The sequence below is a fragment of the Schistocerca americana genome, chromosome 2 (genome assembly GCF_021461395.2).
Source record: "Schistocerca americana isolate TAMUIC-IGC-003095 chromosome 2, iqSchAmer2.1, whole genome shotgun sequence".
Lineage (NCBI taxonomy): Eukaryota > Metazoa > Arthropoda > Insecta > Orthoptera > Acrididae > Schistocerca > Schistocerca americana.
The window spans coordinates 646,947,319-647,019,407 of NC_060120.1; positions in this window are offsets into that span (position 1 = coordinate 646,947,319).

The window sequence follows — 72,089 nt, forward strand, 5'->3', positions numbered from 1 at the left end:
CTCGAACACGTGCCTTTACAAGTACGACACAACATGTGGTTCATGCACGATGGAGCTACTGCACATTTCACTCGAAGTGTTCGTACGCTTCTCAACAACACATTCGGTGACCAATGGATTGGTAGAGGCGGACCAATTCCATGGCCTCCACGCTCCCCTGACCTCAACCCTCTTGACTTTCATTTATGGGGGCATTTGAAAGCTCTTGTCTACGCAACCTCGGTACCAAATGTAGAGACTCTTCGTGCTCGTATTGTGGACGGCTGTGATACAATACGCCATTCTCCAGGGCTGCATCAGCGCATCAAGGATTCCATGCGACGGAGGGTGGATGCATGGATCCTCGCTAACGGAGGACATTTTGAACATTTCTTGTAACAAAGTGTTTGAAGTCACGCTGGTATGTTCTGTTGCTGTGAGTTTCCATTCCATGATTAATGTGATTTGAAGAGAAGTAATAAAATGAGCTCTAACATGGAAAGTAAGCGTTTCCGGACACATCTCCATATAACATATTTTCTTTCTTCGTGTGTGAGGAATGTTTCCTGAAAGTTTGGCCGTACCTTTTTGTAACACCCTGTATACTTGTCTTCTAAATGCAGACTCAGCATCAACTCATTCGAGTTCATCATATAACTCGTACTGATGCTGGTTCAGCCATTATAAAATTGCTACTACTATTATTATTAGGTTAGTCTTCATTAAATGAAACAACAAGTTTACTTTTAGCAGTGACCGTGACTGGTAACAGTAAACTTGTTTCATTTAATGTCAGTAACAGTCACTGTAAAGCCTAACCTAAAATGTTTGCATTTAAAGGTTAGTCTTTTTCTGCAGGTTCTCGCTGTTGCTACTGATGCTACTTCTTGCAAATTTCCCACCTGCTCAATCAGGAGGACAGAAGATTCTGTAGCATTAAATAAGAGACAAAAACATGTATTCATAGAGATGACAAACAATATGTTTGAATGAGAGTGTTCTTAAGAAGAATAATACTTACATTTTTTCGAATTTTCGACTCCCAACTATTTTTGTGCAGAAACTCTGCCCTTCTTGCAGATTTTTCGTAGAGCTTATTTCACTCCAAGAGCTCAAAAGACGTTTGAAGGTCTGAATATGAAGCAGAAATGACTTCAGCAAATTGGAATCTCTGCTTTTTATATCCTCCAAAAACTTCTGAATACTTTGGAGTGAATTTTCCTGGATCTGTTGTTACGGCAAGTTCTTATTTCATATGTGCTGGACCAGGATTCTGTAACATCAATGACAAAAAAAAACTTGTATTTATAGATGTTCCGGCTCTGCTGTCTCAACCCACAACTGATCCCACAATAAAGACCGTTGGACTGACAGAAAATAACTGACTACCGAGAGCTTATTCTGTGTTTTTATATCCTCGCCTTCCTGTTGGGTCAGGAGAGGTTTTTTATCTTATGTGTTGAACCAGGGCTTGCATAAACATATTTCCAGGAAATGACAGCTTCTCAAAAACATCAATCATTTCTCTTCATGACTGGATTCAAGCTGAGACTTGTTTCCCGTAAAGAAATAGCGACTTGAGACTTGTTCCAACAGGTTTATCGGTGCTTACGCACTCAGATTGTCCCAGCTGCAAGCTACTACAAGCTGACGAGACATTCTGTATTAAAAAAGAAAAATCATGGTGAACCAGTTTTAAAACATTAATATTTATTTGTATTATCAGGAGGGAATTCCCATTAAGATGCACATAATTTTTCAATGTAGTAGAGTGTGTGTCTTATGAGCGATGGTGGAGTCATCAAGGTCCTTGTGAGAGACAAAAACATGTACTCATAGAGATGACGAAGAAAATGTTTGAATGATAGTATGCTTTAAGAAGAAGAATACCTAATTTTTTTTAGATTTTCCGACTCCCAACTGGTTTTGTGCAGAAATTCTGCTCGACCTTGAAAATTATCTGGAGATGTTGACCTGTCTCGTACGCATCTCCAGAATTTCTATGGGGCATTGGACCATCATAAACCTTTCGGGCAATAATGGAAGGTCTTCTTCAACAGATATTATTGCCTTTGGCTTTCGATTGATCCCTATAACAGTAACATTGTATAATTAAAATGCACAGAAATATCTGTTCCACAATTTGCTTGACATGAAAAACAGAGTCTCATCTTGGAAAACGTTATTCCTGCAGGAGCTTCAGAGCTGTAAATCGTCGTTGAAAGGTTGATACACAGAAGGCTGCATTAATATCCAAAGGCAAATTTTCAGAGTGGTGTTATTTTTTAATCAGAATCCATGGCTATCGAAGTGAGAAGACTTAATGAAACCAGTTACTGTGGGAATGGCGATTTTGGATACTTTCTAGACGCTTCTGCTTTTCTACTGCACATTGCATATCTCCGAGCCTCAGAAAAATTTGAGGAGTACTGGGAATCAAACCCGAGTCCTTCTGCACCGAAGGCAATGGCACTAACCTTCATATAAGCCTCTCTCTCTCTGTAACATTTACTTCAATCAGGCAATAACGTTGTAATATCGGTGTACGGCTGTAATGAGTGAACAAGGTAGAGGTTTTTTCCACAGCAGGACATGATATTAAAAATTCTCAGTGCACTTTAGATTGGACGTTACACAAACCACCTGACCCTGTACTGCATATCTTGAAGAAAGACGGTTTTCTTTTTACCTCGAGAGAAATTACCGCGCAACAACTAATGATATTACCTCTCTCTGATGGAATTAAAGCACTTACGCTCTCCAATGTTAGCAGTATATTTATCTGCTGTAGGAGCATATAACAGTTTTAGCACAGATCGCATTTTTATGTACGATTTTTTGCAAAATAAGTTTATCCTGGTTTCCTAGAATTCTTAAAGTCGTATTAGTATCTATAAAAGATTATGAATTCAGAGAAGTGAAGTTAAGGTCTCCCTGAAATTATTTAAAATAAGAGTGAACATAATTCTGTTTTGGAAAGGCCGTACAATCATTCTAGAGTCACTATGGTAAGACAGATTGTAGTACATATATATGCAGTCGTCTCCACGAAATAGTACAGGAATTCTCTATGAAACACCTTCTACCCATTCTCTGTATAATGCAAAGGGCTGACATACAATTATTTCGTTAGCCGAGAGTAACACAGTAACACAGCTATCAACTCATGAAGTGTGGTGGGTTTTAAATAAAGAATGTTTGCAGCTTTGGATAAATAACACTTTTCTGATAGAATGCAGTAATACATATATTTGACCTTGGAGTCATTTTTTAACATTACCAATGTATGTGCACAGAATTTTGCATATTAGGAATTGGGCATTAGCCATTAGATGTCAAGCTTTAGACGTTAGCCATTAGTATTGTGTGTGTGTGCGTGTGTGTGTGTGTGTGTGTGTGTGTGTGCATCGTAGAGAAGAGAGAGAGAGAGTATAATTACCTTGCTTGAGGGCTGATCACAGTTGTGTGTAGTACTTTTGAAGTAAAAATTAGAAACCGATCACATGTTTATGAGAAGTACGGTATGAAATGCAGAGATGTATATGTTTTGGAGAGAGAGAGAGAGAGAGAAAAGGTTGCTGGAGATCACAGTAATTGACGTATTAGCTAGCACAATATGTCTGTGTTCATGCCATTTTACATGTATAGTGCATATCTTTGACCTTAGAGTTATTTTAATACTACGCCAGAGTTACGTATGCACGTATAACTTCGTATGCATTTATGACTTTGTATGTATGTATGTATAACTTTGTATGCGTGTATAACTTTGATCTTGACTTCACTTTAATATTAAGTCATGGAAATAGTGAATAGCTTTGACTTTAAGCTGAGGGTTACGAAATATTTTACTGTATAGCAGGCGTATCATTTCAATAGTACACTCTGATTGCTTGGACCATGTAGGGGCAGAAGTTATAGGACAGAAAATAGGTCTGTTTCAATTACCTTGGCTTTTTTTTTTAATTGGCTGGAGGTAAGGATGGAATAAAGTAATATGACATAATTTTTACGCGTCATTTAATATTACACTCTGACTGGCTGGGAAGAGTTTTAAATGTTCCACTAACACGGCTGGGCTATTTCCACAATACTGGGTTTCTGATACTGCACTGTCATTGGTTGGAGATATGGAGAGAGAGAGAGGAAGAAAGAGTTTTTAACTTCCCGTTAATACAAATGGACTATTTCCTAGTACTGTTAGAAAGATAAGAGGGAGAGAGTATAAAGTACACAACTGATCTGTTTTCATCATCTTGCACATTTAATACTGTGCTGTGATTGTTTAAAGATAGGGGGAGGGGAGGACATTATTTCTACTTCCCACTAACACAGTTGGTCTGTTTCCACCATCTTGGATTTTAAATACTGAGTTACGATGATAAGGAGCGGGTCGCGATGTGTGTGTGTGTGGGGGGGGGGGGGGATGTTATTGCCCACAGATAACGATGATGATGTCATTAATAAAGCGATAACGTCACTGGTGACATCAAACGGCCTTGTTGTGCTGGTACTGCGAACAGCTGAAAGCAAGGGGAAACTACAGCCGTAGTTTTTCCAGAGGGCATGCAGCTTTACTGTATGGCTAAATGATGACGGCGTCCTCTTGGGTAAAATATTCCGGTGGTACAATAGTCCCCCATTCGGATCTCCGGGCGGGGATTACTCAGGAGGACATTGCTATCAGGAGAAAGAAAACTGGCGTTCTACGGATCGGAGCGTGGAATGTCAGATCCCTTAATCGGGCAGGTAGGTTAGAAAATTTAAAAATGGAAATGGATAGGTTAAAGTTAGATATAGTGGGAATTAGTGAAGTTCGGTGGCAGGAGGAACAAGACTTCTGGTCAGGTGACTACAGGGTTATAAATACAAAATCAAATAGGGGTAATGCAGGAGTAGGTTTAATAATGAATAGGAAAATAGGAATGTGGGTAAGCTCAACAAACAGCATAGTGACTGCATTATTGTAGCCAACCACAGAAGTACATGTTTATATGCCAACTAGCTCCGCAGATGACGAAGATACTGATGAAATGTATGATGAGATAAAAGAAATTATTCAGATACTGAAGGGAGGCAAAAATTTAATAGTCATGGGTGACTGGAATTCGATAGTAGGAAAAGGGAGAGAAGGAAACGTAGTAGGTGAATATGGATTGGGGGGGAAGAAATGAAAGAGGAAGCCGCCTGTAGAATTTTGCACAGTGCATAATTTAATCATAGCTAACACTTGGTTCAAGAATCATGAAAGAAGGTTGTATACATCGAAGAACCCTGGAGATACTAGAAGGTGTCAGATAGATTATATAATGGTAAGACAGAGATTCAGGAACCAGGTTTTAATTTGTAAGACATTTCCAGGGGCAGATGAGGACTCTGACCACAATCTATTAGTTATGAACTGTAGATTAAAACTGAAGAAACTGCAAAAAGGTGGGAATTTGAGCAGATGAGACTTAGATAAACTGTAAGAACCAGAAGTTGTAGAGAGCTTCAGGGTGAGCATTAGGGAACGATGGACAAGAATGGAGGAAAGAAATACATCAGAAGAAGAATGGGTAGAGACGAAATTGTGAAGGTAGCAGAGGATCAGGTAGGTAAAAGGGCGAGGGCTAATAGAAATCCTTGGGTAACAGAAGAAATATTGAATTTAATTGATGAAAAGAGAAAATGTAAAAATGCAGTAAATGAAGCAGGCAAAAAGGAATACAAAAGTCTCAAAAATGAGAGCGATAGGAAGCGCAAAATGGCTAAGCAGGGATGGCTAGAGGACAAATGTAAGGATGTAGAGGCTTATCTCACTAGGGGTAAGATAGATACTGCCTACAGGAAAATTAAAGAGACCTTTGGAGAAAAGAGAACCACTTGTATGAATATCAAGAGCTCAGATGGAAACCCAGTTCTAAGCAAAGAAGGGAAAGCAGAAAGGTGGAAGGAGTATATAGAGGGTCTATACAAGGGCGATGGTCTTGAGGACAATATTATACAAATGGAAGAGAATGTAGATGACGATGAAATAGGAGATATGATACTGCGTGAAGATTTTGACAGAACACTGAAAGACCTAAGTCGAAACAAGGCCCCGGGAGTAGACAACATTCCATTAGAACTACTGACAGCCCTGGGAGAGCCAGGCCTAACAAAACTCTACCATCTACTGAGCAAGATGTATGAGACAGGCGAAATACCCTCAGACTTCAAGAAGAATATAATATTTCAAATCCCAAAGAAAGCAGGTGTTGACAGATGTGAAAATTACCGAACTATCGGTTTAATAAGCCATGGCTGCCAAATACTTACACGAAATCTTTACAGACGAATGGAAAAACTGGTAGAAGCCGACCTCGGGGAAGATCAGTTTGGACTCCGTAGAAATGTCGGAACACGTGAGGCTATACTGACCCTACGACCTATCTTAGAAAATAGATTATGGAAAGGCAAACCTACGTTTCTAGCAGTTGTAGACTTAGAGGAATCTTTTGACAATGTTGACTGGAATACTCTCTTTCAACTTCCCAAAGTGGGAAGCAGAAAGGCTATTTACAATTTGTACAGAAACCAGATGGCAGTTATAAGAGTCGAGGGGCATGAAAGGGAAGCAGTGGTTGGGAAGGGAGTGAGACAGGGTTGTAGCCTACCCCCGATGTTATCAATCTGTATATTGAGCAAGCAGTAAAGGAAACAAAAGGAAAAATTCGGAGTTGGAATTAAAATCCAGGGAGAAGGAATAAAAACTTTGAGGTTCTCCGATGACATTGTAATTCTGTCAGAGACAGCAAAGGACCTGGAAGAGCAGCTGAACTGAATGGACCGTGTCTTGAAAGGAGGATATTAGATGAACATTAACAAAAGCAAAACGAGGCTAATGGTATGTAGTCGATTTAAATCGGGCGATGCTGCGGGAATTAGATTAGGAAATGAGACGCTTAAAGTAGTAAATGAGTTTCGCTGTTTGGGGAGCAAATTAACTGATGATGGTCGAAGTAGAGAGGATATAAAATGTAGACTGGCAGTGGCAAGAAAGCGTTCTGAAGAAGAGAAATTTGTTAACATCGAGTATAGATTTAAGTGTCAGAAAGTCTTTTCTGAAAGTATTTGTATGGAGTGTAGCCATGTATGGGAGTGAAACATGGACGATAAATAGTTTGGACAAGAAAGGAATAGAAGCTTTCGAAATGTGGTGCTACAGAAGAATGCTGATGATTAGATGGGTAGATCACATAACTAATGAGGAGGTATTGAATAGAATTGGGGAGAAGAGGAGTTTGTGGCACAACTTGACTAGAAGAAGGGATCGGTTTGTAGGGCATATTCTGAGGCATCAAGGGATCACCAATTTTGTATTGGAGGGCAGCGTGGAGGGTAAAAATCGTAGAGGGAGACCAAGAGAGGAATACACTTAACAGATTCAGAAGGATGTAGGTTGCAGTAGGTACTGGGAGATGAAGAACCTTGCACAGGATAGAGTAGCATGGAGAGCTGCATGAAACCAGTCTCTGGACTGAAGACCATAACAACAACAACAACTAATACATGTTATCGCGCATAACGGTTCGTCCCGCAGGATATCCAGAAATCTTAGATCATGGCCCAATGCTCATGGGATCACTGTCACAATGGTTACCATTAATATTTAAACGATACGACCGACTGCAGATGTTCTCCACTAAATTCTGTAATAGGATAGATCGTGCTGTTTCTCTTTGTTATAGGTGTTACCTTGCGTTTACCCACGTTTAAAGGGATCTGTTAAGTACTACAAATGGAAATATAGTTCAAATCTTTCTAAATTCGTTTATAATATTCCAATGACGACATTTTAATGTGCCTTGTACGACTGTCAGAGAAAATTCTGATAGTGCTGCTGGTCGTATGATAAATCGTTTATGTCGTTAGACGTCCTACGAGACTTCCACGGAGCTTACTAAATGTTACCCTCTGCTCTGCTGAGCACTTGCTGGCCAGTATTGCATACTGGGTCCAGTTAGTCAAATAGATATAGAGTCAATCGCATATCTGCAAAACTATTGAGTTTGATCGTATTACGGTTGTAAATCGATGTGGTAAAGCGTGTAACACCTTTTGGGAGTCTAGGGGACGGAACCTACAAGTAAATACCATTCATAAAATGTTTGTAAAACTCCTAGTAAGAACATCACATAATTCGCATATAAAAGTGCAGTACAGCAAAAATCTAAATTGTGATCAGTAACCAGTAAACATAATAATATATGTTAGATACTTCATTGCACTGTATTCAGGAAACGGGGGCGCAATGGCATTATCAAGACATTGGTCAAGTGTGTCATTCAAGTAAAGATTCATAATGTAGTGCTTCACATTCGGCGGGGTACAGACGTCCTTCTTATTGGTGGTACGAAGATAACACCACGAGGACTGCTCAGTGTTATGTTTCGTTACTAATACAAGAAAGCACTGTGACTAATAAATAGATATGTGCAAGGTCCTCTGACAATGAAGTTTACCGTACACCAATATACTTATTTGATCAAAATATCCAAATGCCTATTAGTGGTTATCAATATGGGATGCAGCCACCCATCGCCTTTATGTTGCCTTGAGTTCTGCTGGCGACATTTTCAGGGAGGTGTGAAAAGGTGTAGAGCAGTGACACTCAATCTGGTCCACGAGTGAGTTTTGCACCTTTTAATGGTGGGCGGCATGCGGTATTGATATTAAAAAAAGAACTTTCAAGCAGTAAAATCGTAACATTTACAAGTTACAACAGTAACGCTCTAGTTTGCTTAGGGCATCTCCATATCTGACATTCAACGGGATGAGTTTTAATTGGTTGCTGCCGGTACGACACACACAGAAGACGGTAACGCATTTTAATTTTCACAATTCTTCAGGGTATTGCTCGTCGGTGTCGACCATTACACCATCTCAATCGCAAACAGTAGCTACATGTAACTGCAATAGATGCACCAGAAGATGCAACTAAATTGTTGCGGAACGAGTAGTGCACGTCTGCATGGACTTCAATAAATACAGCTGTAGTGAATTCACGAGCTTTCAGTCAGCTATATGTTCATCCGTTTTACCCACTTTATATCTGGATTTTACTACTTGAAAGATCCGTGAACTATGCACAATTATTTTAGCTGTGGGGTGTTTCACAATTCGTGCTACACACTTCTAGTGGTCTTAGAGGGGACTCATTAGATCAAGTTTTACGTAGGAACCCACATCCGGTAACATCATCCAACGACGCTACCGAGCGTCAAAATTATAGGCGCCGGTGTCTGTAAATAGACGTATAGACATGGTGATTGCGAGATGATGGTACAAGTTTTCGAGGAAGATGGAGAAGAATAAACGTATCATTCTGGCGAAGGGTCCTGTATCAGAAACAATGAGTCGAAAGTTACACGCGAATACCGTTCTGATACCTCTGACAGAGAGATACGTGTACCTGTATTATTGTTGCTAAGACTGTAGGGTAGGCACCTTTCATGGGTCGTAGTAACGACCGAAACAAGGAAAAGTGTCCTGTAAACCTGGGCTCTAAAATGCGTACCTTTAGAGCTATGAGGAATTGTTCAGTAGAGGAGGTGTGTTCCACACTAGCGAAGATGAAAAAATGCTTATAGCTCAAAAGGTACGGATTTCAGAGCCTATGTTTACTAGATATTTTTTGTTTGTTCTTGTCTTGGTCCATAGAACCACATCTGAAAGTTGCGCAGCCTCGATTATTAGCAGAAACAGTACTTGTACATGTATTCCACTGTCACAGGTATCATAATGGTTTTCGCTTGTAAATTTATACTCGTTCGTCTCTGAACCAGGGACCCGTACACGAAATTGATATATTTGTTCGTGTCCATCGTCCTTAAAAGTTTGTTACACCACCACGAAATCGCCCCGTTCATACATATATACGAGGTGCGACAATAAAGTAATGAGACTGATGTGAAAAAAATGTTGCTTGCCGTTTTAGTCAAGTTTAGTGTTGTCTCCTTCAAAGTAGTTCCCTTCTGATCGCACACACTTTTTCCAGCGCTTCTGCCATTGATGGTCACATTTCTGGAATTCATCTTCTGTAATATCCTCCACGACCCTCGTCACAGATTTTTGGCATCTTGTGACGTTTGAAAATGGTGTCCCTTGACTGCCATTTTGGCTCTTGGAAATGGAAAACAGTCGCACGGAGCGATATGTGGGCAATAAGGTGGCTGTGGTAGTACTGAAATTTGTTTTGACGAACCGTTTCTCGATTGATGTTCAGTTCTTCCGCAATCATTTTCACGGATAACCTTCGATCAGATGGTACGAGTTCACGCACCCTGGCCAAGTTGACATCCGTCCGTGAGGTTGATGGTCGTCCACTGCGGTATTCATCTCCAACATTCGTTCTGCCTTCACTAAACATTTTATGCCAACGAAAAACTTGAGCTCGTGACATAACCTCCTCTCCAAAAGCGTTAGTTGTCGTCGCGTTTTCACCCAATTTAACGCAAAAAGAAATGGCATACGATTGCGCAATATTTTGCCGTTCCATTTCCTTGACGAGAGACTCAAACACATATTAACTTATTACAGCACAACTCATGACTGAGCAGTTGCATCGATGTGCCGCTTGGACGAGAAGCAGCTTATAGACCAATGTCAAAGCTATTGTGCCTACGCAAGCCTGCAGGATTGCCACATCTTGCAAAGAAAATCAGTCTCATTACTTTATTGTCGCACCTCATCTACAAGCGCCAGCGCTTGTAACTTTGTCACTCTTTAGCGTGGTTCGATGACGTTTCCGGACATGGGTTCCTATGCAAGACTTGATGAATTGTGAAACACTCAATAACGTACTGACCACTTCTGTATTTCTGCTAGTAGTAAAAATATCTAAACGCCCACCAGTTCCACAGTAATGGACTACATCTACATTGACGTCTACGTGGCTACTCTCCAAATCACAGGTAAGTGCCTGGCAGAGGGTTCATCGAACCACATTCACCATAATTCTCTATTATTCCACTCTTGAACAACCGCGCGGAAAAAACGAACGCCTATTCTTTCCGTGCGAGCTCTGTATTTCCCTTATTTTATTGTGATGATTGTTTCTCATTAGGTAGGTCGGCGTCAACAAAACATTTTTGCATTCGAAGGAGAAAGATGGTGATTGAAATTTCGTGAGAAGATACCGCCGCACGAAAAACGCCTTTGTTTTAATGGTGTCCATCCCAAATCCTGTATCATGTCCGTAACACCCTCCCCCCTATTTCTCGATAATATAAAACGTGCTGCTCTTCTTTGAACTTTCTTGATGTACTCCGTTAATCCTATCTGGTAAGGATACCACACCGCCAGCAGTACTCCAAAAGAGGACGGATAATCGTAGTGTAGGGACTCTCTTTAGCAGATCTGTTACATTTGGTAAGTGTTCTCCAACAAAACGCAGTCTCTGGTTTGCCTTCCCCACAACATTTTTATGTATTCTATCCCATTTAGATGGTTAGTAATTGTAATTACTGGGTATTTAGGTGAATTTTCGGCCTTTAGATTAGAAAAAAAAATTTTCAAATGTGTGTGAAATCTTATGGGACTTAACTGCTAAGGTCATCAGTCCCTAAGCTTACACACTACTGAACCTAAATTATCCAAAGGACAAACACACACACCCATGCCCGAGGGAGGACTCGAACCTCCGCCGGGGACCAGCCGCACAGTCCATGACTGCAGCGCCTTAGACCGCTTTTTTTTCCTTTTTTTTTTAAATGTCCTAACCACTTTTTTTTATAACCTCCCCCCCTTTTTTTTATTCGGTGTAACAGTAACAAACATAAACTGCTTCTAGCATTTTTTTTAAATATATAAGACGATAACTTTATAAAATAAAATTTTCTGGGAAACGTAAATAAGTGGACTTTTTTTTACATAATAGTGAAAAAAATAAAATAAAATATCCTGCTTCTGTCAGTACAAAACAATAACGTTCTACGTTCCTCTTTTAGGCGCGTACCTCACTAATCCCGTCATACCTCGCGTTGGTGTCGGGTACGTCTTCACGTGTGTTTGTGGATCCTCTCCACTGTCCTGGTCCTTTCTTGTTCTGATACTTATAGACAATAATTACATTCCCCTACACGGGACACCCCAACTGGGTGGGGGATCAAGCAAGGCACTCCCTAAAAAATTTGCGTAATATGTTCGATATCTCGGATGTCTCATAAGCTGTGAGTGATGTTCCTGTAGTAAGGCCCAAAAGTCAAGCACATTCTTACTGCCGTCTCGGAAAAGATAACGCACAGTCAAACCTCGAATCCAAGTCACTGCGTTTGTCTTCGTTCGGGGATAATATGTCCTATCTGGGAGAAGTAGTGTGCGTGGTTCTATGGTTTGCGGCCCCACCCGAAGGAGGAAGGCGATCATTTTTTTTTGACCAAACACCATACGTCCGCCGAAGGACCGCATATCAGGCGATGCTCCTCAGTGTCTATAATATTGCACTGCGGACACAGTGGCTCGTCCGCCATATGAATTTTATGCAACCTGGAACGAGTCACGTATTTCCCATTTACCACCTGATACCACAGTGCGCGCGTTCCCGTGTGGGTTATGCACTGTATGCCATACCACTGACCACGTAACTGTTGGTTGGCGGCGCTCTAGGCATTATTCGGCCGTCGTCGAGTCAAGATGTGATATATATCACGTGCCGTCGCCGTCCTGGTAGTCGGTAGTTCCATATGAACATAACTGTGTTCCACAAAGAAGGTTCGCATATGGGCAAGCGATGGTGAAATGTGAGCCACCGCTACCGGAGCCGAAAGAGAAGGTGGAGCGAGTTCGTGTATCAAGCTGTCCGTCAGACTTGTCTGGTGTCGTGTCCACATCTTTATCAATGTGGTTACATAAATAGCCACTGCTCGGTCGCGTACGTGGACGAGTCCAAGACCTCCACGACTACGAGGAAGGGTGAGGGTTTCGTATCCTACCTTAAAAAGCAGACCTGTGCTCACAAAATATCCTAGTGCCGCCAGGATTCGGCGGGCCAACACCACCGGCATAGGAAGAACTTGTGCCAGGTGGGGGATGCGAGAGGCTAGATAAGTGTTGGCAAAGGTGACCCGTTGTATCATATCCAGTGCCCTTAACCTGTGACTTCGGACACTCGCACGAATTGTTTGCAGAAGATGTCTGTAACTCAGTGCCGCCGTGCGTCGAACGTCTGTAGTGAAGATAATTCCTAGGCATTTCATCTTGTTGATCGGCTGTAATGGTGCTACACTTCCTGTCGGGAGTCGTCTCCCGATGTTCATCGCTCCTGACTTTGCCATGTTCAGGCGACTTCCCGTAGCCATACAATACAAATTAATCCAATGCAAGGCCACTCTTGCCTCGTCGCCTGACCGTGCTAAAAACACTAGGTCATCTGCGTATGTTCGGCATATAAACATGTTGTGCCTTATCGTCATTCCTTGGAGTCGATTCCGGAGCCCGCAAAGCAGCGGCTCGACAGCGATGGCATACAATATCGTTGACAGCGGGCACCCTTGTCTGACCGATCGTGAGATGGTGATGGGCCCCACCAAGCGTCCATTGATGAGCACTTTGGATGCGGCTCCGTGGAGTAGTCTCATGACGACGGTGTCAAAACTTTCCGGAAACTTCATTTTTGTCATCACGTCCGTGAGATAAGCATGACTCAGCCTGTCAAATGCGCGATCGAAGTCTATCGATACCAATACACCCCGGAGACGACATGTTGAAGCCAGTGCGTAACATCGCGGTAGTCGCTGAGTGCCATTTGTATATTGCTAGCTCCTCCTAGCTGGGTTTGGTCGAGTGAAATCACTTGGCGTATCATGCGTTTAAAGCGTGCTGCAAGTATCCTGGCGTAGATCTTGTAGTCGCAATTAAGAAGGGTCAGTGGCCGGTAGGCCTGTATCCCTGTGCCGCCAGATGGTTTGTGGATGGGGATGATCATTCCTTCCACGAAGGAGGGTGGAAGAGTCACGTCGGGAGACATCAATTCGCAGTACATGGCAGTCCATCGTGGAATCATGAGATCTTTAAATGTACGATAGAACTCTAACGGAAACCCGTCGGGCCCCGGCGATTTGTGCGGCGCTCCCTTATCAATCGCTTCCATTACGTCGTCAACTGTGATTTCACCTGTTAACTCCAGGTTGGCCGACTCGTCGAGACACGCGGAGAGCGTTCGTCGGACCTCATGAAAGGCTGCCAGATCGTGTTCCGCTTCTTGATAGAGATGACCGTAGTGTTCCACGAAAGCGTTGGCAATGTCTTTTTGCGTTGTCATGCAGCGACCATCTGGCAGTACGACCGTCTGTATTAAGGTTCTGCGGCTACGTTGTTTTTCTCTGATAACGTGATACATCGACGGGGATTCTCCACGGACTCGTTCAAAGACCCTTGCACGGATTGCGACACCTTCCAGACGGCGGCGGGTTATGGAAATTATTTGGGCCTGTGCTCGTTTTATACCGGCACGACGCTCCTGTGAAGGTGCTTGTACAGAAATTTCGCGGAGCATCGTGAAATAAAATTCCGTCGTGTATCGCCTCCACATCATCTGCTCTCTTCCGTATGCATTGAACGCTCGGCGCAATGCAGGCTTAACGCATTCCAGCCACCACTGAAACGTCATCGGATATGTCGGGAGGCGTCGTTCACACACGTGCCAAGTGTCTTCGACTAAGCGTTTGCACTCAGGTTCCCTAAGGTGTGCTGTATTCAGTTTCCAAACACTGCGACTCCTCCACACTTGTTGACGACTCAGAGAGGCCGTGCATATATATGCTATGTGATCTGAAAAGGCGACAGGCCACAATTCCGCATCGAGGATCGCAGGTTCGAGACGACGTGTTACGTAAATGCGATCGAGACGACTTGCAGAGTGACTCGTGACGTAGGTGTATCCACGTCTGTCGCCATGTATCTTCTCCCATGTATCAATAAGATTCATGTCCTGTATGAGTTGCCGCAGCTCCGGGCACGAAGTATAACGTGTGTGTTGATCTTTGGGTGCGAGCACGCAGTTTTAGTCGCCTCCAAATAAGACATGTTCATACCGACCTACGAATAGTGTTGCTATCTCCTCTGCGTAAAATCGGGATCGGTCGCGCCGTCTGTCTGACCCCGACAGTGCGTAAATGTTAACTACCCGTACTCCCAGCACTGTGAGCGCCAGTCCTCGCGCTGACGGCAGGTTCACCACGTCCTCGGCTACTATGCCGCTACGTAGAAGTATCGCTGTTCCGCTGCCGCCGTCGGTAGTAGGTGTAATGTACGTATCGTACTCATAGAGGTCGGGGAAGCGCTCAACACATACTTCCTGCAGCAGAACGATGTCGACGTCCGACGCATGCAACATGTCTCGTAATAATTGCAATTAGACAGGCGTTCTGATCGTATTAATATTAATAGAGGCTGCTCGATATGCCTGCCGCTGGTCCTCAGTGCGTAAAGCGCACATGAACGCTTATGTTAATTTGTGTGCTTCTGCCCGGTGCCATGCTGTCCGTGCGTCAGTCTGCATCTTCTGCGCGGTTAACATCCGGTGGACGCAGCACTCGCCATGGCGGGTGCGTCGTCGGTGTGAGGGTCAGTATCGGATTCGTCGGCCCAGTTCCTGTGCTGGAGGTCCAGCTCCCGTCGTGTCTCTCCGGCCGGGCTGACCGAAGGCTGTGGCGTTGCTGCGGTGGGTGGAGGGACTCCTTCCGTCGGCTTTCCGTCCGGTGTGTCTGTATTTAACCCCTGTGTAGCATGATCCGCGTCGTACTGCTGTGTGGGAGGTAGAACCTCCCGTTGCTCATCCGGATGCACTGTATCGACGTTACACCCAAGTTCGTCTGCCGTGGGCTGCAGTAAGCAGGTATCCGACGGCGCTAGTCGTCGTTTCTTGTGGCGCTTCGGCGATCGTTGTTTGCGCGTGTGCGCCTCCGTATCCGAGTGCGGAAGTGACTCCCGGTGCTCAGGGACGAAAGCAGCTGTCGGCACAACAGCAGGATCAATTTCCATTTCTCCTACCGATCCTTTCCGCTCGGTTAAGTGCGTCGTCGGCGCCGGAGCGGCAGAGGTGTGCGTCGTTTTGTCACTGGAGGCGGTCTCTGCCGCAGTCGGTTGCCGTAAACTGTCAGGATTCTGTAGCTGGTCATTCTTCGGGATGGGATCCGTTCGAAACGCGTCCGCATACGTTAGTGGCAGCGGCGTCAACGTGGACGGAGGTACGGGTTCGCCGTTTGGAACTTGCACTATCCTCCGCTGCATACATTCGGAACGGACGTGGCCCTCTTTCCCGCAGCCTGAGCATGTTTTGGGTTGTCCATCGTATATGACTATAGCTCTGCATCCGCCGATGAACAAGTACGAGGGTACATGTTGTGTCAGTTCTATTCTGATTTGACGCACCCCATTGAGAACGGGGTAAGTCGTGAAGTTGGACTATTTTTCCTCAACGTGGCTAAGCACTCTTCCATATTGGCGTAAGGCGTCAACGACCAAGTCAGACGGAACCTCGAAGGGAAGTTCGAAAATACGTATGTTTCGTAAGCCCAGTCCTGCATGATCAATAGTTACTTCTCCAACATGTCCATCAGAGTGACGAAATTTGAGTCCATGTTTAGTATCTCGGATGATTCTGTCACATACCGCATCGTTAATCAGCTTGACGTAAACGACACTGCTCACTATGGAGAGGTGGATTCCGATAAGTTCGTTGTAGTCAAGTTTAACTTCGTCTCGTAGGAACCTTTCTATTTCGTAGGCTTTCGGTCTCGCATATTCATTCGAAAAACTAATCTTGAGAGTCGACTTTCGGTATGCATGTGCCATTCTATATCGAGTCGTCTAAACGCACGAGTACGCCGAAGAGGTAAACAACTGCGCGAGCGCGAACTTCTCCGGCAGGGACGTAAACAGACGTCCGTGCCGTAGCACCGCCGAAGGCAGACTGTGACCGCTCGGCTAATCCCACGCGGCTTTAGATTAGAGTGATTTGTCGTGTAACTGAAGTTTAACGGATTCCTTTTAGCACTCATGTGGATGATCTCAAACTATTCATTATTCACGGTCAATTCCCAATTTTCGCGTCATTCAGATACTCTTTCTAAATCGTCTTGCAATTTTTTTTTATCTTCTGATGAGTTTAATAGACGATAAGCGGCAGCATCATCTACAAACACGCTAAGACAGATGCTCAGATTAAATCCGAAATCGTTTATAAGATAAGAAACAGCAGAGGGCCTATAACATTACCTTGGGGAGCGCCAGAAATCGCTTCTGTTTTACTCGATGACTTTTCGTCGGTTACTACGATCTGTGATTGCTCTGACAGGAAATCACGAATCCAGTCACATAACTGAGACGATATTCCATAAGCTCGCAATTTCGATGCAAACCGCTTGTGAGGTACAGTGTCAAAGGCCTTCGGAAGCCCAGAAACACGAAATCAACTTTAGATCTCTTGTCAATAGCACTCAACACTTCGTGTGTGTACAGAACTAGTTGGGTTTCACAAGAACCATTATTTCTAAATCCGTGTTGATTGTGTGTCAGTAGACCATTCTCTTCGAAGTAATTCATAATGTTCGAACGCAATATATGTTCCAAAACCCTGCTGCATATCGACGTTAATGATATGCACCTGTAATTTAGTGGATTACTCCTATTAACTTTCTTGATTATTAGTGTGAGCTGTGCAAATTTCCAGTCTTTGGGTACGGATCTTTCGTCGAGGGAGCGGTTGTATATTATTGTTAAGTACGGAGCTATTGCATCAACATGCTCTGAAAGGAACCTAATGGATGGTGATTTATAAAGTAGATAGTAACATTACTTCATTAAATTTTTAAAGCAGGGTTGCAGTAAGTTGATGCATAAAATAATTTATACTAGCGCGGTGATGTTCCAGTGTAATAATAGTACATTCCTTATGAGTAAAAACGTGACACGTCAGTGCCCGGGTAGAGGTCTATTGAGCGGACAGCTCTGTGTTGTCCCCATGTAATGATTTGTAAAGATGAAAAAATCGATATACGAAAAGTATTTAAGTAGTCTCTAAAGAAAGGTATGAAAGCCAAAGGAAATTCATGCTGATTTTCAGAACAGACTGCGGGACCGTGCTCCTTCATAATCAACTATTACTGAGTAGACAAACGGCTTTAAATTTGATCGCGACAGCATAGATAATGTTCCGTTTAGTGGTCGGTCATGATACGCCATTACCCTATACATTTTTGCAAAAGTGCATAAAGTGGTCACGAAGGATCGCTGATTGAAAGTGCGAGAAAGTGCTGAAGCTGTAGTGATGTACTCTGAACGGACGTATCACATTTTAACAGTGGAATTCCGCATGAGAAAATTATTTGCTAGATGTGTGCCGCGAATCTTAACACAGTATAAGAAACGCATCAGAATGTAAAAGTCTGAACAACAGCCGGCCGCGGTGGCCGTGCGGTTATAGGCGCTCCAGTCCGGAGCCGCGCTGCTGCTACGGTCGCAGGTTCGAAGCCTGCCTCGGGCATGGGTGTGTGTGATGTCCTTAGGTTAGTTAGGTTTAAGTAGTTCTAAGTTCTAGGGGACTAATGACCACAGCAGTTGAGTCCCATAGTGCTCAGAGCCATTTGAACCATTTGAACCATCTGAACAACATTCGTCCCGTTTTCGGAGCAAATAACAAATTTTTTTGCGCCGGTTTGTGTCTACAGATGAAACTTGGGTCAACTACTACACCCCATAGACAAAACAAGTCAAAGCAGTGGATACATGTTCAGTTACCAACACCAAAGAACGCAAAATCAATACGGTTCGCTAGAAAAATCATGGCGTTAGTTTTCTTGGATGCCAAGGGGAAGGGAAGGTAGACTACCTTCTCGCTAATTAAACAATAACAATACTACAATATACTCCGCCCGCCCAGTTAGCAGCCGGCCACAGTGGGCGAGCGGTTCTAGGCGCTTCAGTCCGGAACCACGCTGCTGCTACGGTCGCAGGTTCAAATCCTGCCTCGGGCACGGATGTGTGTGATGTCCTTAGGTTAGTTAGGCTTACTTAGTTCTAAGTCTAGGGGACTGATGACCTCAGATGTTAAGTCCCATAGAGCCATTTGAGCCGCCCGGTTAGCCGTGCGGTCTAACGCACTTCTTTCTGGGCGAGAGGGTTGACAGATTAGTGTCGAGGTCCGGTGTGCCGGCCAGTCTGTGGATGGCTTTTAAGGCGGTTTTCCATCTGCCTCGGCGAATGCTGGCTGGTTCCCCTTATCCCGCCTCAGTTACCCTATGTCGGCGATTGCTGCGCAAACACATTCTCCACGTACGCGAACACCATAAATACTCTACCCCACAAACATTGGTGATAAACTTGTCTGGTGTGAGACATTCCCGGGGGCGGGGGGAGTCCACTGGGGCCGACCCGCACAATAACGCTGTGTTCGGTGAGGGGCGGCTGTGCGGTGAGTGGGCTACTGTAGTCTGTTGTGGGGATGTGAACCACTGAGGGCTACGGCGAGGACGAAGCCTCTCCGTCGTTTCTAGGTCCCCAGTTCCATATAGTACAATACACGAAATAAGGCCAGGTTTGGCAAGGAAAACGCATCTTACATCAAGATAATGTGCGCCCACACACGTGTCGTTGCCACAGCAGAGAATACAGAAGCTAAGATATGAATTGCTGCCACATCTGCCTTGTTCGCCTGATTTGACTGCATTACACTTCCACCTCTTCACCAAGCTCAAAATGTTCCTTGGTGGACAGAGTTTCTCGTCAGACGAACGACTAACAGCCGAAGTTGGGGGGAATTTTTCAGGCTTTAAGGAATCTAATCTTCAAGATTGGATCAAGGCATTGGAACATCGCTGGTCCGAGTGCATTAATATACTGGGAGACGACAGTGAAAAATAAAAAGTTTCGCCAAGGTAAGTGGTTTCCTTTATTTCATTCCCAGAACAGTTCAAAGTACCCTCGTACTTCACTGTTGACACTGCACGTGATGGCACATAACGTTCTGAAGACTTTCAGCAAATTCGAACCACCCCGTCGGATCGTCACAGGGTATAGCGAGTCCAATCACTCAAATCGCTCGTTTTCATTCGACTACTGTCGACTGGCGTCGCCTTTTAAACCACCTCGGGTCTCACTTGGCTCCATGGACCCAAAAAATGAGATGCTTCTCGTGGGTGCGGAACATGTCAGAACGTAGAACATAAAAAACTCAAAACATATGAATATAACATTTACTACCCTGGTCATTTGTCAGGAGATTGTCAAAATAAGGGAATACATTACAGTAAACTAAAACTGCTAATATTTACAGAATTAATACCCTGTCAGAATGAAACACTGTTACGCACTTTTAATAAACTAATTATACACAAAATACCTAACCTTGACTGTTCCTTGAAGAGGTTTCTACATAATTTTCTTTAATTTTCACCACAAATGATTCTTATTACACGCTTTTGCACGCTAAAATCTCTTGTTCGGTTTGATGAGTTACCGCAGACATAATAGAATGAAGGTAAGCAAAGTATGCAAGTCTTTTTCTATTTATATCTCCTACATCTGACATCATTCCTACCCCAAATACAGACTTGTTTAGCCGCTTAAGCAATTCTGCATTATCCCCTTCCCAACTGAAATTATTATCGAGTTGTAATCACAGAAATTTAACACTGTCAACCTCTTCGATCTGCATGTCTTTATATAGTGGGTCTTTTCAAAGTTTAATGGCAGTGAATTAGCTTTAAATCAGTGAAAATTTGATTAGCAGCTACTTCTAAATCTGTACTTGACTTGCTACTTGTTGCAATGCTAGTATAATCTGCAAACAAAAGAAAGTTAGCACCTGACAATGTAACGGACGAGTGGTTATTAATGTACACAAGAAAAAGCAATGGACCCAAGATGGAATCTTGAGGAACACCACATGTAATTAATTCCAAGTCAGGTGAAAACTGACTTCTTACTGCACAGGTATTTCACAACGACATCCTTTGTTTCCTGTCAGTTAGATAACACTCAAACCATTTCGCAGCATTGCCGGTGACCTCATAATATTTTAATTTACTTAAGAGAATGCTGTGGTTCCCACAGTCAAAGGCTTTTGGCAGGTCACAGAAAATGCCAGAAGCCTCTAATTTATTATCTAATGAATTAAGTACATTCTCACTGTAAGTGCAAATAGATTTGTCTGTATCAGAACCCTTAAGAAAGTCAAATTGTGACTGGGACAATATATATTTTGCAGTCAGATGCTGAAGGAGACGCTTGAACACAACCTTTTCAAATATTTTTGAGAAAGCTGACAAAAGTGAAATTGGTCAATAGTTAGATGGTATCTCTTTATCCCCTTTCTTGTAAAGAGGCTTAACTTCAGTATATTTTAGCCAGTCTGGAAATGTGTCCGCTGATAAGAGATTGATTAAACAAGTAACTTAAGATAGAACTCAACTTACAAGTCACTCTTTGATTAACTTCGTTGATATGTTATCGTACTCAGTGGAATGATGGATGCTACTTCATTGGGAGATGTGGATGTCATTTCCATTTTACTGAAGTTATTTTATAGACTTGGTTTAGGTGTGGTTATTGTTTCGCGTTTCCACTTCAGTCACGTCACCAGCAGTCAACTTGGGTAGCTTTAGAAGGGTTGAAATGTTCCTAACGGGTTTGCTGCTAAGGTGACGGGCAATAACTAGTACGGTTCAAAGTCGCTGAACTCTGCTGACCGGCCTCATCCTGCTGTCACTACTTCTCTACTGACAACACAGTATTCCCTGCCTCCTTTTATACTGGGGCTGCGCCTCTCGTGACATCTAGTGATCAATTCCGCTAACATAGGGGTGTCCGGATTCTTGTGATCAGATAGTGTATTCTCGCGTGGAACACAGATAGTAGGCAGTACTCCTTGTTAGTGAAATCGAAACTTACCTCGGTGACAGTGACACTAAGACCTGAGAGTGTAGATGAGCGTGGTAAAGTGGTCACCGCCGCGGGTGTTGCTAGGAGCGGCCGATGTAGAAGGCAAGCTACTGGGGGACTGCCGACCGCAAAGCGATAACCGCGCGAGATAATCGCACCGCACTGGGCGCCGAATTAACGGTTGCGTGACGCGACTGCTTGCTTTGCGTATGTTAGTGAAACACGGGACAGTAAAAACAGAGAGCAGGCACAGCCTTGCGTTCTTTCCGTGATCTACGTCTACATAGATACTCCGCAAACCACCGTACGGTGCTTGGCGGAAGGTACCCTGTACCACTACTAAACATTTCCTTTCCTGTTCCACTCTCAAATAGAGCGAGGGAAAGAAGACTGTCTATACGCCTCCGTATGAGCCCTAATTTCTCGTATCTTTGTGGTCCTTACGTGCAATGTATGTTGGTGGCAATAGAATCGCTCGGCAGTCAATTATCCCAATACCGTTTCTCCAAAAGAACGACGTCTTCCCTCCAGGGATTCCCATTTGAGTTCACGAAGCAGTTCTGTAACACGTGCGTGTTGTTCCAACCTACCGGTAACAAATCTAGCAGCCCGTCTCTGAATTACTTCGATGTCTTTCTTTAATCCGACCTGGTACGGATCCTAAACACTCGAGTAGTACTCAAGAATAGGTTGCTTCAGCGTCCTATAAGCAGTCTCCTTTACAGATCAACCAGGTTTTCCTAAAATTCTCCCAATAAAACCCTAATCCTCACATGCTCGTCCTGATTATACCCATGTCTGGGATTAACAGTTGCAGCCGTGGACAACGTACCGGATTTTATTAGTTAAGAAGTCTTACTCATGTATCTGGGAACCTATTTCAAACGCTCGTACCTTCGTTAACAGTCTGCAATGGGGCATCGTGTCAAATGCTCTCCGGATATCTAGAAATATGGAATCTGCCTTTCGTTCTTGAGCCATAGTTCTCAGTAAATCTTGTGACAAAAGGGCTCTGTTTTCTAAAGTCGTGGACCTAAACTTTTCCGTCTCTAGGAAATTTATTATTCTCGAACTCAGAATTTGTTCAAGAATTCTGCAGCAAACCGACGATAAGTATGTTGGTCCGTAATTTTACAGGTCCGTTCTTTTGCCCATCTTTTATACGATAGTCACATGCGCTTTTATTCGGTAGCTTGGCATTTTGCGCTGGGCGAGAGATTTCTGCGAAATGCAAGCTAAGTAAGGGGTCAATGCGGTAGAATACTCCTTGTAAAACCGAATGGGCATTCCATCCGGATCTGGCGAATTATTTGCTTTCAACTCTTTCAATTGTTTCTTTAAGTCAGGGATGCTTATTACTATGTAGTCAATACGGGAGTCTGTCCGATCTTCCGACGACGTTACGTTGTAACATGTATGTGACTGCTTTTCAAAAGCAGCGAGGGAAAGTGAGGCATCTAACAACTGCTAGCAGCGAACGCCGCGCGACGCCATCAGCAGAAATTAATAACCTGACACGGGCAGTATCCTAGCCCGAATGGATGAAATCGAGTAAAAATATTTTAAAATACAGAAATGTCTCTCTTGTAACACCCATCAAGGACACTGATCGGTAAAGTTGCATTAATTTGTGGGAAATCGAGGTTTAAAGGTTAATGGATCTAAGTATGGCAGCACATATCACTGAAAACACAATACCGTGTGACAGACGACTGTGATCAACAGATTCACACTAAACGTAAATGAGGCACTGATTAGTAAAATTTGTTAGAAACGTAGGCGCTTGCAGACTGAAATTTTGCAAAATACGTGTAGTTGTACTTTCTTCCTCTATTATCAGTCTTAGTGCAGCTGTGGTGTTTCATTAAAACGACTAAAACCCTACGGAATGGACCAGTATGCACGCTTGGCAATGGCCGCATGTGGATATGCCTCATCATTTTCAGTGAGTACTCGCTGCGGAAGAATTACAACGATCACATTACCAAACGATGCAACAGGGTTAGGAATTTCGTAACCAGAAGTTTGCCACATTTGTTAAGGTTGGCGTGCATCTCTGTGCAGAAAGTGCCTGGAAGATAACATAATGAAGACGGATAATGAAATATCAAGTGCGTAATGAGACCTACATTTTGTTAGTTTACAAGAATACTAAATCAGCAGGACGTCTATCATAGAGTTTGCATCACCTAAAAATATATATGTCCAAAGTCGGGCTTTATTACGTTGTCTTTGGTGGCCGTATTGAAAGCATTGCACTAGTTTACACTTAAGCCTGTGAGTTCTTAAGAGACCTTGAACCGAGTTTTAACACTCTGGAACATTACCCATTTACATAAATCGAGTGTAGCACAGGGCCCACGAATCCCTGAAACCAAGTTGTCAAATGGTTCCAATGGCTCTGAGCACTATGGGACTTAACTTCTGAGGTCCCCTAGAACGTAGAACTACTTAAACCTGACTAACCTAAGGACGTCACACACATCCATGCCCGAAGCAGGATTCGAACCTGCAACCGTAGCGGTCGCGCTGTTCCAGACCGAAGCACCTAGAAACGCTCGGCCACTGCGGCCGGCCCAAGCTGTCAACAAGACACTGTGCAAGTTAGTTGTGATTCCATGATAATGTGAGCTACATTTACGTGTAATGGAGTGGGTCCTCTGGTCCAGCTGAACCGGTCACTGATGGGAAATGGTTATATTAGGCTATGTGGGGATCAATTGCAGCCATTCAAGGACTTCATGTCCCGAAACAACGATGTCATTTCACGGGGCCAAAGTTGTTCGCGATAGTTTTAAAGTATATCCTGGACAATCCGAGCCAACAATTTGGCTACCCAGATCACCCTACACGAAGCCCATCGAAAATTAGTGGGGCATAATCGAGAGGTCAGTTCATGCACAACATTCTGCACCTGCGACATTTACGCAATACCGACGACCTATGGAGTCACCATGGCTCAACAACTCTGCAAGGGACTTCTAACGATTTGCTGAGTCCATGCCACATCAAGTAGCCGAACTACACCAGGAAAAAGGAAGACCGACTCGATATTAGGAGGTAGACCATGACTTTTGACATCTTTGTGTAATACGATCGCTTGCTCTGTCTGCCGACGAAATGGATGAGGCGCTGCGGCCGAGATCTGCCCCCATGCTCCCCGAAAGGCTTTCAGAATCACTGGGCCGGGATACCACAGAAACCAAATTATTTCCAACGGAACTCATACGTCTACCCACAATACAAAGACATGTAAACAGGCAATATACGGCGCTGCGGTCGGCAAAGCCTATATAAGAAAACAAGTGTCTGGCGCAGTTGTTGGATCGGTTACTGCTGCTACAATGGCAGGTCATCAAGATTTAAGTGAGTTTAAACGTGGTGTTATAGTCGGTGCACGAGCGATGGGATACAGCGTCTCCGAGGTAGCGATGAAGTGGGGATTTTCATGTACGACCATTTCACGAGTGTATCGTGAATATCAGGAATCGGGTAAAACATAAGATCTCCGACATCGCTGCGGCCGGAAGTAGATCCTGCAAGAACGGGACCATTGACGACTGAAGGAAACCGATCAATGGTGGTGATAGTGCAACTCTTTCGTAAATTGCTGCAGATTTCAATGCTGGGCTATCAACAAGTGCCAGAGTGCGAACCATTCACCGAAACATCATCGATTTGGGCGTTCGGAGCAGAAGGCCCAATCGTGTACCCTTGATGACTGCACGACACAAAGCTTTATGTCTCGCCTGGACACGTCAACTCCGACACTGGACTGTTGACAACTGGAAACATATTGCCTCGTCGGATGAGTCTCGTTTCAGATTGTATCGAGCGGATGGACGTGTAGGGGTATGGAGCCAACCTCATGAACCCATGGACCCAGCATGCCAGCAGGGGACTGTTCAAGCCGGTGGAGGTTGTGTAATGGTGTGGGGCGTGTGCAGCTGGACTTATATGGGACTCCTGATACGTCTAGATAACGATTCTGACAGGTGACACGTACGTTAAGTATCCTGTCTGAACACCTGCATCCAGTCATGTCCTTTGTCCATTCCGACGGACATGGGTAATTCCAGCAAGACAATGCGACACCCCGCACGTCCATAATTGCTACAGAGTGGCTCTAGGATCACTTCTGAGCTTAAAAACTTCCGCAGACCACCGAATTCCCCAGACATCAACATTATTGAGCATATTGGGATGCCTTGCAACATGTTGATCAGAAGAGATCTCCACTCCCTCGTACTCTTACGGATTTATGGACAACCATGCAGGATTCATGGTGTCAATTCCCTCCAGCACTAATTCAGACGTTACTCAAGTCCATGTCACGTCGTGTTGCTGCACTTCTGCGTGCTCGCGAGGGCCCTACACGATATTAGGCGAGTGTACCAGTTTCTTTGGCTCTTCAGTGTGTATAGATTATGCAGTATAGGTGTACTTTGTTGGTCCCAAAGCGCTCGCACTCTGTGGTCTACAACAGGTAATAAATGGAAAATACATGCGCTAGAGTGGTAGCAAAATTTTATCTCTAAGTCTCTGTCTCCACAAGCACGTGTCTTGAAGTTCCACAGCAACCTGAACTTACCAGCAAAGCTGAAAATGTCATTTAAAATAAAAATACCACCACTGCTGATGGTTCTTTATTCTCTCTTAGCTTTAAATGTAGTTTAACTAAATGTACTATGTTGGAGAATGTTCTCAAGAGTTCTTCAATAAAAGACAGAGGCGGGAAAAATAAGTTCTGCAGTATTTGGTCTGATACACAGTAATATAGCTTACTTTCCGTTTTTCACGTCATTCTGCGGGGAAGAGAATTGTGCCTGTGTATTTTAGTGTGTTCACTAGTGTTTACCAGCTTACCTTAGGTGTTTTTTTTTTTTGCTCTCTTAGGCTATGATCAGACCTTTACAGAGGAGATTTTAATAGTCGTTCGTTCTTCTCTTTTGCATCAAGCGAACATCCCAACTGCAGCAACGCAATAGTGTTTAAGTTTCTCTTTTGCTGTAGTCTGCTTGATCCTTCTCAGGTAGTCCAAACTGCTGATTTGTATTTTTTGAAATCTGCTACAATTTCTTAGACAGAACGATATAGCAAGGCACTGTACTTGTTGTGTGCGGACACAATGGCAGTTGACTTCTGTCGGCAAACAGCTTGAAGCTTTATTGACCACAGTCAACAGGCTTCTGGCTACTGCTTAAAGCTGTGACGGCATCGGAGCACTGGAGACGAGACCTGTGAAACCTTTGGTGCCGTTTGAATCCCCTGGTGATCTGGTTGAGGCTGCGACTTCTAATAAGAAACGTCTGACCAGTCTGTCTTCGCTGGAGAATGGGTGGCGGACAGTGGTGGGTTCGCATGCCAGTGAGTGGAGGGCGAAACAGAAAACTGGCGGCACGGCTGACTCCATACGCCTTGGCAAGAGGTCTGAGGCGTTACTCAGTGTCGATAAAGCTTCTGAAGCTTCTGATCCAGCATAGGAAGCCCTTTCCTGTTGGGCCAGTGGCTGATCTTCCTACCAAGTGCAGAAGGCAAGTATGTTAGTCATTTAGAGCTCCTACGTTAGGTGGATAATGGAGCCCTTCAGGAAAATGGCTGTCAGGTCGGGAAAGAACGCCATTGTATAGTCGGTATGTGTACTGGAGGATCTCGTCCGAAACATGGAACACCAGAGTCATACCAGACTCAGACAGGCAACTAAATCAGCCATAGCAGAGCATTGTCTGGAACTTGGCCATTCAATGGATTACAATGACACCAAGATTGTGACACAGACCTCAAGATTTTGGGACAGTGTCATTAAAGAAGCCATTGAGATTAAGGTAACAGACAATCTAATCAACCGTGACTTGGGATACCAAATCAGCACTGCCTGGAATCCAGCGCTTGAGGTTGTGAAAACTCAACGCAGGACACTCCGGGATTCTAAAAGAAATAGAAGTGGAGACCGAGAGAACAGCCGTGAGACAAGGTGTCAAACATTAGAGACTAGATTTTTACGCACCCCAAATCATGAACTCGACTTCAGAAGACGGCCAGGCCGGGCGCGGACGGCGGTCGGAACGCCAGCGACCAGAGAGGACCAACGTAGCCGCGTCTGGCGGGCGCGAACCGCAGACGGAACACACGACGCGGCGGGACCGATTATGGAGCGCCCAGCACGTAACAGAAGTGGAAATCATAGTAACAGTCATGAGAGAGTATCCAACATCTCAGATCGGGTCTGACACACCTCAGATGACGACCATAACCGTTGGGGACGGCCATATCAGGCGCGGACGGCAGTCGGAACATCCGCGACTGGAGGGGTCCGTTGAAGCCGAGTCTGGCGGGCGCGGACCACAGACGGAACACTCGACCCGGCGCGGACCGATTAGGGAACGCCCAGCTCCTCCCAGGCATACATACTGGACTCGATAGACCCAAGGACCCAATGGAACCGCCTCAACGTACAGGCAAAACGACTCGTCTCCCGCCACAAACAAAAAGAATGGGATGACACATGTCGACACCTAAATTACAAAGAAGGCCGGAAATTATGGAATAAGTTCAAAACGTTAACAAGCCAAAAGAAACCCTCCAACCACATGCTCCTGATAGATAATGAACCAACCACAGACCCCTTCCAAAACATCCTCCAATCCATACATTCCTTCCGAATCGATGACAAATTCGACTACGAATTCTGCCGACTCGTCGAAGATCAACTCCCCGACCTTCCCAACAGCCCAACAGTAGAAACAGAAGTCACCGCCTGTTATGTCCGCACTATAACACAACAAATATTCCGTGATAACCAAATTTATTTGACCTTCTGTCACTCAAAACAAAACTTAAGTTCGACTACACAACACTTCGCTGGCTGTAGCGCCAAGGAGAAATCAGAGTCACTAGCAGAGAATACAAGTCCAAACCACTACCAACCAGTCGATACCGACGCGTCGCAAGTTTCCAGCCAGGGAGGCCACAGTACGGTTCGGTCGTCGTGAATCCAGCAGCCGGGTAGTAACAGTCATCGTCGAAGATTTAACTGGTTAAATGGGCTCAGGGAGCTCGCTTAAATCCGCAGGTCCGGCCAATCAGGGTGTTGGTAGATGGCGCCCTTATGCGGTTGCTCACTCTTTTGGCAAGGGCAGCGTCGCCAGGGTAATCCGTATCGATAGTGGTGTGTACGCTGCCGCTAACCCCGCTACGACGCGTTCACTTGCGCCAGTTGTTGACATCGTGTGCGGCGCCAGCGGTACTCGCTGCGTGCTGCGCGTGTTGTAGCACGCCGCGCCGAGTTGACGGCTGCTGTGCGGCGGCCGATGCGACACCGCCGAACTGACAAAACCAATCACGGCCACAGAAATTATAAACGCAATAATGACAGGACGAAACTCTGCCCCTGAACAACATCAAACGCATACATATCCAAAACTCCCCCTTACCCACCATAATCCCAATCCTATCACTAATATTCAACTACTGCCTAACAAACGAAGCAATCCCCAAGACATGGAAGACAAGTAAAACCATAATGATACATAAAGCCGACGAACCAGCAACTGACCCCCTATCCTACAGACCAATATCACAACTAGACGTTATAGGGAAGACATATGAAAGCATCCTCAATGACATACTACAAAAATACATAGACAGAAAACAACTACTCCCTTATTTTTAGACATCGAACGCGCCTTCGACCGATTATGGCACAACGGCTTGCTTTACAAGCTAATTAAACTAGGCATCCCACCCAAACTAGTGCGCCTCATACGCATCCAGATCACGGGAAGGATTTCCAGTGTCCATGTAAATGACGCAGCATCAGAATCATTCACCCCAGAGGCAGGACCTCCCAGAAGGAGCTATACTAACTCCGCTACTGTACGCGCATGACATACCGACCACAAGAGACGCCAACGAAAAATTGGCGCTATATGTGGACGATACCGCCTACTGGTGCACAGGCCTATGGACAGACATCATACAACGAAAAGCCACAAGATACTTGACCAAACTCAAAGACTGGATGACAAAATGGAGGATAAGACCAAACCCCACAAAAACACAAACAGTGCTATTCCAGCACCGAAAGCTGACTCGAAAACGACAACAAAAACGTACTGACATCACCCTCAGACTCTGGAACCAACCCCTATAACTCACAGACTCCGCAAGATACCTCGGGATATTCCTTGACAAACACATAAACTATAAGACTCTTCTTCAGCACCTACTAAGCAAAACAAGACAAAGACAAAACCTCATCAGACAAGTCCAAGGCCGACTGTATGGATGTTCCACCAGAACAGCCATACACAAGTACAAAACATACATCAGACCTATTTACGAATACGCCTCAGCGCCACTAGCTGGTATACCCAAGACCGTAGCGAAAAAACTATACGCAACAGAATGACGATTATTGCGCAGCATCGCAAAACTACCACCTCGCACCCCAAGCAACGAAGTATACGAGATCACAGACATGGCACCGCTCCAGACAAGACTCGTCAAACTCAGAGCAAGATATGGATCTCATATCCTCCACAAAAGACCAGACATGGAAGACATACTGACAAACAAACCACCAACGACACGACAACCAAAATTCAAATACATATACCCAGCGCGTACAGTAGCTCAAAACACCTCCAGAATGTTCCCCGACCTAGCACCAACGATGACACAACTGAATCGTCTTGAAACAACCCCACCTCACCTAGACGAAAGACATGAAGTATAACGCACCAAAATCCACATCCAAAACACCGCAACGGGTCCACACCACACAAAACACACAAGTATCATACAGAAAAACACAACATCAACAGACATAAAACACAATAAAAGAGAACAAGAACAATCACAGAATCGTAGACTAAGGAAAATATTGTAGTATCCAACTCCGAGTACTGTAGTAACAGGAAAGGAGAACCTGTAACCTAGAAGTAAGTCAAGACACAAAACTACGAACACCACAACACGTAACACTCCTTCACAAGCAAGCAGAACAAAAAGGAAAAAAAAAACACACGCACCACTCTCATAGTACTAAAACTATGATAAAAATCGCAACCACCCTAATCCCTAATATAAGCACCCTAAACAATGTAAAGCATTACTTAATGGTAAATCACTTATTTATTTTTATTTATATTTCAATTATTTTAATTTATAATATTACCAATCACTTATTTATATGTTAATGAACCTAAAAAAACAATATTATGTATAGCATGTATTCAAAAACATAAGTTATGTAAAATAAATAAAATAAAGATGTAAACCTCTGGCTGATGAAGGGCACTGAGATAGTCCTTAAAACAGCCCGCCTTCTCCCCCTAAGGAGAAGGAGTGTAAAGTGCTAAAAAAAAAAAAAAAAAAAAAAAAAAAAAAAAAAAAAAAAAAAAAAGAGACCCAAGGACCAGTCAAGAAGACAGCGAGGCACGCTGTTGAAATATCGTGCGAGACGACCGGAACATCCGGCTGGATTCCCGAATATCCAAGATGTCAACAGATCGCCGGGAAAGCATGAATAATTACATCATTACAACTATTCAGCGTCTATGTTGGAAATGATTTCTTATTGTCTGTACCACAAGAACAGCTCTGAAAGTTCGTCTTAAGTAATTGTATGAGCAATAAAGTCGCGAAAGGTCCACTGTTATGAGAGCTGACTCTCAAAACAAAAACGAAGCATTTTTATTAGTTCTCAGTCTTCTTATCCTTCTGCTCTCGTGACTCCGTCTCTGATGTTTATTTATAGCTATTTCGCACAAGAAAACGACGGCACAGCCTCCCAGAGCAGCCAAATAAACTATAAAATGGAAGGCGAATGCGACGTCATCTCCTTCCTCCTGGTCTGCCGTGTCACCAGCAGCTGCACCCCTTGGCAAGCCGTCCTCGAACCTGACCAGCCGGCCCTCCAGAACGCGCTGGATTGTGTTGCTGATCAACGGGGTCAGCGGGCTGCCTCTGCTGAGAAGCATCGCCACGGGGCTGGAGACAACCCTCTGAGTGAGGGCCATAAAGAGCGGCACGCCCGTCTCGTCAATGTAGGTCGTCGCTGCGTTGTACCTGAATCCCATATCCGGAGCCAGGACGGCCACATCTCTCTCGTAAGCGAGCCTTCGAGAGCATTCATCGAATGAATGGCACAGCACCGTGACCTCTAAAGGGCGAGGATTAACGAAACTGATGTACAGTTCTGTAGTGATTCGTGTAGAGGCTCCCAGAAGGCCTGACTGTAGTAGCTCTTCCAGGGTGGTGATCTCGGGACTCAAAGCGGGACTCGACAGGCAGCTCGTTATGAGCGACAAGAGTGCCGTCTGCACGATCATGGAGAAGATGACCCAAGAGAGGAGGAGGAGCCTGGCACTGACGGACTCCGGTTGGACGGCAGACATGGAGAGGCTGACTGCGAACACTGCCAGGAAGCAGTTCATGAGACTTTGGTAGTGTTGCGTTCCCCGCTGCAAGGAAGACGCTTTGAGCACCAAGCTGACTATCACACCCAAGACGAATGTAGGGAGAACGATCTCTGTAGGCATGGCAGCAAGTACGGAATCCCAACCAGGTAACTTCTGTGGGGATGGTGTGAACCACGACAGGCCTTGCCAAATGTAGCTGGTAGTAGTTTCTATAGGTTTGCCCTCAGTGAGAGCAAAGACCAGACCCCCGAGAGCTACATCGGCACGTCCGTACAACAGGTCACCTGCCATGCCACTCCACGATCCGTCCTCTAGTTGATCTCCATATTTCTGCGGCCTGTGTCCTCCGTTAACGATTCTCAGCTCGAATTTGTGTGCGCTCGCTATGATCTTGAGGACAGACACTTCGTAACCTGTAAACTCTTCCCTGCCACTTCTATCTGTCTGGACCATAGTCAGCGGAGGATATGAGTACAACAGAGCAGTTAACGGACATCGTTCCAGAGTAGGTGGTACTTTCCGCGGGAAGAGGACAGTCGGTAATTCCACACTTTGATTTTCTCCCAGATTCCATTTTCCGAGTACAGATAGGTGACCGTACGTTCCTGCAGAGCTTCCGTGTGTCCGATAACGAAACCAGGTGTACAGCGCCGCTTCAATGGTTGATGGTGGAACTGTTGTCGGACTGGACTGCTCAGCTACAGTTACGACGGAAGCGTCTAATATGCCAATCTCATCAAGCGTCTGTAGTAGCAGGGATTGAGACTCGTGCTGCCCATGACCGTCTGCAACGAGAACGACCAAGAACTTGGTGCGCACAGTCCAGTAGGCTGATCGCCCTCGCAGCGCCTCTAGAATCGACCGCAGTGTTGAGTCAGCTGATTTGTCGTCGCGCAGAACAACCACGTAACCAGCAGCCGACTCGGCCATGACAGCTGCAGTGACAGCGGTTGGAAAACGTGTGCGCAGCAGCAAGGTGGGCAAGTGCGAAGCTTGCAGCAGCGCCGTCACCAATCCAGGCGCCGTCCCAGTGTCCACCACCAGTATAGGACCCCGCGCGAATCCTCTCTCCATCAGCACCACCAGAAGACTATTTAGTTCCGGCGAAGACTGCTCCCGCCACAGCATCGCTGAAGCCAGCAGCAGGAGTTGCGCCACAACCATGAAATCTGCGAAGCAAAGAAGACACAAAGCTGCGTCTTAAAATAGCTGAGCAACTTGATATTTTCCTTATACTCCAATACTGATCATTAAAATTGCGACACCAGGAAGGACAGCAACTTGACGGGAAAACACCGCAACACCAAGAAGCAGTTCTGCGACATAAACGAAAGTTGGTAGGTGTGTTTTGTAACGGACCTTTTACGTTGGGATAAATTTATTTTATTTTTTGTTGGATATGACTGGGTGTTGTCATGTCCTTAGGTTAGTTAGGTTTAAGTAGTTCTAAGTTCTAGGGGACTGATGACCATAGAAGTTAAGTCCCATAGTGCTCAGAGCCATTTGAACCATTTTTTTGTTGGATATTTTCGTTAAATAGCTGATTAAATTGTAATTAGGAATAATTTAACTAAGCAGAGTAGAGACGATAAAGTCAAAGAGATGTGCATTGGGCGGACATTGTCGTAATGTAACGTGATTGCATTGTTTGGTTGTTAAAACAAGTCGTTTGTGTTCCGTTCTGCTGCTCGATCGTGCGCGTACCTGAAAGGAATTAATTCGAGGACTATAATGAACTTTCACAGGGAGCGAAAGGCTATTTACAATTTGTACAGAAACCAGATGGCAGTTATAAGGGTCGAGGGGCATGAAAGGGAAGCAGCGGTTGGGAAGGGAGTGAGGCAGGGTTGTAGCCTGTCCCCGATGTTATTCAATCTGTATATTGAGCAAGCAGTAAAGAAACCAAAGAAAAATTCGGAGTAGGTATTAAAGTCCATGGAGAAGAAATAAAAACATTGACGTTCGCCGATGACATTGTAATTCCGTCAGAGACAGCAAAGGACTTGGAAGAGTTGTTGAACGGAATGGACAGTGTCTTGAAAGGAGGATATAACATGAACATCAACAAAAGCAAAACGAGGACAATGGAATGTAGTCGAATTAAGTCGGGTGATGCTGAGGGAATTAGATTAGGAAATGAGACACTTAAAGTAGTAAAGGAGTTTTGCTATTTGGGGAGCAAAATAACTAATGATGGTCGAAGTAGAGAGGATATAAAATGTAGACTGCCAATGGCAAGGAAAGCGTTTCTGAAGAAGAGAAATTTGTTAACATCGAGTATAGATTTAAGTGTCAGGAAGTCGTTTCTGAAAGTATTTGTATGGAGTGTAGCCATGTATGGAAGTGAAACATGGACGATAAACAGTTTGGACAAGAAGAGAATAGAAGCTTTCGAAATGTGGTGCTAGAGAAGAATGTTGAAGATTAGGTGGGTAGATCACGTAACTAATGAGGAGGTATTGAATAGAATTGGGGAGTAGAGGAGTTTGTGGCACAACTTGACAAGAAGAGGGGACCGGTTGGTAGGACATATTCTGAGGCATCAAGGGATCACAAATTTAGCATTGGAGGGCAGCGTGGAGGGTAAAAATCGTAGAGGTAGACCAAGAGATGAATACACTAAGCAGATTCAGAAGGATGTAGGTTGCAGTAGGTACTGGGAGATGAAGAAGCTTGCACAGGATCGAGTAACATCGAGAGCTGCATCAAACCATTCTCAGGAGTGAAGACAACAACAACAACAACAACATAATAGTTACGATTCGATGTTCCGACAAAAGGGGTTAACGTCAGTGTTAATTTGAATTGTGGGCGACAGGATTAGTTTTGACAGATACGTGAAAACGGACGTAACGAAAGTTGTTTGCATATCATCCTTGAACGTGACTTTATTTAATTAACGATTGCGGGATAATTAAAAGCTATTATCTCATGATTAGGGTCAATCCCTCTTTCCTCCTAGATAGTGATCATTCATTAACATTTACGTCATAAGAAAAAGGATTACTAATAAAAGTGATGTTAAATGACAATTACGTGTTATTCTGTTAGTGTGGAACCGACGTAATATATCTGAAATGACATTGACATATAACTTGTGTTAAATACTGAACCGAGATAGGAAGTAAATTGAAATTAGTGAACATTTGATACTGAGACTATAGAAACAGAAGCGCTTAAGGTTTCTCTTCTCTAAAATGGCAAAATAGGTACGAACTTTAACTCAATAGTCGACATTATGCATTGCAAAGACATTAGCATTTCATACTTATTTTGACGACGCGCTGTTAAACAAAGGAACGTTTAGTCTCTGTACGAGTAATAAAATTAAATTAACAAACTGTATTGCGTGTCGTCACCGGGCAATAACTTCTCAACCCTGGAGACTTGTGTGGTGAAATTAGAAGTCGAGCATATAAAATAAACTTAAAAATCCATTCAAGCTACAGTGGAGTCGGCACAACACGACGTGGGCAGTTATAGTTTCTACATCTGAAAGATGATGACTGTTTAACTTTCGCACCAGTCGTATAAGACTGGCGCTAGTAGCGCCACTATGAAGTTGAAAATCGGGTTGCTTTTAAATACACGCTATAACGGTCGTGAGCACTAGTTACCTTTGAGGTTCGGCGTGGTGAGTTTATGCTAGTGAAGAATGCCTTTAACGCGACAAAGACGTCATTATCAATACGTCACTGAGTTTGAACGACGTCGAGTAATAGAGCTACGAGAAGCTGGATGTTCTTTCTGCGGTACTGCAGAAAGACTTGGCAGGAATGTGGCCACTGAACGTGACTGCTAGCAGCGGTAGTCACGGGAATGTACGGTCGCAAGAAGACCAGGCTCCGGACGGCCACGTGGCACTACCGAGAGGAAAGACCATCGCGACCAGCTTGTAGCTCTATTGCATCGTACTGCATTTGGGGCAGCAATTTGGACAGCAGCTAACATCACAGTGACAGAATGATCTGTTCGGGTCGATTACTTCAGGGACAGCTCCCAGACGAACTCCATTGGGCATGCATTTCACTGACACCCAACCACTGCCTTTTACTTGGTGTCAAACGGAAGCTCACTGGAGGGCATGGTGCAGGTCTGTTGTGTTTTCTTATGAAAGCCTGTTATGCCTCGGTGCCAGTGATGACCATGTGTTGGTCAGAAGAAAGCCAGTTGAGAGCCTGCAATCAACCTGTCTGCGTGCTAGACACGATGGGCCTAGACCTGGAGTTACGGTCTGATGTGCGATATCGTCCGACAGCTGAAGCACTCTCGTGGTTATCCCACGCACCCTGACTGCCAATTTGTACGTCAGTCTGATGATTCGCCGTCTTGTGCTGACATTCGTGTGTGTGTGTGTGTGTGTGTGTGTGTGTGTGTGTGTGTGTGTGTGTGTGACTTCCTAAGGGACCAAGCTTCTGAGGTCATCGTCCGTAGACTTACAGACTACTTAAACTAACTTACACTAACTTATGCTAAGAACAACATACACACCCATGCCCAAGGGAAGACTCGAACCTCCGGGGGGAGGGGCCGCGCAATCCGCAACATGGCGCCTCTAACCGCGCGGCCACTCCGCGCATCTGACATTCATGAACAGCCTTCGAGGAGGTGTTTTCCAACAGTATAACGCTCGGCCACATACCGATATTGTAACCCAACACGTTCTACAGAGCGTTGACATATAGCCTTGACCTACTCGATCACCAGATCTGTCTGCAATCGAACACGTATGGGACTGCAACTCCATCTTTCTCCATAATCATCGTTAACCGCCCCTGTATTGAAAGACCTAGTAGAATAGCCATGGAACTCCAGCCCAAAAAATGACATACGTCAGCTGTACGACACATTACATGTACGTTTGCATGCTTGCATTCAACATTCTAGTGGTTACGCTGGTTATTAATGTACCAGAATATCGCATTTTCAGTGGCTTATCTCGCGCTTGTATTAACATGTGATCATGAAATGTTGATCACTTAATGTTACCTTGAAAAATGTATTTTCGAACTTTCATTACTGTACATTAATTATTTTGTGGTGTTGCGATTTCTTTCCGTCAGAGTATTATTGCAGTTATCAGCAGAAATGAAACGGGCGTTCTAAAGGTAGGAGGATGGAAAGTTTAACATTTTAATCGGACAGATAGGGTAGGGAATTTAAAAAGGGAAATGGATAGGTTAAAATTAGATAATGATCAGTTCAGCACAGAGCTATAAACACAATATAAAAAGGGGTAATGAAGGAATTAGTCTAATGATCATGAAAGAAAGTTGTTTAGGAGAAAGATACCTAGAGGCACCGCAAAGGTGTAAGGCAGATTACGTAATGATAAGACAGATATTTATGAACAAAATTTTGAATTGGAAACCATTTCCAAGGGCATATGTAACCACTGATCATAATTTATTAATTACAAATTACACATTAAAGTTAAATAAATCGCAGAAAGACAGGAAATTAAGGAGATGGAACCTGGATAAGCTGGAAACAAATATATACAGTGATTTTTGTATGTTTCAAAGGAAGCATTAGGCAACAATAAAGTAAAACTAGGAGAAGGAGTACCATAGAACAAGAGATGAAATAGTAATGGTAGCAGAACATCAAATAGGCAAGAAGACAAAAGATCCAGCAGATATCCTTGGATTATAGACGAGATACTGCATCTAATTGACGAAAGGAGCAAATGTACGAAACATTGCAAATGAAGCAGACGAAAGTGAATACAGTCGTCTAAAAAACGACATTAACATAAAGTGCAAAATGGCTAAGCAGGGATGTCTAAAGGACAAATTCAAGGCTGCAGGAGCATACATAGGTTGGGGGGAAGATAGCTATTACCTGCAGGAAAAGTAAAGAGGTCTTTGCCTTGACCTACTCGATCACCAGATCTGTCTGCAATCGAACACGTATGGGACTGCAACTCCATCTTTCTCCATAATCATCGTTAACCGTCCCTGTATTGAAAGACCAAGTACAATAGCCATGGAACTCCAGCCCAAAAGCGGTCTTAGTCGCTGCAGTCATGGGCTGTGTGGCTGGTCCTGGCGGAGGGACGAGTCCTCCTTCGGGCATGGGTGTATGTTTTTGTCCTTAGGATAACTTACGTTAAGTAGTTTGTAAGCTTAGGGACTGATGACCTTAGCAGTTAAGTCCCATAAGATTTCACACACATTTTGAACATTAAAAAAAAAAAAAAAGAAAAAAAGAGGTATTTGGGGAAAGAGAGGCACTTTCGTGAGTACTCAGAGTTCACATGATAAACCCGTACTAAGCAAAAAATGGCAGCTTATAATGAAGAATGTTTGGTGTCATCAAAACAAATAAGAGAGCGATACAAAAATTGGACGATGGACGGTAGCGAGGATCTCTTGGGTAAACAAAACGAAGAACACTTCTGGTAACACCGTCTCTGACCGCCTCCATGAATCTGCTCGTGCAACGACTTGATTGGTTAACTTGAGTGCTAATTAAATCAGGAACGGCGCAATGTATCGGATTTTTTTCTTAATTATTTCGCAGCATTACCTGACCTGCAACACCCTTGCAGCTTTTCAGAGTGTCTCTGAACAACCCGTACATAAGTGAAATAAGCTTGAAAATGTAGATGAAGATGAGATGGGGAATATGATACTGCGTATGATACTGCGAGAAGATAGATAATTTGATAGTGTTGTGACAGACATAAAACGAAGCAAATCTCATTGAGTAAACATTTCCTCGGAATTACTAAGATCCTCGAGAGAGCCAGACACGACAACACTATTCCACCTCGTATTGAAGATATATCAGAAAGGCGAAAAACTCGAGCACTTTCAGAAGAATGCAATAACTCTTATTCCAGAGAAGGCAGGTATACAAAGGTGTGAATATTTCTGAGCAATCAGCTCAATAAGTAATGGGTGCAAAATAATGACACGAATTATTTACAAAAGAATGTAAAAGATGATTAAACCAACATCGAGGAAGATCAACTTGGATTTCGGAAAAACGAAGGAACATGCGATGCAATACTGATCCTAGGAATAAGACAGGTTAACGAAAGGCAAACTTTCGTTTATAGCATTTGCTGACTTACAGAAAACTTTTGACATTGTGGCCGGAATAGACATTTTTATATTCTGAAGGTAGCAGTGATAAAATGCAAGAAACGACAGGCTACTAGTACAGAGACCAGACGCCAGTTATAAGAGTCGAAGGACGTGAAAGGGAAGCAGTAGTTGAAAACGGAGCGAGACGAAGTCTTAGCCCATCCCTGGTGTTATTCAATCTGTACAGTGAGCAAGTTGTAGAGAAAACCAAGGAGATATTCGAAAAAGGAATTAAAGTTCAGGGCAAAGTAATGATGATTTTGAAGTGTCCTGATGATATTACAATTCTGTCAGAGACACCAAAGGACCTGAAAGAATGCCCGCCCGGTTAGCCGTGCGGTCTAACGCACGGGTTTCACGGCTTTCCGTATTGGGAAGGAGCGCCTGGTCCCCGGCACGAATCCGCCTGGCGTACTTGAGTCGAGGACGGGTGAGCCGGTCAGTCTGTGGATGGTTTCTAGGCGGTTTTCCATCTGCCTCGGCGAATGTGGGCAGGTTCTCCTTATTTCGCCTCAGCTACACTCCTATGTCGGCGATTGCTGCGTAAACCATTACTCTACCACGCAAACATAGGGGTTACACTCGTCTGGTGTGAGACGTTCCCTGGGGGGAGGGGAGGGGGGGGGGGCAGAGGGGGGGCCCGGGGGCTGAACCGCACAATAACCCTGAAAGAATGGTTCGGTGTGTGGTGGTGGAGGGGTGAAGTGGACTGCGGTAGTCGTCGTGAGGTTGTGGATGTTGTGGATCACTGTGGCTGCGGCGGAGACGGAGCCTCTCCGTCGTTTCTTGGTCCCCGGTTAAAATAGAATACAATACAAGTACCAGGAAGAATCGTTCAACGAGATTGTGGTAATAAGTGAAAGAGTGGACTGCAGACTGCCAATAGCAAGAAAAGCATTTCAGAGAAAGACACATTTTCTGATATCTAGCATACGCTGCCGGCCATCCAAAATACAACATTCTGAAGGAAGCGTCCAAATCAGGTGAAATCTGCAGCATGCTTTGCGGCAACGAGAGGTGCACTTCATTAGCGTTTCAGCGCAGGCGCACATCACGGGCGCCAATACCGCCACCTGCAAGCGTTATATAAGGGGGAAAAGACTGTCATGTGGACGTAGTTAATTGTTCGTCCATGCGGTTGTATGCATAAGCAGCTTTAGTATGCCTCGTAGACAACGAGCGTCGTTCGAGCACATTTAGGAGTTCCACTAAGGAAGAATCGTCGCCTATAGAGATTGCGGATTATCCTTCAGAGAAATCGGTGATCATGTCGGACGGAACCAAGAAACTGTGATGCGGATGTGTAACAGTTGAATGGAGGAGGGAACGACGGACCGATGCGACGGATTGCACTCACCTCGTTGCACCAACCACTACGTGTGATGATAGGCATATTGAGTGCATGGCACCGATGGATCGCTCTGCAACAACACGAAAAACATCGCACTAAGTCCGGTCTGTTGCGCAACAAGCAGTGACCGCGCGTACCATTCGGTGTTGTTTGCAGCACAGTTGGCAGTACTAAAGGCTTGTATTCCAGCGTTTATCACTGCGTCAACGCCACAGGTGTTTGAGCCAGCAGTGGAGCGATGAACGACGGACATGGAGAACATAATGGAAAGACAATATTATTAGCGACGAATCCTGATTCTGCTGCACCACGATGCAGGTCGGATTAGAGTGTGCAGACATCGTGGTAAGAGACTGTTGAACTGTTGACTCATGAATCTCCATGCTGGTTCTGAACCAGGTATTATGGTTTGGGGTGGTATTGGATCCCATTCCCGCAACCACTAAGAACGCATTGCCGGTACACTAAGCAGCCAACGTTACATGTCTGAAGTGTTGGAGAATGTTGTTCTCCAATAACTTCGGAGCTTGCCGATGGCCACATTGCAACAGGGTAACGGGCGACCATACGTGGCACTCAGAGTTCAAGACTTCTTCGTCGCTCATCAAGTTGAATTGCTACTGGCCTCCCTATTCTCCCGGTCTCTTGCCTATCGAAAACGTATGGTCTTTGATTCCGGAACGACTGATCTGGGATACATCACCCGCTGCTACACCAGATCCATTTTCTCAGGCATCATGGACTCCTATACACCAACGACACATCGAGAGCCTCTTCGATTCAACGCCGAGGCGTGTAGGAGCGGTCATAGCCAGCAAAGGTGGCAACACAGTGCTAATTTCATCTTCCTCACTTCACGTGGGACTGTATTTTCAAATACGTGATCTTTATTCAAATCAAATGGTTCTAATAGCTCTGAGCACTATGGGACTTAACATCTGAGGTCATCCGTCCCCTAAAACTTAGAACTACTTAAACCTAACTAACCTAAGGACATCATATACATCCATGCTCGAGGCAGGATTCGAACCTGTGACCGTAGCAGTCTCGCGGTTCCGGACTGAAGCTCCTAGAACCGCTCGGCCACCGCGGACGGCGAGATCTTTGTACAACGCGTTACCTCTCAAATCAGTCTTGTTGTGATATCTTCAGTCCTTATGGGTATTGCATTTTGGATGACCAACAGTTTAGATCTGAGTCTCTGGAAATGTTTTCAGAAGGTATTTTTATGAAGTGTAGCCTCATACAGAAGTGAGACATACTTGATAAGCAGTTAAGAAAAAAAAGAAAATAGCTTTCGGAATATGGTGCTACAGAAGAATGTTTGAAGTGAGATGGGTAGATCGAATAACTAATAAGGAGGTACAGCACCAAATCAGAAAAATTTTTTTTGGCACAACTTGACTGAAAGAAAGGACTGCTTGATGGAACACATGCTTATGTATCAGAAAGAAAGTGTGAGGGACGAAAATTGTAGAGTGGTACCAAGGATTGATTGAGTATAGTAAGCAAGATAAAATGGATGTATGTTGCAGTAGCTATTTTGACATGAAGGAGCTTGCACAGAATAGACTAGCATGGAAAGCTCCGTCCTGTCATTCTTCGAACTGAAGACCACAATAGCAGATATGGATGTAAATTCTTGGCAACAGTGTTACGGCTACTTGTTGCCATATGGTAGTCAGAGAGGATGGTATGCGTCGATTGTGAGTTGGAGTTTCACTGGGGTGACTGTAATGGAGAATTGAACTGGGAACTCAACGAGGCTTTCGCTTGGAACCGTAGGCTCTTAAAAAACGACAAGAGAATCGCTAAATACAAGGCAATGATTTTTTCTCTGCAGGTTGAATTAAAACACGCGAATTCTGAACTAGATAAGTTGAAAGGGGAAAGAGATCGTGCGAATTGGGTAAAAATAACAAGCAATGGGCGAAAGGGGAACAACTTCTTGATCCTCATTTGAGCTTACTGTGTTTAATAAATATGACTTGTTACCTGAAGTAGGGGCTAAAGAGACTCAATTAGCTGTAGGTCAAATTAGGGTGCAGCAGATTTCTAGCAGAGCAAAAAATAGTTGGGAGAAGTGAGTCTTGCTGCTAGGTAGTAGTCATGGCAGGGATGTAGGCTAGTTCGTACAGGACAGATTAGGAATGGGGCACGAGGTCACAAGTGTTCAGAAGTGAAGTGCTAGCTTCAGCAAGATGACAGAGGACATAGGGAATTTATGCAAAGATTGTGACAGAGCAGATCAGGTTTATATAGTAGGTGGAGCAGGGAATAGTATGAAAAAGACAGAAATTAAACCATTAAAGGTGACCGCGATGAAATAGGAGTAGCGACTACACACATAAATGTGAATTCTGCGGAGGTCCTACACCGCCATGACCAACCCTGGGTCAACAATCCGGTGAGTCGTGTGAACAGTAAGTTCAGCATGCTGCTGTTGACTGAACTCAAATCTCATATGAGTGCAGTGTCTGCTGAAGCAGTTGGGAGATGGAGATATACTGGACACAGCCTACACATTAATAAGAGGGGAAAAGTAGGTTGACTGACCTTCTTCCATAAAATTTACGGGTTGTACTGTATACAGATCCCCATTGGGAAATTTTGAACTTTTTATCAGGCATTGGAGCCCTTACTATACTATCTGCCAGACGATAGCAACCAGGTAATAGTCTGGTTTCATTGTAGATTTTCTAAAGGTCTGTGATAGGAAAAATGATCTGGAAGCCTGATTTGTATTCTACTATTTGATCTCAGTCATTAACTTTCTAACACTAGTGGATAATGACAGTAGGGCACTAACTGATAATATTTTCCTTGAAAAAGCACAAAGGAAGAAAATAACTATGTGCCCCGTAACAAAAACTCTCTCTGGTCGTGATGCACAGTTAATTAGGATAATTGAGATAGTGCCTTACAATATCAGTACTGCGCAACGGAAATGTTAGAATAATTAATGACTCCAGAACTAATGTTTTTATGAATATTTTACAAGAGAAAATCCAGGATGAAATTTACACGAATCAAATGCTGACATAAAATATATTCCGTGGCAAATTCACATCATTACTCGAAAATAGCTTTCACACAAACTAATCAGAAAGAACACGTAAAAAAATCATGGATCACTAGAGGGATTAAAAATATCTTGTGGAAGAAAAATGGAAATGTATGTGTAAGTAGATATCCTACAGTAGTTGCACAGTACAAAAACTACAGAAAACTACGAAGAAGAGTTATTAAAAATTAAGGAACCTGCATATTACGTCAGAAATCAATAATTCAGAAAGCAGACTCAAGGCTGTACAGAAAGTAGAGAAGCGAGAGGCAGGACATCCAGCCGCATAACAGGATAACATCATTACTGAGTTGAATGGAAAGGCTATAAATGAAGACTCACAGTAGCAAATAAATTTAATAAACATTTGTTAAACATGATAGAAAATACGGGGAAAACAGATCAAGAGAAAAGTCGCAGCAGTACGTTGAAACATTAACTCTCATAAAATTCATTCATATGAACTTATTACCAACCTCTCTTTCTGAAATTAAGAAAATTATATATTCTCTCAAAAGCAAAAGCTCACCTGGATTTGATAGTGTTTCCAAAAGAGCACTAAGGATTTTGATCCAACATAATAATCCCTGTCTTATCTGAAACATGTAATGCATCACTAACAAACGGCATTTTCCCATAGAGACTGAAATATGGCGTTATTAAAACCCTGACTAAGGAAGATGATGAGAGAGAAGTCAATGACTACTGACCTGTTTCACTCCTGACGCCATTTTCAAAATTGTTGAGAGGGTGACGCACTCTAGAACAGTATCTCACCTGAACAACAATGATGTCCTCAGTAAATCACAGTTTTTAATTTCTGAAGAGTTTTTCTACTGAGAGTGTCATTTACACGCTCACTCACCAAATTTTACAGGCATTAAATAACAAAATAGCACTGGTTGGTATTTTCTGCTACCTATCTAAGGCATTTGACTGTGTGAATCACAGTATTCTCCAGATAAAGAGGTTTTTTGGGATTGATGGCATAGCCAACCAACAGGTAATTTCACATTTAACTAAAAGTTGTACTTAGTAATTCAATCAATGTAGTGTGGGGACACTATTTCGACTGGGGTGAAACGACATATGTGGTTGCACAAGCCTCAATCATAGGTCCACTATAGTTCCTCATATATGTAAACGGCGTACTGGCTAATGTACAACAAACTGAATTAGTTCTTTTGGCAGATTACACTGCTATTACAATAAATCTGAGCATACATACAACAACAGAACAAATGGTAAACAATGATCGTAACGGTGTCATTGATTAATTTTCTGCGAATGATCTCACCCTCAATTTTAAAATGCAATATATCCAGTTCTGCGCATCTAGAGAACTACACCAAAGATAAATGTAACAATAGTGAGCAAATAGCAAATAGAGTGCAAACTTCAAAATTCTTAGGTGCCCATATTGATGACAAACGCACATTTTCGAACTCCTGGAAAAACTTAGTCAAACACTTTTGCACTCTATTCTTTAAAAATCTTGGAAGAGGCAGATCAGTAAATTGATTTTGCATATTTTAATTCAGTAATTGTGATATGGGTAACTCATCTTTAAGAAAGAATCTTCATTGCCCAGAAACGTGCTGCGAGATAATGTATGATATTCACCCATGATCATCCTTGATCGTTTATTCAGTGTTTTGAAAAGTCTGATAGAGAGCAAAGTAAAATTTATTGGAAAATAAGATATTCAACAGAAGAATTTTTATTATTGTAACATGTAAAAGGTGGTGGGTAAGAATTACTAACTCATATCTTTAAGCTCTTTTTTTAATAAAAAAAATGATCAGCATGCATAATGCACATTTACAAAACGATTCGTGATGCGAATATAAAGTGGCTCATTCCACATCGTTTCGAGTTACATTGCAAATGATCCATGAACATAACACTGGGTAACCAACTAGTCGTTGAGAGCAGTTTTAAATAGAAGAATAAAAATGAGTGATTACAGTATTACATTAGACTGTAGTTCACCGCCATTATCATTAACTACAAACAATGCTCATCGTTATGACTGTTGTATGCCATTGCTTGTGTTATTTGTACGTTATCTGTTATGTGCTGTCACTATGTGTTATTAACTCATAAATGGTATGTATGTGCTTACGTAAGTGTAGTTTAACCAGCAGACGCACTAACTACGCCAAAACCCAATCAGTTAGGTAAAAAAGATATACATCTGGTGTATCCATGTTGTATATTCCACATATATTCCACACATTTTCTAAGTTCAAACGTAAATTACATGCCTGTTTTGCCTGTTAAAGTGTTACACATTTTGATTTTGGAAGCCACTGAGAAAGACAGTTTTTAATGAATATTTTTTTATGTTTATATGGACTATTCTGTCCTGAATGAGCTGAATATACTGGAAGGAGGCTTACAACAATCAGTGAAGCACGTACGTTGATTATTAGGGTTAAGTGCGGTTTCCCTTTGTAGGTGTTTGCACCTTATTATTTGAGACCAAGTTTGAACTACATCGTGGTCACTGAGGAGATGGCACAGACATTAAGACACGAGATTCGCTTTCGTTAGGACTGAATTTCAATTCATCGTTCAGTGATTTAGGTTGTCTGTTGTTTCTCTTTATCGCTTAACGTAAGAGTCTGTGCTGCAGTTACGTTACAGGTGATTTGACAGTAATTTCTAATCCCCGTTCCTTTACAGAGTGATCCAAAAAACAATGTTGATTTCAGTTTCATATATCAGGCGCAAGTTACTTGTACAGTAGAATTTTGTCCTCAGTGTCGCATGTTATAACTGTAATATGAAAATAGTCTCTTCCATTTGCATGTACTTCTTTCCATTCACACAACGAGAAGAACATACAAACGCAGTGGAGCACCATTTAGAATACTAAACCACGTATCTTGGAGTAACGCGACTGAAGTTTCTTAGTAGGAAATTACACAGTGCCTGACAGCTATCATGATTGGCAAATTGATATGATTGATGGCTTCATGTGACCTCAGAATGTCACAAAAAATAGTGTGCTTAACTGCAAAACATTTGGGCCCATATGAGTATAACATCACCACCGACATTCCGCTCATGGTTGGAAACTGGATATGCACTGGGCATCCTTCCTGCAACCAAACGAGCACACTTCGAACTACTATGAGCCTTTTTGGATAAGAATATGGACAACTGTGATTTCTCTGTCTGAGTTTCATGTCAGAGTCCTTAAGAGATTTGATTCGGAAGCACAAAAATACTGAAGGCACTGAATTTCTCTGCGTTTGTCTAAAATATTAATTTACTGATCTCCAGCATGCCGGTGGTGAAGTGGATTTGCTACTTCATATTTAACGAAAGAAATGGTTGGAATTTCAGAAGATTATGTCTATAGACGAAATGAAAGTAGTATGAAAAATATTTTACAGAATTGATGCTATTATTCTTCTCGGAATTAATCTAATTTCTGAATAAAATTTCAGAGCCTGACTTTTGGATTGTGCGCTTTAAACACCGGTTTCCTACTCAATGGAATGTTGCGGTGTTACTCAGTTACTTAAGTAGCTCTGGACCCGCGATAGTCCTACGTAATGTGTGCTACTACCCTTGTATACGAGGAGAGTTCGATAAGTAATGCAACATATTTTTTTCTGACAGCAGATTGGTTTTATTCAGCGTTCCAACAGATCCTATTATTCCCCACTCTTTTGGCTCTAAAACTCTATTTATCAACATAATCACCGTTCAACGAGAGTGCCTGACATCACCCCACTGGGAGAGCCTGTATGCTCGCATGGCGACTCTAATGGTCGACTTCGGACCCCAAAGTGTCGCTGCATTAATTACTTCCCCATTATCCACGTACTGTTTCTCGTAGAGTGCATTCTTCATTGGGCAAAACAGACGGAAGAGGGAAGGTGCGAGATCCAAGCTTCTTTTTTCCTTTATTGGATTTACATTCCCCCAAAGGGGGCAGGCTGGCAGCAGCTTCACACGCCGCTCTTCAGTCTACAGAATGTTTAAAACATAAGAAGATAAGAAACAATAAAAACAGGCGATAAAACGGTAACGTAAAATGTAAAACGGCGGAAAATTGTGGAAAGTTAAAACATAACACTAATGGTGGGCGATGATAATAAAATACACAGGAAGCAGACAGGGAAAAAGTGGACAGACAATTAAAAAAACACGGCGACAGTCTGGATTCTGTTCGCAAGAGATATAAGAAAATCACACCCTGTGACAGCATGAGGTCCATTTGAAACACTTCAGAAAAGACGCACAACACTTAACAATCACTAGGAACACTGCACTAAAAGGTCGGCACGAAGATGACACTCCACAGGCAAGGGCAAATGGGAGGGTTGACCTGGACAGAGGAGGGGGAAGAAAAAGGGGGGAGGAGAGGAAAAAACGAAAGGGGGGGGACGGAGGGAGAGGACTCAGACGGGGAGAGCAGGGTAGACGCGAGAGGGAATGGGGAAAGGCAGAGAAAGGAAAACACAAAAGGGACTTGGGGGGGGGGGGGAGGGAGGCATAGAGAGAGTAGGCGGGGAAAAACAGGATGGAGGGAAGAGGGGGGAGGGGGGAGGGGAAGAGGGAGCCTGGGAAAAGGACAAAGGAAAGTAGAGGAGGGGTGAGGATCAGAGTTGATAGGAGGGATAAATGGAGGGAGAGAGGACATCATCTGGGATGGGGAGTTGGCAGAAGCCACCTTGGAAAAGGAGATGAAGGGTGTGGAGATGGAGGGTAGGGGGGACACAACAGTGAGAGGTCCAAGCTGAGGGTGCAGCTTTTGAATTTTCTTCGAAGGAGAAGTAGTGTGCCACAACTCTGTGAATTGCCGTTTTGTTTCCTGTCCGAAGTGATGAACCCATGTTTAATCGATTGTGACAATGTTCCACAAAAACTTGTGCAAATGTGCAGCGACGTATTTGATTGTATTCCTTCAATTACCTCGAATGAGAGTGTCCGCACACTTGAGCACTGCAGCAGTCAAAGCCGTGTGCGGCCGTTCGGTGCAGGGGAGATGGAGTAGCTTTGCGCGACCTTGCGATGATGACAGACTCCTCGCCCAACGACTCACTGCGCTTTTGTTCACTGCCAGGTCACCGTAGATATTTTGCAAGCGCCTACGACTATTCTAGATGCTCTGGTTTTTCGCCAAAAGAAACTCAATGACAGCTCTCTGCTTGGAACGCATGTCTGTTACAGTTGCCATTCTGAAAGCCACATATAGCGCCGCCATCTATCAAAATTTCATGAAACTATGGAGGCTGAAGCGTGAAGATTCCACGATGTCCCACAACAAATATTTCCGAACTTTTTCAACCGAAATTGATCGTGAAAAAATGAATTACATTATTTTTTGAACGCAGCTCGTAGTACATACAGGTAAGGTAAGTTACCCTGCGTCATGTGCCACAGGCGTTCGAGCTGTCTGAGTGCCTCAGTTCAGTTCTAGTAAGATTAACTCGAGATCGAGAAAGTGCACAGGTAGTAAGCAAAAGCAGTACCTCTCGAAGATAGGCGAGACCAGCTATAACGGTGTGCGGCTGCTGATGAGACTGCTGGTGTATGCAATTGTGACTGTCCTACAGAACCTCGCGTGATAAATGTACAAGCACGTGTTCGCGTTTCTCATGGCAGCGAAGCATTGTTATAGTCATTACCAAATACCATCTAACACAAATGCAGCACTGGTTCTTCTGTGAAGGTGTTTGCACGAAGCAGACATTCGCTACAAGCGTCACGCGACGCATAAGTGATTTTAACTATTGTATTTGTCGGCATTTGACAAGTAAACCAGCTGCACTAATTCGTGGAAAACCAACAGCGTATGAGACATCGGCAAGAGCGTAATGTCAAATTTGCCATTTTTATATTTCAGGCATCCTAAATTTTGTATGTATCACTAGGAATTTATATTACGGTTATAAAAAATGAGACAAAGTGACCAGCATTTTTTTACAATCATGGTGTAAGTGAATAAACGACCAAAAGTCTTAAGCAGAAAGATGACATTTTGAAGGCAACGTATAGCGCCGCCATCTATATTTCATGAAACTATGGAGGCTGAAGCGGAATATTGCACGATGTCCCACAACAAATATTTCCGCACTTTTTCAACCGAAATAGGTCGTGAAAAAAATGGACAAATTTGCGATGAACTATATGCATATCGGCAAATAAAATTTCTAAAATACAAGGAAGCAGTTCATGTAATCCACTTTTTGTCAGTTAGTAAACGAACTATGTTTCACCAAAAACTACACGTTCACTGCAAGTTTTTGCTGACATTGAATCCATCCCAAATGGTTTTAATTGTCTCAGTCCTTTATAGAAAGTAGCGCACTTAAGACATTTTCGTAGACACGTGCAAGTTTGCTCCACACTTTTTATATCCACGAAAGGTAATGCAATGATGCGGGATCTTATTTGCTGTCTATAACTTGCAGACAGTTTCTAAGCGTGGTTTCTGAATGAGGTCGGCAGTTTATTTGCTCAATTAGTACCGTAATGGGAGGATAAGTACGAGGAGGATAAGGACGATACAGCAGTTGGTAGTAGGATCGCCGTGATGTAGAGGTACGACGTTGAGGTACCCGAAATGAGCACGACGCATGTCTATGACATCCTTTCCTGGAATTCTGAGGTACCCGGCGAAAAATGTAACACCTGGTGCTCGCGAGGGTTCTACAGACCTCGACGCACTGGTTATCCCCACTGACCTAAACGTGGCTTTTCGCTAGAAATAATACACTGGTATTCTCTGACTGTCTTTGACTGCTACATAACATTCCCGAACTTGTGGTTTGAGATGACAGGCACGTATCTTTCTCTTTTATCACTCCATTTTTTTTTAGCTTTGTAAAGTCTTTGTCAGGCTGACAGTGGGATCACGAGACAGTGTGCTAGCTCAGTCAGGAAACGAACGGAGAATAAATGAGGAACATTTTAACAAAACGCAACAAACGCCGTTTTCTTCAAAATGCGTTTTTGACGCGTTGTGGTACTTTAATACGAGTCTCACACAACAGCTAAAGGAAAATAAGACAAAATTGAATATTTGCTTTTTTAAAATGCGGATGAATGTGGCAAATTTTCACAAAACTCGAAATCTACATTTTTCAGGATTTAGCAAAACTCAACTAATCCTTCTTTTATACCGAGTGACTGTATCTTGCAACGTAAAATTTAGAAGTGCAATTTAGTAGCCTATGCACTCGTATTTGCTTATTTCAGGCAATCGCGCAGAACCAGCTGTTTTCTAAGAGTTGTTGAACAACAATGCAAATTTTCCAGCTTAATTTTCTTTCATGTTCAGCCACTGTTTAACTACAAGAGTAATAGCTATTGTGGTAGATTGGTTTGCGACGATTTCTGAATCGCGCTAAACTATTGAGGGCCGAAAAATCACGAAGTTTTTAAACATTTTTTGATTATAACTCTAAAACGCTACATCTGACAAAACGACAAAACATTTCAAACAGATCAAAATGAAAGAGCATAAAATTTCACGTAGAATAACTCAAGAGTTAAAGCCGTTACAGCCATTTGGGCACAATGGTCGTGAAAGATAGCCAATTTTTACCAATTTGAAATAGTGCATTGCAAACCACCAGCTGTAACAACACAACCTCATTTCTGTATCATCATTGGAGGGACAGATGGATACGGTGATTTACATATACATGTCGGTATAATGGCACTTCACTATAAACTAATCTTTACCTTGGTTCACACAATATTTGCTGAACATTACAGCAGTGCTTTCGTCTTGGCTCACAAAATGTTTTTAATCACTACAGCAGCTTAAGTCAGAAGATAATGATCACGAACTTGAAATATTTCAAGTAGAATTTTGTGAAATATGTCAAGTCTGTGATAGCGATTTTCAGACATAAATTGCTGTAATAGTTATCAAATGTGGTGTCGGCCGAGACAGAGGCAAATTTATGGTGAAGGGCTATTGTATCGATATGTATGTGTAAATCACCAGTGTCCAGCTTTCCCTTAAGTGGTGATGGCTTTATAAACCGAAACCGTTAGAGAAATGAAGTTATGTTGGTGCAGTTGGTGATTTGTGATGCATTATTTCAAATATCTGACAATTGTAGACTATTGCTTCAAGACAATTACTTCACCAGTTTGCGGAAAAGGGAGTTGTTCTCGTCTTCCAACATCTGTAAGTCAAAACATACTATTCCAAATGAAATGTGTCGTAAATAAAGGTGGTAGAGCATCAATTTCTGAGTAAAAAGAGCTCCTAAATTTTAAAATTCATTTACCCTTTTGCAAAAATGTAAATAAAAATGAGGAGGTATTCGAATCTCTGAAGCAGAAACACGCACGAAATCGTGGGTTTTTGTTGAGCTTTGTAAAAGTTTGCAATTTCCAACTCTTTTTCTCTGCAAATAAGATTAGTTATGAACTTCAGTTATTCCTTCATCAATCCCTATCTACATGGATGACCCGTATTATATTCCTGAAATTTTTTGAACCAACAGCAAAGAGTAAAAATAAAAAAAATACGTCTTTCGTAAAATCCTTCAAATGGCGTTGTTGAGTTTTGTTGAAAATGTCCTCAAATAGACTTTGCTGATAGACAATAAATAAAAGCTTATGCTAGAATAGAGCTGTTTAAGTAGTATGTTGAACAACACGTCGAGGAAGCGAAAAACAACATGGACAAGACTGCAAGGACAACAGAATACCTATATAAAGTACGTGGCGTTTCATTCGTTACATCATTGTTTAACATTAATTGCTATGAAGTCTCCATTCAATTAAGGTTACGCTGCTTCTGTCTTGTACTTACATTGTTTTCTAATTTCCTACACCTAAGTGCGTACATTTGTATTGTTCTCTAAGGTGCTTTTGAGATTTTAAAGTTACTGAGTGTATGGTCCAGCTCCACAACTAGTTTATAGCGAAAGACAGTTCTTATTCCGTTCAGTTCCAATACTGTTCCTCACTGGTTGATTCCCTGTCCTCCATCCTTGTTTTGGTAATTGACTTAGTCTTTTTCTTTGACTTTTTCTACGGACTCAGCGTTGTTAAACGGGATTTGGCGTTGTTACTGGCCATTGGTGGGGTGGCGGACTGTCCACCCCCCCCCCCCCCCTCCGTTCTACCACAGCCTCCCGAGCGTCGGAATGTGTGTACCTCATCCTCATCTTCCTCAGTCTTGAGCAAATCTCGTGTTCAGGTGTGACGACGTTTCCTAAACCGAGGGTCCGCAGCTCGTGGTCTTGCGGTAGCGTTCGCGCTTCCCACGCACGGGGTGCCAGGTTCGATTCCCGGCGGGGTCAGGGATTTTTCCTGCCTCGAGACGACTGGGTGTTGTTGTGTCGTCTGCATCATCATTATTCATCCACATTACGGTCGGAAGAATGCAGTGGCAAAGCACCTCCACTAGGACCTTGCCTAGGACGGCTGTGCGGCTTCCCGCATCGTCCCCTACGCTCGTCGGAGTATGGGACCTCATCATTATCATACCTGAGGCGGAACGTGGATGGGCGTCTAACCAGTCCTTGTCGTTAATCCACGAGGTGGATTATCTTTGGGGCTGGCTCAGCTCCCCGAATCACGGAAAAGATACATTAACGCGCTCCGATATCTAGGCTGGTCGGCTAATTTGCCACGTCGCATACTTTATTTGTTTAATGAACAGTTGAATTAACTAGCTGCTGTGTTGTAAGCGTGGAGCTTCTATGACCATGATGAATGTAGCAGCTGGGTATGATACGTCAGCAGAATGAAATTTTTGGAAATTTGTCTAAGTTGCTATGGGGCCAAACTCTTGAGGTCATCGGTCCCTAGACTTACACACTACTTAATCTGACTTAAACCATCTTACGCTAAAGACAACAGACACACACACACACACACACACACACACACACAGACACATGCCCCAGGGAAGACTCGAACCTCCAACGGGGGGAGCCGAGCAGCAGAACGACATCAGTGGTCCGCACAATGGGCTATAAATGTGATATCAGCGAAATTAATTGCGGTCCTTTTGTATCTACCCGGCGCATGAAAGGCTCTCTCCCACATGCGCTACATTTACTGGACGTTTCATATGTCACCGTGTCGAAGGACGACAGTGAGTACTACGCTTTGAGAAAGCCTCCGTCATCAGAGTAAAACACCGTCTGCTACAGCGTGTTCATGGCAGTTACCTGCCATCATGTGTCGTGCCAGCCGTGAAGTACGGGGCAGGCGGGGTTACGATTTAGGGGTGTTTCTCCTGTTAGAGTGTGGTCCCCTTACTGCACTTTAGAAAACGCTAAACGCAGAAGGATAAGAACACGTTTCACAGTGTTGTGTACTGCAGGAAATAGAGGAACAGTTTGATGATGCTCCCTGTCAAAAAAACAGCCTCTGAGAGGCAATGATTTGTGGGCAATAAATTCCTGAAATGAAATGGCCTGCCCAGAGTCCCTAACTGAAGCCAGTGGAACATCTTCCTGAGACCAGGAACCTTCTCTGTTTTGGGCTAATTGAAAGTGTCCCCAACCGAGTTGAGGCTATTACATAGCTGAGGGTCCACTAGCAGGCGTCCGTTTACTTTTGATAAGATAGTGTGTATTGCATGAAATGAGGCCTCCGATGCGTCTGTCATCGTCTCCCACCACAGAACTACACTGAAACGTTACGTCTGATTATATGCATCGATTTTCTTACCAGCGGCTCCCCACAGACATCGTGCAGTTTCATCAAATCAACGTTTCATCTTATGATTCCTGAATTACGTGCGAATGGTTTGATGTACACTCGCGGAAGTGTGGGTAGTGATGTGACTTCAAGCCTGCTTCTAGTGTTATATTTCGACTGTCCCGCACTGGGTCTCAAATTAATTGCTGATTTCCTTTGCGGGCTTCTCGTTGGCAAACAATTAGATGGCGACACTTCTACCGTAGCAGCTATTTTAGTGATTGCTGTACGCTTTAAGGCATACGTACAAATATCAATTTTACAGATGTAGGAACTCTTTACGTGAAGAAAATTTCGTCAATAAGGAACCATATTCATTAAAGCCAACAAACACACAACTTCTCAAATTCGCTTGACATAAATAAATAATAGAGAAAATGTACGTTAATTATTGCAGACGATTTCTGAACGGTGTTGTGTGATGCACTACAAAAGTTTGTGAGGCAGCCATCTACTGAAAAGCAACAGTTAATCTCTCGGACTGGTGTCGACAGGTAGCTCTCATAGTCCAGCTTGGTAGGCTTGACCAGCATAAAGCTGCCTGGCAATGAACTGCCGGCGGACCGCCGTCTCTGTGCTTGCCGTGTGTGCCTGCTGCCTGATGGCCATCACGGATCGATAGGTGATGGAACATTCAGCGGATCACCAATGAAAAACATCACACTATTAGCCTAGTTATTGTGTGCAGTCCCTTTTCTCCCCTTACTCTGTTCCCTTCTAGGACACCAAGTTTCGACTGCTATGTGGCAGTTGTCACGGGTGAATATGGGACTCCTCCACGTGCTCTCATGTCGACCCAACGACTTCGAGAAATTACGATTGCGACAGCCACGGGAACATCGAGTTTTGAACGTGGATGACGGTAACGTGTCGCCTTGTTGAATGAATCACGTTTATCGTTACTCAAGGTTGATGGTAGAGTCCGGGTACTCCGTTTTCCAGGCAAATGGATTCTCGAAACATGCATCGCGCTATGGACGCAGGCTGCTGCGGCTAGTATTGTACCAGAGTCGTTCAATAAGTAATGTCCCACATTTTTTTTTCTCAGAACATATCTATTGTTAAGAGTGAGAATTTGGTGACAATACTCGTATATATCAACATGTCTTGCCCATGTCCTATTTTTATAAGTAGTCTTCTTCACGTTGTAGAAGAGCACGTATTCCCTGCTGCTCTTGTCCTGTAGGCGTAGCCATGTTTTCACTCCATGACTGACACTCTCGTCATCTTCAAAGTGTGTTCCCCATAGAGAATGTTTAAGCGGCCGAAAGAGATGGAAGTCCGAGGGTGCCAGGTCTGGACTTTAGGGTGGATGAGGCAATGAGGTCCAACCGAAATTGGCGATGTGTCTCTACTATTGCAAAAGTACTTCCAATGCTGACCGACAACTGTAGAATCAATTGGCGAGTTGTCATGCGGCGGCCGGCATGAGTAATGGCATCCGCACGATTCAGCATGGCCGGCCGGTGTGGCCGAGCGGTTGTAGGCGCTTCAATCTGGAAGCGCGCGACCGGTACGGTCGCAGGTTCGAATCCTGCCTCGGGCATGGATGTGTGTGATGTCCTTAGGTTAGTTTGGTTTAAGCAGTTTTAAGTTCTAAGGGACTGATGACCTCAGATATTAAGTACCATAGTGCTCAGAGCCATTTGAATTCTCTCTCTCTCTCTCTCTCTCTCTCTCTCTCTTTTTTCAGCATGTCTGGAGCAGTGCCTATGACAGGACGTCCCGAGCGTGGCTGATCATGGAAACCTGTTTCCGCATTTCCTGAGGCTGGAACTTTTATTACCTATCGCCCAACTGTACTCCTATCAACTGCAGCATCACCATACACTGCACACAAACGTTTACGGATGTTCACCATGGTTTCTTTTTGCGCACACAAGCATTCAGTAACAGCACGCTGCTTGTAACGTGAGGCGTACGTAGACGCCATTTTGACGCTGTACTACGGCTCTGCCATCTGACAGAACGGTTCGAAACTTCACCGGCGCACGGAGCAAACATCAAATGTGAAGCACCAACAAGAACGTTTCTCTATGTATATTAATGGCTTTTTTTTAACGTGGGGCATTACTTATTGAACGACCCTCGTACTATGGGAGACTTTCACGCGCGCATCCACGAGGTCTGTGGTAACAATCAAAGGCACCATGAAACCGTTGGGTTACATGTATATTATTACAAATCATATACATCCCTTCATTCTAGTTGTCTTCCCCGAAAGCGATGGCACACCAGCAGGAGAACCGTCCATGTCACAAGGCCAGAATCGAGTTACAGTGGTTTGAGGAGCATGACAGTGATAATTAATTAATGAGGGTCTGCCTTTTTGCAAGAACACTGTGATTGTTTTGTTTAATATGGAAATTTGTTTTCCCACTGTTGTGCCAGCCCCAGTCCGTTTTCCAATTTATTGTTCTTGAAATATATGCATACAGATTTTTTGCTAGATAGGAATATGTTACATCATATTTGGTTGTTGTTTGAATTAAATACTTACCGTCAGAAATAATGTCACATGGACTTATATAAGGGTTTTAGGAGTCTAGACACACCCCTTAGCTTAAAAAAAAAAAAAAAAAAAGAGATGTACATTAATCCAACAGCCACTTTTTGAAACCTTAAGCCACAAAATAATAGCAATTCACTGACATAGCAACAAACCACGAGGGTACGATGCAACACGCGATAGCTGTGCCCTGAAGTGGAGTGTGACTTCCCACCCATCCTCACTAGGCGCGCAACGGACCCAAGTCAGTCCCATCTGTCGGTTCGGTTTGACCAGCCAACAATTAACAGTGAAAGTTTCGGGCATCCTGTGTCGAGCGAGCTTAAACTGCGCTTGCTTGTGTTTAACTGTTAAACAGTCGCGTTTGAAAAATATCTTTTCAGATTTTTTCTAAGAGAAAGAGACCGAACGCTCTTGAACTTGTTTTAGAAGACAAAGGCACGGTTCCACATGACGCTGAATCCCCCCATGAGGAAGCAGTGGGAGCGGGGCCACCCATAAAAACTGATGATGAATAGTGGAAGGTTCAGTCTCTTATTTACCACTGTAAAAAGTGTTATTCGGTTTTGAACCGTAAATTCTTAAAAAAGAAAAACTTATTTCTCCATTACTTTTTAATCTGATTTCTAGTTTACAGGTTTTCCCAGCTGTAATGACAAATTTTTGGATTATTGTGCAGGATCGAAATAGTTTCGCTTCTTTCTTGTTTGTAGTGTTGTTGTGGAAAGAAGGCAGTTGGCTGTCTACTGTCGGATTTTTTAACATGAATATGGACACTATTGTTTAGGCTCTACAGTGTGTAACGTAGTGTTTCTTGCACAAGAGACACTGCACCATAATGCTGACTTGCTATTGGCTTAAAGTATCTGTGACAAAGTTACAGGCAAGTTAACTTATAGTAATCTAACTTTTCTTGAGCATGAGCTGCATGGTGAACGGGGAGGGAAGGGGAAAGTAAGCACTTTAGGAGCTCTGTACTACGGAATATTCCGGTGGGGGAGGGGAAGGCCGGACGGAGGGGGAGGGTGTAGGAGAAGGTCTCCTCCAATGCTGACCACTTCCTGCGATGAAAATGATGCACGGAAGTAGCAGGGTTTCGTGACAGGGCGTCAGGGTGTTCACGCATTGTACTTATTTCAGTCAGTATGAAATGCGACTAAATTAAAGCCACAGCACAAGGTCAAATAATAAGCAGTTACCCACACAGAGGCTACTGGAACGCCACTTCGTATAAATTGTAAGCAGTAGCACCGTCTTGCAAACATCACAATTCCATGGATGACGTCCAAGCGTTGCTATGGGGCTCAGGCCTCAAGAAAAGTAGGACAGACAACAAGCCGGCCAGTATTACTAGTAGACGAGACCACCATGTTTAAGTCAGGTTAAGCTTAAGCAACATAGAAAGCAAACTTACGGATTTTGCCTCGGTTCTCAAAACCACTTTCCCTCCAAAATGCGTGTCTGAGGTATAGGAATTTATAGCTTTGATAGGACGATGTTGAAAAAACTGAAATATCTGTTATGGAAACAGTAAGAAAGTTTCCTTTCGACTGATTTCGCACACCATAAAGGACATACATTAAACATTTTTAAAATCAATATCATCCAAAAGTTCAACATTGTCGTTTCACATAATCTTGTTGAAATCCTCGTACATAAGAAAGAAAGCAGACTTACTCTGTGTTGAACAGGAAATTCTGAACAATTTATAACACTGATTTAAACAAATTTCTTAGATTATTGTCTAGTAAAATGAATGCATATTATATAAAATGTCATATACTACATTTATTGTTGTACTGCTATCGTTATTCATTTAATAAGTGCTAGACAGCTATTTGTGTTATCAGTTTTGTGGAGGTATATTTTCGTGATCTTCTCAATAAAACAGAAACTGCACTAATGCTGGACATTAATGAAGCACCAGTACGACTGTCGCATTCACTCCCTGTCAGAGCTCAGTCACAGGCATTAACTTTGACACAGGTCAGCCCGTAACTATGCACTATCTTGTGAGTCACAGGTATTTTAGGAAGTGCGTCACCGACATACCTGTCACTGAAAAACATCTGTGATAAAGAGCAGGTTGTGATTTATCGACGATCCCTATAGCCAATTGTACACCAGCGAGAAAGGATGCGTGTTGCTGTAGTGTTTAATTTTAATTCTGTTCTTTTTTTAAATCAGGGATGGTGGTTCAAATGGCTCTGAGCACTATGCGACTTAACTTCTGAGGTCATCAGTCGCCTAGAACTTAGAATTAATTAAACCTAACTAACCTAAGGACATCACACACATCCATGCCCGAGGCAGGATTCGAACCTGCGACCGTAGCGGTCGCTCGGTTCCAGACTGCAGCGCCTAGAACCGCACGACCATAAGTCAGGGTGGATTTGTTCCTGGCTACATTCATGGATTATGATATTGGGAGATATGTCTGTCACCCTCCAACTAATGATGAGGAAAAGAGCCTTGTACCTCATCGGATATTTTCAAGTTTATAGTCACTGGCAAGAAGAACCTGCCTTTGCAACGTCACTGGACTACCAGACAGTCATGGCTTGTATATCGAAACGTCATGCGAGGAGAGCATTTTGCAAAGTATGTGTTTTACTTGGAAAAACGAAAGGGGAGCCTTTGTTAGTAAGCCATTTACTAATTGGAAGAAAGCTTTAGAGAGCTCTCATCACCATATAGACCAAAAATATAAATTCGCTAAATTTTGCAAAGGTCGCAGAAGGCAAAGCACTTGATGTTAAGGCGTCCAACAACGTGGAAAACAGGAAAATTGCTGTAGAGAACAAAAGAAGACTAAAGTCTGTAGTGGAAACAATTCTTCTGTCCGGAGGACAGGAAATTCTCCTAAAAGGATTCTTTGATTCTGGGAAAGTTAGGAAGAAAAAACGAACACCGTTTTAACGCTTGATACGGCGATGAAGCACTTACGGAATCAGTTATAAAACTATTCACAATAGGGACGTTCCTGAACTATGTTGTAATGCTACTCAAGCGTAAGTATTTAAAAGGGTCAAAGAGGCAGAAATTTTTATTGTAATGGCTGACGAAACAGAAGACATATGACGGCGAGAACAATTAGCGTTATGTTTACTATACGAAGAATGCTCATTTGGAAAATCGGTTTTCATGAACTTATCTACGTAGAAGATGTGTTAGGTAGAGCATTGGATGGAACGATTATGCCTCATCGCTTATCTTGCCTCGTATAACTTGGATGTGGTTAGAATGACTGGACAAGGCTTTGATAGTGCTGCAATGATGAGCGGCAAGTTACGAGGCATGGGAACAATAATTACAGACCAATACCCGAGAAAGCAACTCGTACACTGTGTGTCACACATCCTTATTTTAGTTCCAGAACATTCATGTGAGATACCATTATATGGAACTGTATCGGAAGCACAAAAAGTATAGTAACCTTTCTCGACAATCTCTACTTCGGGACGACCTTTTGACGAAAATTGTGGATCAAATTAATTCATTTCATTCAACGCTTATCCCACCGTGTGAGGTGCGGTGGACTGAAAAGATTGTGGCTATCGAAAGATGTACAGAAATTGTTCTGGTAGTACGGCTACATTTGTTTATTGTGGCGCTAATTCTGCTAAGGAAAGTTTTTTCTTTTCATATACAGCAAAGCTAAAAAAACCAATGCAGAAGGTCAATGAGAAAATGATCAACACTTGCAGTCGTACGAAGACAACAAAAGCTACTTCGCAAAATATTCAGTACGAAATCCAGTTCTCAATCCTTTTTCAATAGGCAAAGGAGAGGATTTCAAGCGGCATAGACGTTCCAATAATGACTAGAAATCAAACCCAGCACGGCAATGTACCAGGAGAAACTGCCGAAATATATCACCGTCTAATCATATTTTACCCCTTCATTGAACATGTGATTACAGTACTCGATGCTCTCTTAAACCATATAAAAAAACGATTTAAGAGATTGAGATGCGTTTGCTTGAGAAATCCTGTAAATTCCAGGAAAAAGAAAGTCTTACAGAGATACCAGAAACATTTATGGGTGCAAATGTACGCACAATATGTCTAGGTGGTTCAAATGGTTCAAATGGCTCTGAGCTCTATGGGGCTTAACATCTCAGGTCATCAGTCCCCTAGAACTTAGAACTATTTAAACCTAACTGACCTAAGGACATCACACACATTCATGCCCGAGGCAGGATTCCAACCCGCGACCGTAGAAGTCGCGCGGTTCCGGACTAAAGCACCTAGAACCACTCGGCCACCACGGCCGGCCCTAAGTGAATACGAAATATAGCACAATCACTAGAAATTTGTAGAGAAAAACCCGCAACTGCAGTAGAAGCTAGTAATCCGCGCAATGAACAGGTTTTCCATTCACAGAAAGTATCTTGTCACTTTAGCCACATTCCCAGTGCCCACTGCGACATCTGAAAGAAATTCCTCCACCCTAAAGAGGCTTCAAACTCACATTAGAATTAAAATGGACGATGAACGACTTACTGGTCTTGCGTTAATAAGTATTTGCAGTAATCTGGCGATACAACTAGATTCCAAGGAAATATATGTAACTTAGCACTAAGTTGTAGCAGGCTAAATATAAGACTAATTTAAAGTAATTGTTGTTATTAATTAAATTACATTTACTTGTGACCGTAAATTAGAGCTAAATACCGAAGCGTTATAATCTTAGGTATACACAAACAATATTGGGATAATATTACAGTATTTTCTTATGTAATATAATTAATTATACAATTTGATACTATATAATAGTCTACTGTTATAGCTTTGTTATTTTCGTCCTAAATAAATACCTTAATAGTAAGTACATATGTTTTATTTAAAGTTGCTTGATTTAATTAGCGTTTGCTTGCAGCTTTAATTGCGTGATATACCATCCCGTAGTTTCTAACTGGTTTATGCAATTTCCAGTACACTGATTCTATTGGGTTTAGCAGCAATATCTTTTTATGGCGTGAACGAAGTTACGGGCACAGTGTAGTTCAATTTTCCAAAGGGCGGTGTTGGACATCCCATGAAAAAGTTATAGGTACGTCAGTTCCATGTCATTTGCAACACAGTGATACAAGCCCATGTCTGAACTGAGTTTTTGTTTAGAACACACGTTCCGGTAAAATCGTAGCATGTCGTCATTTCTCAAGCTTACCATTGCTATACTTGTCTTTTCCTGGGCTGTGCCTGTTTCTTGTTTGTCTGAAAAACGTTTTTTGGTGCTTTTTATATTTAAAACGACCTGTGCTCCATAGTTAAAATTTTATTGAAAATTATTTTGTGTACTTCAACAGCGTTTACCTGTATTTTCTCGTGTTCATTAGTGATTTCTGGATCATGTTACGTTGCTATGGCTTAGACACTAATTTCACGGCACTATTTTCGTTTATTGAGGCGCTATTGATAGTTGCTTGTTTCACTGTTTTGTTTTCTATTGACGGTCGTATAATTCGAATTTATGGAAAAAAATTCTGCTGTTGACCTGCTCAAAGCTTGGCTTCTAAAGAGAGTCTCGTTAAATCGACTAAAATTAAAAACTAAAGCAAATTGTAGCTCATATAGAGATTTGAGAGTAAGCTGAAGTTTAAGAGATTAGTCAGGAAGAATCAATACGCAAAGAAGTGAGTTACGGAAGTACTAAGGAATGACGAGATACGCTTGAAGCTCTCTAAGGCTACAGATACAGCAAAAAGGAATAGATCAATAGGCAGTACAGTTGCAGAGGAATGGACATCTCTAAAAAGGACAGTCACATAAGCTGGAAAGAAAAACATAGGTACAAAGATCGCAACTGCGAAGAAACAATGCGTAAAAGAAGAAATACTTCAGTTGATCGATAAAAGAATGCAGTACAAAAATGTTAAGAGAAATTCAGGAATTAGAATTACAAGTCACTGTGGAAAGAAATAAAAAAGAAGTGCAGAGAAGCTAAGACGAAATGGTTGCATGAAAATGTGAAGAAATCGAAAATGAAATTCAGCATATAGGAAAGTCAAAATAACCTTCGGTGAAATTAAAAGCAAGAGTGGTAACATTAAGAATGCAACGGAAATACCACTGTTAAATGCAGAGGAGAGAGCGGATAGGTGGAAAGAATGCACTGAAGGCCTCTATGAGAGGGAAGATTTGTCTGATGTGGTAGAAGAAGAAACAGGAGTCGATTTGGAAGAGATAGGGGATCCAGTACTAGAATCAGAATTTAAAAGAGCTTTGGAGGACTTTAAACCAAGTAAGGCAGAAGAGGTAGATAATATTCCATTAGAATTTCTAAAATCATTAGAGGAAGTTGCAAGAAAACGGCTATTCGCGTAGGTGTGTAGAATGCGTGAGTCTGGCGACATACCATCTGACTTTCGGAAAAATATTCACACAGTTCCGAAGACTACAAGAGCTGAGAAGTGGGAGAATTACTGCACAATCAGCTTAAAAGCTCATGAACCGAAGTTACTAACAAGAATAATATACAGAATATTGAAAAAGAAAACTGAGGCTGGGTTAGATGACGATCACTTTGGCTTTAGGAAAGGTAAAGGTAACAGAGAGACAATTCTGAGGTTGCGGTTGATAACGGAAGCAAGACTAACGAAAACTCAAGACACGTTCACAGGATTTGTTGATCTTGAAAAAGCGCTCGATAATGTACAATTGTTGAAGATGTTCGAAATTCTCAGAAAAATAGGGGCAAGCTGTAGGGAGAAACGGGTAATGTACAATATGTACAAGAGCCAAGAGGGAATATTAAGAGTGGACGACCAAGAACGAAGTGCGCGGGTTAAAAAGGGTGTAAGACAAGGATGTAGTCTTTCGCCCCTACTCTTCAATCTGTGCACTGAAGAAGCAATAATTGCAATAAAAGAAAGGTTCAGTAGTGGAATTGAAATTCAAGTTGATAGGATATCGATGATACACACATCAAAAAAAGTTTTCCGTCACCTCGGTTCCGAGAAGTCCGGAACCTGTACAGAACACTGGAATAGAGAGCAACATCACTTTTGCCCTTTTTATTGATCACGAAAATTACACATTGTATGTTGTATCACCATAGAGCGAAAGCTTCAGAGGTGGTGGTACAGATTGTTGTACACACCAGTACCCCTAACACCCAGCAGCACGTCCTCTTGCACTGATGCATGACTGTATTCGTCGTGGTATACTATCCACAAGTTCATCAAGGCATTGTTGGTCCAGATTGTCCCACTCCTCAACGGGGATTCGGTGTAGATCCCTCAGAGTGGTTCGGGGGTCACATGTTCCATAAACAGCCCTTTTAAATCCATTCCAGGCATGTTCCACAGGGTTCATGTCTGGAGAACATGCTGGCCACTCTAGTCCAACCATGTCTTAATCCTGAAGGAAGTCATTCATAAGATGTGAACGATGAGGGCGCGAATTGTCTCCACGAAGACGAATGCCTCGTCAATATGACGTCGATATGGTTGCACTATCGGTCGGAGGATGGCATTCACGTATCGTACAGCCGTTACGGCGCTTTCCATGATCACCAGTGGCGTAAGTCGGCCCCACATAATGCCATTCCAAAACATCAGGGAACCTCCACCTTGCTGCACTCGCTGGACAATGTGTAAAGCGTTCAGCCTGATCGGGTTGCCTCCAAACATGTCTCCAACGATTCTCTGGTTGCAGACATATGCGACTCTCATCGGTGAAGAGAGCGTGATGCCAATCCTGAGCGGTCCATTCCGCATGTTGTTGGACCCCTCTGTACCGTGCTGCATGGTGCCGTGGTTGTAAAGACGGACCTCACCATGGACGTCGGGAGTGAAGTTGCGCATCATGCACCCTATTGCTTACGGTTTAAGTCGTAACACGACGTCCTGTGGCTGCACGAAAAGCATTATTCAACATGGTGGCGTTGCTGTCAGGGTTACTCCGAGCCATAATCCGTAGGTAGCGATCATCCACTGCAGTAGTAGCACTCGGGCGGCCTGAGCGAGGCATGTCATCGACAGTTCCTGTCTCTCTGTATCTCCTCCACGTCTGAACAACATCGCTTTGGTTCACTCCGAGACGCCTGGACACTTCCCTTGTTGAGAGCCCTTCCTAGCACAAAGTAACAGTGCGGACCCGATCAAACCGCAGTATTGACCGTCTAGGCATGGTTGAACTACAGGCAACTCGAGCTGAGTACCTCCTTCCTGGTGGAATGACTGGAACTGATCGGCTGTCGGACACCCTCCGACTGATAGGCGCTGCTCATGCATGGTTGTTTACGTCTTTGGGCGGGTTTAGTGACATCCCTGAACAGTCAAAGGGACTGTGCCTGTCATACAATATCTACAATCAACGTCTGTCTTCAGGAGCAAACCCTTTTTTGATGTGTGTACGATTCGCTGATAACACTGCTGTTCTTAGTGAAAGTGAAGAAGAATTACGCGATCTGCTGAATGGAATGAACAGTCTGATGAGTCCAGAATATGGATTGCGAATAACTCAAAAGAAAGACGAAAGTAATGAGAAGTAGTAGAAATAAGAACAGGGAGAAACTTTAGATCGGGTTTGGTGGTTAAGAAATTCTACTACCTAGGGAGCAAAATAGCAAATGACGACCGGAGCAAGGACAACATCAAAAGCAGACTAAAACTGGCAAAAAAAGCATTCCTGTTCAAGAGAAGTATACTAGTATCAAATATGGGGCTTAATTTGAGAAGGAAATTTCTGAGAATGTACGTTTGGAGTACAATATAGCGTGGCAGTGAAACATGGACTGTGGGAAAACCGAAACAGAACAGAAGCAAAACATTTGAGATTGGTGCTACAGACGAATGTTGAAAATTAGGCGGACTGATAGGGTAATGAATTAGGAGGTTCTGCGCAGAATAGGAGAGGAAAGGACTACATGGAAAACACTGATAAGGAGAAGGGATAGGACGATAGTACATCTGTTAACACGGCAGGGAGTTTCTTCTACGGTACTAGAGGGACCTATAGATGGCTAGAAGTGTAGAGAAAGACAGAGCTTGGAATACATCCAGCAAATAATTGACGACATAGGTTGCAAGTGCTACTGTGAGATGAAGAGGTTGGCACAGGAGAGGAATTCGTGGCGGGCCGCATCAGACCAGTCAGAAGGCTGATGACTAAAAAAAAAAAAGGGTCATCACCCAGCAATTATTCTTCCTGTGCATGATTTGCGAATGGAACAGCGAAATGAGGATGTGACATTGGGTACCAGTAGTACCTAATGTCGTGCACTATAATTTTAACTTTCGGAGTACATGCACACACACACACAAATGTTTTTCCAGTTCATAGATTGAACGACGTACAGTTTTGAACGTTTAGGCTAATAGAAGCCAAAATTTATCTCCGCCTGGACAAAACAGTGTTTCAAGACCTATGATCAGCATTTTTTAATCCTAACGTGTTTATTTCACTCCACAGCTTAGAATAGAAACCAAAGATAACATAATTATTCGCCAGTAACATGCAAATCTTAGAGCTCTCGCAAATAAGCATTATTTCTGTGAATGGGAGTAGCCTCATCACTCTTATCTGTAAACATTTCTTAGCTTTTACATTTGTCAAAAAATGGAAAAATTTTAGTTGCAATATGAATATATTTTTATGTGCGGGAAAGCGGTGTTCGTCAAAAAAGTGGTAGCGTATGACACAAACGACACCCCTTGTTCACTTTCTGCTAAGTTCTTGTTTTACACAAAACATCTAGATGATGCAGGTCAGGGAATATTTCTAAATTTTCTTTTCGAATGTCAAAGATTCCTTCTGTTACTTTAATCATTACGAGATTTCTTTTCGGCAACTAGAGCCGGCAACTCACAAGTACGAGGGCGTGCTGAAAAGTAACGCATACCAATTTCTTATGCGAAAACTCTTGAAGCTTTTTAAATAAAACAAACGTTATTAGTATTCTACAACTTTAGTCTTCATGTTCACATATTTGCAGTCCTCTGCCGCTAGAGGGCTCCGAGTTGTAGCGTGTAACATGGCGGTGTGTAATGTGAATAAAGTCATGGTAAAAAGTATTCATACAACGTTGTCCATGTAGAATTACTTGATTTATTAGAAGATCACAAACAGTGATGTTACTAGATAACCTAGCAGTATGGGGTCTCCTACCCAATCTGCACATATAAAACAATTGAATGAATTGGCCTTCTGTAAAAAGTAAATAAAAATTCTGTATCAGTTGGCTTCCCGAAATGGGAAAAAAATTCATACTCTATTAGAAATGTAAACATAGAAACGACTAACAAACCGCTTGCATCAAGGAACGCCTCCAATGGCAAGCTGCAACTTATGCATGTTCTGACACGCGGTGAATGCCGTACAAAAGCGCAATCCTTCGTAAATGGAAGGAAAAAAACTGTAGAGGAAATGCTAGTCGTAATCTCCTAATATGAAAAGAGAAAATCATTTTTAGGAATAGGTGATGTTTCTGGAAGAAGCCGGGCAGCTGTGAAGTCCATAATATCTTGATTCAGAGAAAGAAATACTCTCATTAATAGCAAACGAAGAAGCTGACCACAGAAGCTAATGCAAAGAGAACAAAATGCTTTGTTAAGAATGGCCAAAAAAATCGTAAACTGACGGCTTCCGCATTGTCTGCGCGTGTTAACGGCCATTTTAGGAAGGAAAGCACACCAAGGGCTGTTCACTATTTTGTAAGCAGTGCTGGATATGGAGATAGGGTATCTAGAAGAAAACCATACATTAGCGAGGAGAACAAGATCTTGAAACTTGAATTTGCTCGACAGCATATTAACAAGAACATGAGTTTCTGAGCGAAGTACTGTTCACAGATAAAAGTAAATTTAATGTATTTATAAACGGTGTCAGAATTTTGGCTTGGAGTCGACCAGATTACTCAAGGCTCAATACTAAGGAGTCAGGTTCTAAGTGTGATGTTGTATTAACATACACATACATCTTTTTCGTTGAATGGAGGGCAGGACTGCACTGGGATTCTTGTGTTGGCTGGTATTGCTTCCAGCTCATTATCAAGATGCTATTATGGGTTGTTGCATCCTGCATGTACAAGTCAAGAGCGCAGTTATATGAGGTATTCATAAGGATATGAAGCAGCAAAATTGCTATGGCATGTGGTATTGGAATGGGTTAACCGGGTATGCCGTTTGACCCTATAGTTCACGGTGTGGCACAAAGAATCGGGTTAACGCTGATTTCGGATTATGGATTAGCTTAATTGCATTTCATGTGATGCCGGCTGGTATCGTTGCCTGATTTCCGCTGTTGTTTGTAGATTCGTTTTTGTCAACGTCCAAACTCTGCCGTCAGCAGATATTATACCTCCTACCCTCCCGTCGGCGTCTGCCTTGGTGGGTGGGTGCCAGTTCCAACAGCTGTCTGGTGGTGAGGAAACCAGACAATGTGGCGCCCCTGCCACCTTGCAGCATCGCGCTCGCTTCCAACCACTGTCGTCTTCTCCTGCAGAAAGTGGGTCAGCTAGTCCCTACTTCTGTTTTCGTAGCTGCTGGCTCTCTTACTGTGGTTTCTTCCTGTCGTGCGACCATAGGCGAGACACGCTCGCCAGTTCTGTGTCGTCTGCTGAGCCATGTGCACATTGCTTACAACTAAACATCAGATTCTTACAAACGCTTTGTACATACATAGTCAATCAGAAATTAACCTGTATAAACCTTAACCGACAATATTCCCCATAAAATTATTTATGAAATGGCCTTATATATACAAAGGCACTATGCCCTTCAATATTTTGCTTTTCTTTCGTGAAAGATAAATTCTTTGGCTCAGTGACGTAAGATCATTGCAAGACGGACAAGAAGTTCTGTATTTATTTGCCACTTGTAATAATTGAAATACATTAGAAGGTGGACATTTAGTCCTTTATGATAACTTACGCATACACTCTGGGATACTACGCTAGCGTTTTCAGTAATTTGACATGCCTTAAGGGGGGATGTAACGGAAAAAGTAAACATTTATTTTAAAAACCATTACAGTCGTATTTATTAATGTACAAATCTATAATTTTGCATGCGCAAAGAAAAAGAGCTACGTTTTAACGGAAAAATATAATAAAATATACAGGATTAATATTTTGCCAGCAATTTGAATTTTTGATTTTTTATTGTCTTTTTTTATAAAAGCCATAACTCAAATTCTAATAATGCAATTATTCTGAAAATTTTATTGTAGTGTCCTGAGAAGGTTATAAGACCATTGAAATACAGTTACTAATTTATGGTTCAAATTGTATCATTAACAGAGTTTTTAATTTTGCACATCCAAAATTAACTTTTTTTTCTGCGTAAAATCATCTAAATACCAGAATGCAATTGCAGGATCTCCCGTTTTTTAGTTCCAGGTAGACAGCAACAAGGTGCAAACAGTTCCTGATACTCCTCATCTTCCAAGTAAGACACTGATATGTTAGCTTTCTTGACCTTGCTCTCATCGCTGGTGTAAAGTGCTTTTATTGTAAGCACACCAGGATCTATACCAACTCTCTTCAGCACTTCAATTCTGCCATTATTTCCATTATTGTAACATAAAACTGCATCATAGGCAAATATTTTGAGTACTTCAAGTCCACAGAATGTCCTTTTTCAGCATCTAATCCAAATTAAATTATTGAGGTTTTCGTTTGAATTTTGTGTCTTTCCATGAAGACACTTCCTCAGTAAATTAGGGGTTGCAAGAAACCTGAATGTGGGCTTAATAGCATTCATAACAGGTTCTGGTAATGAGTATGTGAATACGGCTCATTTCTGTTGCTGAACTAGACTAACAGTAAAGGCAAGACTTTCAGCGTGGAAAGGAGTGTTCTCAATACCTCATTGTTCTCTCCTCATGAGCTTTTAGCTGTCAATATATACTCCACGTAGCTGGTGATACGTTTCTTTAAGGTATCATCCGGTACACTAGCCAAAGAACGAATAAGAACAGTTGATATATTTAATCCAAATGGTAGACGTTTGAATGGGTAACATCTACCAAAAGGCAAGAAATGCCGTATGTTTTAGACAGCATGTGTAGAGCTCTCTCTGCCAGAAACATGCTTCCAAATCAATTGTCATAAATAATGACATTCTATGAAACTTCTATAATAAAGTCTCCAGCTTCTGCAGCCTGTCTCTGACGCAGTTATAGTGTTGATCTGCACAGAGTCTAGTACGAGACTGATTCACCATTCCTTACCATCACTTGCAAGGGGCTGTTTCAAGCTGATATTACCTTCTTTATATGTACAAAAGGTGCTGCATATGGTGGTGGGCAAAACGTCTGATGGTCACTGACTACGAATTTTTATCAGAGATTGCTTGTTATACCTGTATTAGACAAGAATATCTCCGCATTACCCAGTAAAATACCACATAATTCTTGCTTGTGTTGAACCTCGACGTCATGCTTCGACTCCACTATTTCCTTAATCGTCTGATCTATCTCACGCCTCATTTGTGTCTTCCCTTGTCGGAATCGTCGCTGCTGGTTCCAATAAAATTCTTCGTTCAAATCTACCTTCGTTGCTGCTTCCAAGAGCAATTTTAGACAACTGGCTGAGACCTGTGCCCTAATAGCTTGTTCCTTAAAACATATTAGTACTTCTTTCTCTCTCTGAAGCGTAATTACGCCACGTCCCATGTATAATTTGGCCTTATTTTCCCTCATGAAATCTATGCCGAATATCAATTCTGAGGCCAGCTTATGCACAATGATGAAGTTACACTTTTTTCATGTCCCTATTCTAGCCTGCCTACTTTCATCCGTGTATTTTCCTACAATCGCCCCCAATATGAACATCTCTTTTATAGACTGCACAGGCCACTGAGACTGCTTCTCACATCTTTCAAAGGCGACATCGGAAATCTGAGTTTTCATTCCCACTGCCAAAAATTCCCTTCAGTTGTGAGTTGCCCACTTTTATGTTTACCACAGAGTGTAGCTTTTGACTGCACGACATTCTGTTTCTTCCAACAGGATCTCTGATATGTCTTCGTACTTGAGTAAGATTACATCGTTTATCACTTCCGTTGTCGCTCTATGCCCTACAGGTATTTCTGTAGACTAGTTCTTTGATCGCAGTTTACTTGTTTCTCGTCTCTTCTGTCTGACGTAGGTTTTTCACTACCTTTGGTCCATTCTGTGTTTCCGAATTCCCCTCATCATACTCAAAATTTCCTTTCCAAAATTCGAAATATGATTCTTCATGCACATCTTCTTCATCGGCTGGAACTGACTCCCAGCCATCGTCGACCTCTTCTCTCTCATTTTTCTCCTTCTCTAAAACATGGCTTAAGATATAAATACTCATTTTCTGATTTGCATTGTTAGTTACAGCTCGTTCTTCTTCACAACTGCCGTCACCCTTATAGCATTTCTCCCATCATTTTCGACTATCCTTTGCTGTTCACGCTCTGAAATATTTTCAGGATCTACAACATCGTCTTGGTCTGCTCCGATTCGTTCTGCAGTAGTTCTAATGACCGATCCCGCTTCTGACATTTGTCATTGTTGATTATGATTTGCTGCGTGACCTCTGTCGCTAGCATCTGGTGGGTTAATCTCCATGATTTCCGCTTGTTGCACTCTTTCATTAGGTTGTGGTCACGTTGCTATAAATTTTGGGCGATTGTTCGGCTAGAAATAGTTTCCTGCCCCTATGTATGGTGGGAATGGCTGAAAAAGCCAAAATATGCCTGGTGGTCTTCTCCTGTTGTTTCTTCTGTTATTCTCCCATCGCGGTGGCCCACAAAAATTATTAGATTGTTCCTAAAGTTCTCCGACTCCCTCCTCCTTTCCTTCGCCTGATTTTCATTGAAAGAAAACTCTGACTCTCATAATATGTTTTTGAATGCTTTTATGTCTCTGTCAAACCTGCCGGCCAATACTTGCTGATACCTGATACGTAATTTCGTGTAGCAAAATCTTATGATTTTGCCAGCTTTATATGGTGTGTCAAGTACTGGTTCTTGCGTGAAATACTGTCAAGGAACTTCACCGGACTCCTCTGTTCTGATGAGTGTAAGAAGGAGTTGAGAGTAACTCAGAACTTGCTTTATTGCAATGTTTGCAAACAATGACTG